At 38.9% G+C, this 72,089-nt stretch overlaps 1 protein-coding gene across 2 annotated transcripts; it reads right to left on the bottom strand.

Annotated features, from left to right (window-relative positions):
• Positions 1-41,999: 41,999 nt before the first annotated feature.
• On the bottom strand, positions 42,000-50,391 carry LOC110868627 (phosphoinositide phospholipase C 2). 2 transcript variants are annotated; one of them, XM_022117839.2, is made up of 9 exons: positions 49,829-50,391; positions 46,988-47,184; positions 46,065-46,200; positions 45,747-45,986; positions 44,849-45,072; positions 43,961-44,078; positions 43,716-43,868; positions 42,565-42,651; positions 42,000-42,486 (listed from the first exon to the last, which is right to left on the bottom strand). In XM_022117839.2, exons 1-9 carry the CDS (start codon positions 50,168-50,170, stop codon positions 42,190-42,192), a joined length of 1,794 nt encoding a protein of 597 aa, XP_021973531.1. In that variant the 5' UTR covers positions 50,171-50,391; the 3' UTR covers positions 42,000-42,189. The 2 variants fall into 2 exon arrangements, with proteins under 2 accessions (XP_021973531.1, XP_021973541.1); XM_022117849.2 differs by lacking the exon at positions 49,829-50,391 and adding an exon at positions 48,457-48,477 and having other exon boundaries at positions 42,012-42,486.
• Between the last annotated feature and the right edge of the window lie 21,698 nt (positions 50,392-72,089).

Here is a 72,089-nt window from a genome sequence, read left to right as displayed (position 1 = left end):
TATATATCAGTGTTTAGAAAGTAATCAGTGTTTGTATAGTCAGTTGTTATAGAACAGTAGATAGAGTTTGTTAGTTTGTTAGATGTCACTTTCATGGTGACGTCAGCTGAGATGCTTCAGTGGTTTGGTTTGCCTATAAATGTAACAGTACTCTGTACTGTTACATTTGATTGACTGAGTGGGTTCTCCTTTTCTAGTCCAATCCTTTCATCTTGTGCAATCAACCTTGGAGCACCAGGCTGAGGGGGAGTTTAGTTTGTAAGCATGCATTGTAATCATTTGATCTGTATTTCAATCATTCGACTCAATGAAAAGCATGTGTTTATCAAAACTATTTTCTCTTTGATTGTGTTTACAAAGTTTGTTTTCATTTCCGCTGCACTTAATCTTAATTTATATCTTTTGAAATGTTCAATTCATACAAACAAGCACAATTATGAGAGCCTCCGATCCTAACAATTGGTATCAGAGCTTGGACAGTCAAATTCGATCTAACAATCAATTTGATATAACAGTTTAGCTCAAAGTTCATTGATACTAAGGTTGATTGTATTTTGTTGAAAAACAGAGTAACGAGTAATCATGTTCAAAATGACTATTCTAAAGCTCTGTAAAACAACCAAGATGTCATAAGACACACAAATTTCAAACAACAAGTGATGTCATGCACAAATCATCCATAGTTTTCAGATTTGAAAACATGTCTGGTAACTATGGTATGATTATTTTCCTTCAAAAATTGATTTCAGCTGTTGTTATGAAATTTGTGATGATTTCATCATGTTTGATGCTAAAGTATGAACCTCAGATTAACAAAACCTATGTTCATATAAACATTAGTGTTTTGCTAACGTAAAAAGAGGGATATAAAAACTTTAGTCATGAAATCTTATGTGTTGAAAAGCAGGTTGAGAATCCTCAAAAGGACAAAATCAACCCTGTTAAAACACATTAAGAAAATCAGGGGTCAAAATAGTCCAAATCATATGTAATGTGAGATTTGATAATAAAACATGTACAAATGTGGTCAGATCTCTCAAAACATTACTGCAAAATGATTCTGGATTAAGTATTTCTTCAATAAATACCTCCCAGTAAGTATTTCATTACTTATGAATGGGAAGGGTAAAAAGGGAAGAAGTAAAATCATAAAAACTCATAAGTGTGTTTATCTCAAAACTTTTGAAGTCAAAAGAAAAGAGTATAAATGTAAAACACTTAAGAGTTCAAAATTTGGGAAACAATGGTCATCAAGCAACTGTGTGCATTTATTAATTCAGGAAAGTTCAGGTAACAATAGTATCTCCAGTGATTGAACTTAAAAGAGGACTTTGCAATCAATTGATAAGAAAATGGTCCCAAACAGTGGTCATAAAAACTTGAGAATGATGTGATTATGAGCTTATTTGGAAAGTTACCAGATCTTTTTGATAATGTTTTCAAAATAACCTTTATTTATTTTTCTTAGAAAGGTGTTTTTCTCAAATAAAACCGGATATATTATTCATTTTTTTTTAAAATATATTTTGTACTTTTACTCTTTTTTAATAGTAAAAGTCTCTATCACCGGTTAGGATGTAATTCCCGTATTTTTGTGTGAAGTTACTATATTTAAAAATAGATCAAAAGGAAATGGTACATGTGTCAAGGTCATATCAAACTCAAGTTTGTTTTATCACAGATCAAAAATTGATTGCTAACAGATTTTAAACTACTGAGATACTCATGTTCTGATTCAGATAATTAGATACAAAATGAGTAGCCTTAGTAAAAAGATTTTCATCAACTGGGATACTAAACCACTGTCATAAATTTATAAAAGCTTCAAAACTTATAATAAAAATGTGGTAAAACCTCGAACATAAATCCCTAAAAAACTGCTGATAAATTAAAATTGACAACTTGCATCTAAAATGTATTTTGTTAAGTATAGCATTCCTGCAGATCAACAGATGTTGGACATGATATTGTGTTTACACAAGACAAAATCAATCCCCTCATCTGAACAAGCAGATGCTCAAATTATTTGTCAAAAGTTCAATCACTGCTGCACTAACAGTTGCTGATGTAATAGCCTTTCAAAACCTCACCATTTTCCTACCTCTGTTGTAATCAAACATCTGGTTCTTAAACACTGTCCACTGCTGAAAGTCAACCTCTGCTCTCTCATTTTCATGATATGCACTGTTGTTCAAAATCAGTGTTTTATCCACTGATATGCTATCCACTGATAGTAGAAATCACCCAACATTTCATTTGTTACCGTTGTAAGCACTGATGTTTGTTTCATCAGTGGCTCTCAAAACAACTGTCCTCCATTTTTCATCTTCTCATCAGAGGTTGACACGTGGTCAGTTTTTAGCCATCAGATCTTTGGTAACCGCTGCCACATCAGCACTTACTTTTTCCCTAAATAAAACCCTAATTAAACCCAAACAAGGGCTCACACTGTCGAATTGAATTCCAAAATTCTCTTCTCAAAGCAGTTTTCCCACTCTTTATCACAAATTACCCTACGTTCTTCTTCATCAAAATGACAAAATCAAAGTCAAAATCAAAATCATCTTCATCTTCGGAAAACGCCACTCAAATGGCCGCTGAACCCATTGAAATCAAATACAAATCCCCTCACAATTACTTGGGTCTACTCACAAAACCCACTACTACCAACACCTTCGATTCAATCATTGACACCTTGTCTGCATCAAAGTACAAAACTTTGCTAACAGCAGATGCTTCTATTTACCTACAAACCCAGAGAGAGTTCTGGAAAAATGCTACCCTTGAGAAACAAGGAGACATTGTCACAGCCATCAACTCCTCGATACAAGGTAAAGAGATTCAAATTTCTCCACAATCAATTTCTGAAGTCTTTAAACTCGATGATCAGAAATGTAAAACTTCTTTTTCTATAACCGAGTTGAAAATTGATTTCTTGAAAAGAGGGTATGCAGAACAACCAAAAAGAGATACCTTACAAAAAGGTTATTTCCCTTCTGCACCCAGGTTTTTATTTCACACTCTTTTGATGTGTGTCTCTAATAAAACAACTGCTTTTAACGAAATACCATTAAAGATACAATGCCTGGGATATGCTATTTTAAATAATGAAGATTTTAACTATTCTCAGGAAATCTTTAATGACTTGGTAAAAAATGTTGACAGCAAATCATTTTTGCTCTTTCCAAGGTTTCTAAGCTACTATTTTAAACAAAAATTTGGAAAGGAAAATGAAAATTTGCTCAAACAAGGTGTTTATTTTCAAATAAATGGTTTAACACCTAAAACATTCTCTAGAATGTTAACACCTTCAAAAACAAAAGCAGAGGTGCCTGATCAGAATTTAGCAGATGACACTGCTCCTCAGGTATCAGCTGCTGAGCTCACTGCTCCAGGTGATCATAGCAGCACAACCACTGCTTTGAAACCCACACCTGCCATTAATAAAAAGACCAAAAAGAAAACATCCAGAAAGCCCCCCAAACCCAAAACAAAGGCACCTCTGGAAGATGAGATCCCAGAGTCACTGCCAGTGACAACACAAATGTCACCAATAACCACTGCTGCTACTTCCTCACAGCAGATGGAAGAAAGATCTCCACCTTTGCCTCAAACTCCTCCTGCATCCTCACAAAAGGATCAGGTTGTAAACACATGGACCCCACAATATGAAGTTCTGGACCCACTCGGATCCATCTTCCTCAGTCCTGATCCCAAGGACATGTCTCTTTCAACGCCCTTATCTTCACCCCTCACATTACCATAATCCATGCTACCTTTGTTGCATGCAGTTGATATAGCTTAGACACAAACCAGTTCCTCTCAATCACCTATCACTGAGAGTATACTCCCACAAGTGACTGGGTCTGATGTCTATACCTCTGCTATTCCAGCAACAATTGAGGAGGTTACGCTGCAGGGATTACAAGTAATTCCTGACAGTAGTTCAAGTGGAGCAGCCACTAAAAATGTTGAACTCATTGGTTTACATTTGGACAGTGGTTACATTCATAAGACTCCCTTGAAGGCAATTTCTTCAATAGCACCTCTGAGAACCACCAGTGAGTTTGTTATGCCCACTGGTACCTTCAAAAGGCTATCAAGTGCTGAAGAAAGAAGTCCCTAGTACCAAGAACAAGGGGCATCAATGAATGACTTCTGGGATTCATTTCCTAAGTCACACATTGATACAACCACTGCTGGTGGGGAATCAAATGAACCCATTAACTTGGGTGATGATTTAAAATATCAAGAATTGACGGACAGAGTTGAAAATCTTGAAACATCAGTTACTAAAATAAAGGATATGGTGCAACAGCTGTTAAAAGCTCAAAAGGCACAATCCACAGCTATTCCAGCTCAAGCACCTGCACAACCTGCACCTGCTACAAATGAGCTATGGAATGTATTCCAACCCCTGCTTGAAAAACAGAAGCAAATGGCTGATCAGCAGCACGCAATACATGTACAAATGCTGACAAACATGGTGGAGTCAAGGTTTAAAGATACTCAGTCATATATCAAAGCTATCAAGGCTCACATACAAAGTACCACTGGAAAGGTTCCTTCCACTGTTCACTTCATGAATGATCCCTTTCCAGATAATGCCAAAAAGGGGGAGAAAATCAAGTGGAAGAAGAAGGGAATTGAAGATGGTATCTATATTGAACCTGAAAAAGATAGCCAGACTAAAGCTGCTGTATCAACACACACCACCTCACCACACACCACCACAACCACTGCCCTACCACCATCATCATCTATGACCACATCACCACCAAAAACAACCACCCCATTATCTCCTCCTGCCAAAAAGCAGAAGACAACAGATGTAACAAGATCTGTTGTAATGACAACAGTGGTTGAAACACCAGTTGTTTCAACACCTGTTAGTCAAACAACTTCCACCACTCAAAACACTGCCATTTCAACACCTGCTCAAAAGTAGAAGATACCTACTGACACATCAGTAGTTGTAATGACAACAGAGGTTGAAACACTAGTTGTTCCAACAGCTGTTAGTCAGCCATCCACCACTGCTCTCAATATCTCTACATCACAACCAAAATCCCCTTCTCCAAAAAGGCTTTACACCAGAAAAAGAAAAACTACTCAGGCAAATGAGGACAAATATGATCCTATTGCTGCAAAATATCCACTGGAACTGGAAGCTGTAAAAAATGAGATGAGACAATTCTACACCGAGGATGATCCTTCAAATAGAAGATTTCCTTCTCTCATAGGCTTCATAGTCCCAGAAAATATGGATGAATATCTCAAGCTCAAAGCAAGGCAGGCTAAGATAAGAGCCAAAATTGAATGTGAAGGTCAAAGTGACAAAGCCATTTCTGAAAAATTGGAATTCTTGCTCACTAAAGTCAAGCTGATGGAAGACTATGCACAAGATCTGAGCAAAGAAAAGGCATATCTATGAAAAGAAATGAGAAAAAAATATCTTGCATACATCATGAAAGAAAAATTCTATCCAGCTGAAGAAAAACAATTTGAAGAATGGCCAATAGTTGCTTTAAAGCATGAGGCAAACAGAATTGAAAGGATTAAAAATGATCCAAGAAAGAAGAAGACAGCTCCAAATTGGAACAAATACAAAAAGCTCATTGCTGACCTTATATCTGAGTACAAAAGAAAGAAGCAGGAGCTAGTGGATGCTAAGGTGGATACTGCTGAAGCCATAGCAAAATGGACAAAGCAGTATACCGATGAGGCTTATGAAAGGCTTAAGAAAAGGAGGATAACAGTCTCAGACACTCCAAAGAAGCCTGACTACAAAAAGCTAGAACAACATATTAGTGCTCTTAGCAGATAACCCTATCCTTGTGAAAAACCAAGAAAAAGGAAAACTGTTGACCAGTGAAGAACAAAAGGAAAAGGAAGTTGAATACTTTGAAGAAGCCATCAAGAAAATGGCTTTAGATAAAGACAGATTAGCAAAACTTCAAGACCTTGCCAAAAAGGTTTTAAACAAACCATCATCACCAAATACTTCAGCAGACTTGACAGCCATTGAGCTTGAACAAAGAAAAAGGCAAGAGCTGATTGAACAAGAAGCTGCAGAAGACATAGCTGCAGCAAATGAACTCATACAAAAGGCCTTCAATCAAACGTCAGCTGAAAACTCAGAAGTAGCAAAAGGTCAGAGCATTAATCATACTGAAAACTCTGAACTCTCAAAAGCTCAGACTGTTGATCATGTTGAAAACTCTGAACCAGCAAATATAGTGAGTTCTGATCAACAACTTTTCTCAAGGCCAATATCTCCAAACTCATCTGTTAATAAATCTCTCCCAAGAAACCCATTGGGTTCAAAAGTACTAAACTGGATGTCTGATCAAAAGACCCATGTATTGACCCTGGTCAGATCCAATGGTGAAGTGAAGTACGTATCAAGGAAAGAAGCACTAGGCCTTGGTGTTGAAGATCTACCGGATCTCCTTGAACTTACACTGTGTAGGGATGAGGATGACTCAAGTTCCAAGGACTTTGAAGTGGAATTTAAAAGACAAGTTAAGGAACTTCTGATGAGAAATAAAAATCCAGAATAATGAAGGGTTTTGGCATTATCTGTTCCAGGGGGGATTGTTGGGATTGAACCCTACCAGAGGAACAGATAATGAAAGCCAAAACCGGATCACTATAGTGGATTATTCATAAGCAGCTGTTTACATTAAGCTCTCCCCTTGACAGTGACTCCAACATCTGATATGCTCCAAGTACTACCCTTAGTGGAATGAAGAATCAGTGTTTATATATCAGTGTTTAGAAAGTAATCAGTGTTTGTATGGTCAGTTGTTATAGAACAGTAGATAGAGTTTGTTAGTTTGTTAGATGTCACTTTCATGGTGACGTCAGCTGAGATGCTTCAGTGGTTTGGTTTGCCTATAAATGTAACAGTACTCTGTACTGTTACATTTGATTGACTGAGTGGGTTCTCCTTTTCTAGTCCAATCCTTTCATCTTGTGCAATCAACCTTGGAGCATCAGGCTGAGGGGGAGTTTAGTTTGTAAGCATGCATTGTAATCATTTGATATGTATTTCAATCATTCGACTCAATGAAAAGCATGTGTTTATCAAAACTATTTTCTCTTTGATTGTGTTTACAAAGTTTGTTTTCATTTCCGTTGCACTTAATCTTAATTTATATCTTTTGAAATGTTCAATTCATACAAACAAGCACAATTATGAGAGCCTCTGATCCTAACATGTATTGTGTTTCTGTTGGGGGGGATTTTTGGTGTTGTATCAAATACAAGCATTTTTGGGGTCTTCTCAGTAGGGTGCAGGTGGTTTTTTTTTATAGCTTTAAGCATTTGATCCATCATCTCTGGATAATCTAAACCTTCTTTTAGTTCAATCATTTGTTCTAGTTCTTGTTCCGGCATTTCCAAAACTTTAGCAATACTCCTTTTAGTTATCTTTTCCCCATTGTATCTGAAAATATGATATTCAAGTGTCTTAAAATCACAATCCCAGCTTTCAATATCATTTTTGTTTATATCTTCATCTGACAATATAGTATTCTCATCACCACCCCCAGTCTCCCTTTCATCTTCATGATGAGCTTCATCATTTATGGGGGTTAACAGTTGAGGGTTTAACGTTTTGATCTCCAGCCATCTCCCACTTCCCTTCTCCTTCCCCTTCCCCTTCTACTTCCACTTCCTTGATGTTTTCATCATCAACTGTTTGCACTTCTATGGTGTCACACCCCAACCGATGGCGGAAACATCGGGGCGCGGTACTGAGCGAAATAGATTGTCCAGAAGTTTCCATAACAACTATAACTACCAATTATTTAAAGCAACATGTCCCATACCATGTCATAAAAGATAATATAATTATTACAGACAAGATCTAGTCAAATTGTTCTGTTCCGACAACTCAGATTTCAAATACAAACAATTGTTTATTTGTTTCTAGACCTTTCCTAGCCTCGATTTCACAGCAAGCTAAGCACATAAGCATCCTAAGCACCTATCACATACGTTAAAGTAAAAGTCAATACACATAGTGTAAAGGTGAGCATACAAGTTTAATAGATATAATAGAGTTCGAAATCGTTACGCATAACCAGCACGTACACAGTGTAAAATGAGGCATGTTAGTTATCGACAACAAATTGTCCTTAACAGCCCCTGAGTGATCAGGTGCTGAGTCCAAACTATAGTACTATCGTTGCTAAGGCAGGTAGATAGCATTCCATGTGGAAACATAACAAATAAGCATTCATTAAGTCACGTATAACATGCGGTAACGGTTAGCGTTTAAAGTATTGCGTAGTGTGTTCGATGTGATTTCGAATAAGTAATGTATGTAACACCCAAAAATGCATAAAGCAAAAAGGGATCGAATATACTCACAGTGATTGATGGATTAAAGGGAGCGCTTAGAGAGTAAGGTTAGCCTGATCAGAACGATAGCATAAACGATAAGTGATACGTATATCGGTGAGAGGTGTCGGTGGATCGGACGGTAATCCGATCGGATGGCAATCCGATCAGGTAGCTGGTCGATCGGGTGACAATCCGCTCGGATGATCATCTGATCGGGTGACCTTTCGAGTGGATTGTTACTTCGTTTGGGAAGGATGTGTTTGTGTATGATGGCTTGTCTTTTGAAGTTTTCGTTGTAGCATTTTGAAAACGTAGAAGTATCTCTTCCTTTCAGGTCGATCGATCGAACGACCGTTCGATCGGACGGCATTCCGATTGGTTGGACACTTTAGTGAGAACAAGTTCACAGCAGCTTGTCACTCGATCGGATTGTAGTCCGATCGGGTGACAATCCATTTGTATTGAACCTGTTGGAAATCGTTTAAGTTTTGAAGTTTCAAAACATCACATGGTTGGGTGGTGGTTCGATCGGGTGGCAACTCGATCGAACAGCAATCCGTTCAATGTTCCAAACCTCAATTATTGAAATAAAAGTTAAGTGTGGGACCCAAGGTGCAAGCCGATTGGGTGGCAACCCGATCGGGTGACAATCCGATCGGACAGTAGTCCGATCGGGCGGCACTCCATCCTGGTCGGCCTGATCGTCTTACACTTGGTTGTTTTTGATGGTTTTTCGTTTTATCGAGATGATTTGATAACGTGCTGAACAACAGAAACCTCGTCCATACTTGGTAATCTGCTTGGATAGGAACCACGCAAATCCGACCAGTTAACTGTTCGAGACGGTGTTTCATGTTTAACCCGAAATCGGTAATCTCATGTATAGAACCCAGATCTTGAACCAACACTTCGACATAAAAGAGTCGAAGATCAGAACAAGCTCCTATTCTATCGGTTTTGAGTGCAATGAGTGTAAAAGAGTTGAAAGAAAGTTGGAAAACCATCTTTCAATCCTTTTCACCTTGAATATGTTCAGATCTATGAAAGATCTTTGTTTATTTGTGTGGAAATCATTCAGATCTAAGTTGTTCTTGGTGGATTGAAGCCAAAACATGAAGTTAATAAGAACACCATGATGACATCATCCTAGAACACCTCCAATCTAGTGATTTCACGGTTAAAATTTAAGATTCAAAAGATAGAAAGGTGTAGGAGTGCGTGCAGATTAAGAAAGTACAAGATTTAGATGGAAAAACTTACAAGAATCATGAGAAATCTGAAGAAAAGCGAGCTGGAGCGAGTGAGAGGGAGAGAGAGCTGTCAACATCAAATGATGTTGACATGAGGGGTCTTTATAGGCTTTCCATAAAAGGAAAGGGGGAAAAAGGTTGGTCGATCGGGTGGCAGCCCGATCGGGTGGCATCTCGATCGACTGGCCACTCGATTGGAGGGCACAGCGCGGTGAGTTTTGCGATTTCGATTCCGATTCGCGTGCTGAGCGTTGCGATGCAATAGAGTTTCCTATTCAAATTACTTTTAATCCCAACTACTATATCAACATACAATCATCCTTAATTGACTTGCGTTTAGCGTCTGCGATTCGATTGCGATTGGGTTTCGATTAATCACCATAACATAAACATAAATAAACATGCACAAGTAACACATAAGGCACACATACACATAAAACAATATCCAGAACGCGTAATTCGAGTTGCGAGTGCGATTGCGATAAGCGATAAAGCGATCAAACATGCGATAAACATCGAATAAACCTCGATTAGTAATAGACACTCCACATAATACAACTAACGTAAAGCATAAAATAGACTATCTACGAATCAAAGAAGTCAAAACAGGAATTGAGCAAGGAGTGATAGATCGAAATCAGCAATCTTGTCTCCCTTTTACTTCAATCTTGACTTTGACTTTTGAAACACGGGGTGTTACAGCCTCCCCTAGTTGAGGGAATTTCGTCCCGAAATTAGGTCGAAACCGTAACAAACAACTGCGGGTACTTCGCCTTCATGTCGCTTTCGAGTTCCCAAGTGAACTCTGCGCCACGTTTGCCTTCCCATCGGACTTTCACAATAGGAATGCGCGAGCGTCTGAGCTGCTTGGTTTGGCGGTCCATGATTTCTACAGGCTTCTCCATGAAGTGTAGTGTTTCGTTTATTTGAAGATCCTCAAGAGGAACTTGGATATCATGCTCAGCAAGACACTTTCGGAGGTTAGACACATGGAAAGTTGGGTGAATGTTGTTAAGTTCCCCCGATAGTTCGAGTCTGTAGGCCACTTTTCCGATCCTTTCCAGAATCTTAAAGGGTCCAACAAATCGAGGCGCGAGCTTGCTTTCTTTCTGAATCTGACCACACCCTTCCAAGGTGATACCTTTAGGAGTACTTGGTCGCCAACGTCAAATTCAAGGGGCTTGCGTCGTCTATCGGCGTAACTTTTCTGATGACTCCGAGCTTTCAGCAAGTTGTCTCTTATTTGGAGGATTTTGTCTGTCGTTTCTTGCAGTAGCTCAAGAGCGGTTAATTGCGAGTGACCGATCTCGTGCCACACAATTGGCGATCGACATCTTCTTCCGTATAAGGCCTCAAACGGTGCCATTTGAATTCTGGAATGATAACTGTTATTATACGAGAATTCGACTAGAGGCAAGTATGCGTCCCAATTACCACCGAAGTCTATGTCACATGAGCGTAGCATGTCTTCCAAAGTACGGATCGTTCTTTCCGTTTGACCGTCGGTTTGTGGATGGAATGCGGTACTCAGATTAAGCTCAGTACCGAGTGCAGGTTGAAACGTTTCCCACAGACGCGAGGTAAACCGTCCATCGCGGTCAGAAATGATGTCGCGAGACGTATCGTGTCGACCAATAACTTCGTTTGTGTAGATTCGGGCTAATCTTTCTACCTTGTAGTCTTCTCGTATTGGCACAAAATGAGCAGATTTGGTCAGACGATCGACGATAACCCAGATGCTATCGAGACCTGCGGTTGTACGTGGGAGTTTGGTTATGAAGTCCATGGCTATGCTTTCCCATTTCCACGTGGGGATCACGGGTTGTTCCAGCAAACCAGAGGGTCTTTGATGCTCGGCCTTAACTTTCGAGCAAGTCAGGCACCTTCCAACGTAGAGAGCGATATCTCTCTTCATGCCCGGCCACCAGTACTTGTAGCGAAGGTCCTGGTACATTTTATCGGCACCGGGATGAATAGAATATCGGGACTTAAGGGCTTCGTCCATCAAAATCTGTCGCAATTCTTTCCGCTTAGGGATCCAAACTCGGTCCAGATAATGGAATATCCCATTCGATTTATTCACTAGCTGGGCTCATCGTGATGAATTCTTTCCTTCTTCAAAGTACGCTCGGTAAAACATGCATGCTGGGCATCGCGGATGGGAGACTCGAGATGATGTTGGGCTGGAACATTACGAGCGCTATGCAAATAGCTTCGTCGGCTTAGAGCGTCCGCAACGACATTTGCCTTGTCTGGATGGTAACAGATCTCACAATCGTAATCGTTGAGAAGTTCTACCCATCGGCGTTGGCGCATATTAAGTTCTTTCTGATCAAAGATATGTTGTAGGCTCCTATTATCGGTGAAGATCGTACACTTGGTACCATAAAGGTAGTGTCGCCAAATCTTTAACGCAAAAACAACTGCGCCTAGCTCAAGGTCATGGGTTATATAGTTCTTCTCGTGGATCTTGAGTTGACGAGATGCGTAGGCGATAACCTTGTCTAGTTGCATGAGAACACAACCAAGACCAAGGTTCGAGGCATCGCAATAGACAATGAAGTCGTCGCTTCCATCGGGTAAGGTGAGGATAGGAGCATTGCAGAGCATATGCTTGAGGGTTTGGAAAGCAGACTCTTGTTTGGTTCCCAAAAAAAAGGCTTGTCTTTATGCGTGAGAGCGGTAAGCGGCACTGCGATTTTAGAGAATCCTTCGTGTCACACCCCAAGCGATGGCGGAATCATCGGGGGCGTGGCACTCGGCGAATCAGATTGCTCAAGAAAATCCATAACAACTAAATTGCGACAGTATTTAATGCGTTCATTATCTCATACTAATAAACAAATACAATCACATAAGCTGTCACGAATTTTCATGTTCTCTCAAACAATACAAATCCGACAACCTAGATTTTAGGTGTGTTTCTAGACTTCCTAGCTTGATTTGAGGTAGACTGCGACTAATCCTCCAACATACGTTAAAACAACGTCAATACAAAAGTATTGGCGAGTATACAAGTTTTGATAGTGTAGCGTAAATAGTTAAAGTGCTGCGAATTACTAAATACATAAACGAGATACCGCAACATACATGCATACAGGACTGATACTACCAGCTAAGTCACTCGAGCTGCGGTTGTGATTGCTATTCATCCTAACTAGACCCTGTCGGGTGCTATAGTACTATACTAGTTAAGGCGGGACCTTGCGAGTATAAGTCCTAACACAAATGTAATTAGCATCACGTATAAATATGCATAACAGTTATTCGCAAGTGATAAACAATTTGATTAAATAATTCGCTTGATAAGTTTGATTTGATAGAAACGTATGTTACACCCAAAATGCAATAAAAAGGGTTCGAGTATACTCACAGTCGGTGTTCGGCAAGCAAACACAACTTGGTTGGATTGAAGGGAGCGTGTCTGAGATTAACCTGATTTCAGATTGATAACGTAAGCATTGGATAATGCGTTAAACGGTGAAGGGTGTCAATGGATCGGACAGTACTCCGATCGAATGGCAATCCGATCGGGTGGCTGGTCGATTGGGTGAAAGATGTGTTTGTGTACAATGGTTTGCCTTTTGAAGTTTTCATTGTAGCATTTTGAAAACAGAGAAGTATCTCTACCTTTCAGGTTGGTCGATCGAACGGCTGTTCGATCGGGCGATAACCCGATTGGTGGACACTTTAGAGAGAACAAGTTCATAGCAGTTTGTCACTCGTTCGAAGTGTAGTCCGATCGGGTGGCAATCAGTTTGTATTGAATACATTGAAAATTGTTTAATTGTGGAAGTCTAAACACCACATGGTCGGGTGGTAGTCCGTTCAATGTTCAAACTCCAATTTGTTGAAATCAAAGTCAAGTGTGGGACCCAAGGTGCAATCCGATTGGATGGCAGTCCGTTCGGATGACTGTCCTGTCCGATTGGATGATTGTCCTGTCCGTTCGGATGACTGTCCGATCGGACGGCAATCCATCCAAACGATCTAGTCGTCCTTGGCTCTTGATTATTTTGAAGGTTTTTGGCGGTTTTGATCGAGACGGTGTTGTGACGTGCTAAACAACAAAAGCCCCACCTCGAACCAAGGGACCCGATCGGACAGGAATCACCCAAATCTGACCGGTTTACTGGTTCGTGAAGGTCATTCTTGGTTAACCCGAAATCGGTCGTCTCTTTGTTAGAAACCAGATCTTGAACCAACATGACACTGAGAATGAGTAGAAGGTCGGTACAAGCTCCGATTCTATCGGTTTTGTGTGCATTGAGTGTAAAAGAGTTGAAAGAAAGTTGGAAAACCATCTTTCAATCCTTTTAACCATGAATAGGTGTATATCTATGAGAAAACATTGTTTAATCTTGTGGAAATCCTTCAGATCTGAGTTGTTCTTGGTGGAATGAGGCCAAAGCTTGAAGTTCATAAGAACTCCATGATGACATCATCCTAAAACACCCAAAATCCACTAATTTCACGGTTAAAAGTTAAAATTCAAAGGTGAAAGAGATGGAGAAGTGTGCGTAGGTCCTAGAAGTACAAGATTTAGGTGAAAACTTACAAGAATCATGAGAAATCGAGAGGAAATAGCCCCAAAGCGTGCTGGTCGAGTGAGAGCTCCACATCAGGGCAAATGGTGTGAGAGTGGGGGTATTTATAGGCAAGAGGGGTGAGAAGGTGGTGCATTGCATCGGATCGGATGACAGTCCGATCGGATGACAGACAGATCGGATGGCAGTCCGATCGGATGGCAATCCGATCGAATTGTCATTCGATCAAGTGCCACCGGCGAGTTGGGTTTTGGCGTTTCGTTTCGATTGTTAAGCGTTTGGGTACATATTTTCATCCACATTTTCATATATTTATTATAATTAGTCACATTGGGTCGTATATACATGTCTATATTCCAAATCTTGCGATAATCGAGTTACGCGTGCCTGTGAGTGCGTTTTTGAGTGTTGCTACCTTGTGACACATCACGACTATCAAGGAGGGTAGAATTGGTCCTCACTCGACATCATCATGGTTGTCAGCAAGTGCAATGTGATGTGATAGCGATAAAGTATGCGATAATATGCGAAAATACTGCGATATAGCGATGTATTTTATATGGCAACATTATGATCCGAATCTCTGGTGCTAGGCGTAACGAGTAGTAACAACGCACGAACGTGCAGGTTGTTACACTTCGATAAATCGACGATAATAGCTCGCTAGTCCGAGAAAAGAACAGACTTCAGACGGGTTCTCCGGTGTAACCCAACTCTTAACTGCTTCAATCTTTGCGGGATCGACATGTGTAGGATCGTTTGCACGACCAAACGAGTCATTCAGAAGAGTTTTTGTCCAATACGAGAGGCGGAAACAAATGTATCGGAGTTATTTCAGCTAGCTTGCACACAGATTCACTTAAACTGTCTCTTGTATTGATATCAGATCATTTTACAATGCTGGAGACACTTCGGCAGAGCTTTGCTACCGGAATCGAAACGTTACAAATGAAATGGACAAGGCACGTATTTATAGGCTCACCATTCCGCACGAGATGGCTCACACGAAATGGACTTACCATTTCGTGCGAAATGGACTTCCCATTTCATGCGAACTGACCATCTTCATTTCGTACGAAATAGACTCTTTCCATTTCGTGCGAAATGGCTCAAACCTATATGTTTCACATTTTTCTCGTAAATCGCGCCCTGATCTATCTAATCTAATACAAGACTCGATACAAGACGAAGTCGACAGACATATGCACCAACAGACTCCCCCTTGGATATTGATGAAGTCTTCGGTGTCGAGTCTTTGGTATGTTAACTCTTCAGTCTTTATTAGTCTTCTCGCTCTCTCCAAAGAATTCTCCATTGTAAGTATCCTCAATCAATCTCTTTCTCTTCCAGAATCTCAACCCGTCTCTATCTTCTCTTGATCAGATCTCTTGATTCTTTAAGTTCTTTAGCATCAGCAGCTTTTGTGGACAGCAAGATTCAAGTACTGGCTCTCTACCATTCAAACTCCCCCTTGAATGTTGATCCAGAATCAGAAACTAGCTCTTGCATCTTTAGACTCCCCCTTTCGATAAGCTGGGATCGCAGTCTGGAATAACTCTTGTTCCAAAAACGTGATCTGGGTCACACTCTGCATATCTTCATGCTGAAAGTCCACGGGAATCGGAACCTGGCTTTCGCATATCTTTCAGGAGTCGTATCCTGGCTGCTTCTGCCTGCAAAAAACTCTACCTCAAACATAAATTTCACAAATTTAACAATTTGACAAATTTATATACCACATGCAGATATCGTTTAATCATCAATCAACTTACTTTTGGGTAGATTTATTTATAACAATTTTTCATTTCAAAATCAACTCTCCCAATCCACTGTTCATCATGTTTAGCACTCGGAATTTTGAAAATCAGCTTTTCAACATCAGTTGTCGAAAATCTTTTTTGTATTTTCAAATATTTATGCTAAAAACACAATATTTTTGGATTTTTGTTTTTTAATTGAAAGCAGTAAAGAAATATTTACAAACAATATTTTTGCGAGTTTGTGTAAGAGGATCATATCAGTTTATAAGACAAATCACTAACACCATTAAGCTTTAAACATTTTAAGTTCTAAACGATTCACTTAGATTGTCAGTTTACTGATCCACTTAAATTTTCACACAAAGTTCAATTGTTTCGAGATACGAGATTAGTGTTTTAAGGAACTTGAACTTATTCGCGTGTCCCACCTCAGAATATACTCCCGTATCCAGACTTCTATATTCAGTCTTACAGGTGAATGTACACTAATGATATCTGTAAACGGGTAATGCGAGACCATGAGAGCTCAGGTTAGAACTTCCGTTCAGACAGAGAGATGATGGCTCGACTTTTGGTGTGTCCCGTTTGGGGATCTTTTCTTCAATAGCACATGATTAGCATTTTTCAATGTTTCATCATTTTTTATGCTGAGGGTTGGCTTTATGATCAAAGCAATGCAAAGTATTATACGAGGACTAGGCTATTGCTCCCGCAAAATCAGAAGTCCTGGTATAATACCCCAGATATCATCACGCACAAAGACCTAGTATGTCAGAAATAGCAATCTTTCAATCAAGATTTCGGGGGTTACCCATATATCCAAGAGATGTTCCCCACGAGATAATTAAGCAATGATATTTAGGTTTATATCTCGAAAACAATCTACTGAATGTATAAAAACCTACTGGCATATCATTTGTGAGATCCTTTATCACATTTGACTTTCCAATTCCTTAGCGTGCTGTGATAGTCCACTGATGTACTATCATTTCCTCTTTTTCACAACAAAACTCTTTTTCATCATTTTTTCAATGTTTTTGGCTTTTTAGATTTTATCATGTTTTTGGATTTTTCAAATTTTCGAAATTCCTAAATTTTTACTCCCCCTAAAATCAAAAATATGTTCCAATTTTTTATTTTCAAAGAAAATTTGAAAACAAACTATACAATAAAATGACAAACTGATTTTCAAGCTTCATTTCTCCATCCACTTGGCATAAACAATCGAAACTCCCCCTGACAACAAACTATTTTCCTATTATGATTTCAAAACACTTAAGTTTGTTTTAATCAAAATGGTTTTTCCGGAAAATAAGTTTTGTTGATTTTACCACTTGTAAAAACGGGGATAAACTCATCATTTTGTTTTCTCAAACACTTTGTATGAAAGTTAAATCAAGTTCAACTTAATGACCTTGATTAACCACTTGTAAGTGAAAACCCCTTTTTCAACCACTTGTAGGTTCACTTATCAACTCTACCATTTGAAAATTGAAATATGACAATTTTTGAGATTATAGAGAAAGTTGCCGATTCATGCTCCATGATTACCAACTTGGGAGCTCCGGCAAGTCCAGAGTTTAGTCATGATAGGTTCTATCCCAGTTACTAACCTGAGATGACCCATCTTCATCTGGTTTCTTTGTTTTTAATTCATAAAATTCCTTTACCCCTTTGACCTTCCCATAAATCATTTTTCCAAAAATATTTTGAACTGTGGGGTTAAAGGCTTTTTTAACATCAAATTCTTTCTTTTCATAAAAGAATTGATTTGAAATTTCAACTTTCCCAATTTTTTATTTTAAATTTTCAGCCCGCAATGGTGGAAAATTTACATCATCCAATGGCGGCACTGAATTTTCAATTTTTATCTCAACTTGTGGCTCTTCTGACTTTGACGAGTCAGATTCATCGCCAGAAAATAGCTCCTCTGATTTTGACGAATGAGAATCATTGCTAGAACTATCATCTGATTTCTTAACAACCCATCTTCGGTTGTTAAGCTTCACTTTTCTTTTGTAAACACTCTTTGAACATTCACCAACTTCAAATTTTGAATTTTTGAGAACTTTGAATTGTTTGGTTGGTGGTTCATTCTCAACCATTTTTCCTTTGAGTTTTTCAGAGACTCCCTGTTTTGCTTGGATTGCCTTTGGAAAATTTCTGGCAATATGACCAATTGTTTTACGTTGAAAACAGATTCTTGTCTCCTTCTTCTTCTGAGCAACTTTCTTCTTCACTTCCTCTTGCTTCTTAGCAACAAATTCTTTGTTTGTCTGCTTCCTGAACACATGCTCTTTTTCTTCTTCAGATGATGTTCCTGAAACAAAAACAGTTTTTGGTTTATAAGTTTTCTCATTTTTATGATTTTTCAGTGGAATAAAACCCAATCCCTTCTTTTTGAAATTACCGTTATGGTTTGGTTTCTTTCGATAACCTGAACCAAAATTGTAACCCTTTTTCTTGTTTAATCTTTGTTGAACCCTTGAGGTGTAAGGTCTAGGTTTTTCAGCAAGATTTACATTTTTTATTTCAGAAATATTAATTTCTGTTAGTTTGAAAACCTTTTTGATCATTTCAGTTTTAACACCTCTTATTGGAAATTCTTCATCAGAATATAATTTGTCAGAATCATTCAAAGTATATGCTACTTTGAATGTTTCGTCATTCAAATTATTTTGTGATAATAGAAATTCTTTATTATAAACCCGTTTTCCGTTTTTGACTGTTGGACTTGAAGTGTCAGACTCAGATTTTGACTCTGACTTTGACTCCTCCGTTTCATCTTTTTCCAACACCTGGTCGACCACTTTCTTAATTAACTTGGACTCATGATCAGTGTCGGATGATGTGAAAGTGACATCAATGTTGTCTGGCAAGTTATCTGATGGCTCAGATTCCTACTGTAAGTTGGTTGCCTTTTTGACTCTTTCTGAATTTGGATTTCGTGGAGAATATCCATTTTCAAGAGGAGGTGGACACTTGTTGTACTGACACTTTGTTTCTTACCAGAATTCTTCACTTCAGTGTCTTCTTTTGTTTCGGAATTCTTCTCTTCAGATGTCTTTTCTTCAAACGCCTTCATGCCTTCAACTGTAGGATAAATCATGTCAATCACATAAGAAGAACATGAGTAACTTTTCAACAACTTGTTTACTCTTTCAGTTTCTATCCTCTGAGTTTCTAATTTCTGTTCAAGCTCAGCACACATATCAATGTAATAATTAACCATTTCTTGCTTTATCATGTATGCTCCATTGAGTGTCTTCATGGCTGTAGCTTGTTCACTGCTTGACTCATTATATTGATTCATGGCTTTGTTTAGAACATCATACGATTCTTTCAATCTGTTCATGTTATGAATCAACTCGTTGTTGAGCTTTTTCATAGTTTCACAGTTTTCACAATTCTCAGTCACCTTTTCTGCATCAACTTCCTTTTTAATCTCGAAAGCTGGAATTTCTTTGACCTGCTTCTTTATCACACGGACCTCTTCTTCATCATTCTTATCTTTCTTTCTTTCTTTATCTCTCTCGGCTTGAAATTTTAAAAGCTCTTTCATTCTATCTGCCCAATAATCATCTCCACCATCTTCAATGACTTGAGCAACAAAAGCTTTATGATCTGCAGTTCTGTTAGGATCATAATCATCCCAACTGAAATCTTTTGGAAGCCTTTCATCATCTTGATCTGTCAAACATGCTTTACTCTCTGCTGAAATATATTTGTCCCAACTAAAACCTTTTGACGATCTTTCATCATCTTGATTAACTAGATATGCTTTCTTTGATTCTTCAATCTCCTTCCTAGCATGAGCAGTTTGTGTTTGTTGTTGATACGGATGTTGAGCAACTTGATGATAAATCGCCTTCCGATAATAATCGTTGTTTCCAAAAGGATTTTGAGCTCCACTTGCTTCACGGTTTGTGCATTCTCGCTTGAAATGCCCTTTTTCCCTGCAACGAAAACAAGTAACTTCAGATTTATCAAATCCTAAAGTAGAAACATTTGCATCACGAAAATCATCTCTTCCCGTAATTTGTTTAAACTTTTCAGCTCTTCTCAACACACTAGCCAAACACCACTTTATATCCATAAGTTCCATCTCCTCAGCATCAACCTGATCGTAATCCTCTTTTCTCAACATTGGATTTCCGATCCTTCCTGCAACCAAACTCCCATAAGACTCTAACACAGTCACTAACAAAGACATATGACTTTTAGCTACTTCTTCATAGTAATTTTGATCATTCTCAAGATTTAGTGCTATGTTGCATTGTAGAACTTTGCCATTCTTGGTTGTTGAAAAATTTGGATCGAATGATGGATATGAAGAGAATCCAGTTTTGCTACTTGATCCTTGAGATGACCCTCCAGAAGAACTTTTTGTATTGAAAGTTGTTTCAATCTTTGGTGCAATATAGGTCTTATCACTTGAACCTCCTTTGTAATACAGACCAATATCTTGTTCACCATCATAGTTCTTCATTCTCGCTATCTTTCGTTGTTCCATCTCTTGAGCTTCAAGTTGTTTAATAAACTCGCTCAGTGTTAGATTGTCAAATTCGGGTTTATTCTTCAACATCATAAGATATGTGCCCCAGACATCTTATGGCAACGCATCGGCCAACTTTTCAATCAATTCATCTTTTTCTTTTATGATATTCAATCTCTTCATGTTCATCACCAAATTGCAATATCTTTCTATAATCTGCTTGGTGGTTTCAGTTTTTAATCCACGAAAAAGATCAAATTCTTTCTTCATAAGCGACGTTTTGTTCTTGATCATCTCTTTACTTCCAACAAACTTCGATTTTAGTTCTTTCCATATTGAATACGCACTTCCGTTGTGTTGTAGTAAAATCAAGATTTCTTCCTTAATAGCTTGCTGCAAGAGACTAACCATTATCTTTTCATTTTTGTATTTCTTTTTCTCATCAACACTCAGATCTTTAACATCAATCTTCTTTTCGTCGTCCTTAACCGGTCTAATATATCGAAATTCAGTATATTCCCATGCATCTAAGTAATATGCTTGAACCCAATTTTCAAAACGTTCTGCCCATCCACTATATTCCTCAATACTCAAAAGCTTAGGCGGTTTTTGTGACAACTCGAGTTTCCGACTTTCACTTTCGCATTAAATGCACGTTGACTTTGACTGTTTAGTTGTTTGACTTGGTGACTTGTAATGTACACATTGTGATATGATGAAACGTATTGTGTTTGTATGATTATGTGTTTGGTTGTATAAGTATAACATGAGAACTGCTGAAAAACTTAAACTGTTAGAAAACTAAACTGTATGGCACATGCAAGGACCCCGACGAATCAACCGTGACCTTACTTGACGAAACGGGAAAACTGTTTCGTCACTTTCCAAACTCGACGAAACTGGCTTTTGTTTCGCCATCTGTCTCTCGACGAAACAGCTGATTCGTCGTCCCTGTAACCCGCTGAAGCCCAGTTCGGGCCCAAATCCATTACGTGAGTATATCTCACAAAAACGACTTCATTAGCGAAACTCATCACCAAAAACCGAAACCCTAGAGCTCTCTCTCTGCCAACCGACTGCTGCGCGAAGATCTTGACATTCTTTCTCTTCCAATTCGGTTAGTCTTAACAATAAACCGGGCCACTCGTTATGCTATGTGTATTGATGATCCATGATTTGCTTGCTAAGTGATCTAGTTATATTATGCTAGAATTGAGAATCTTGTATTAGGGTTTGTGCATTCGTGATCGAATATTAGATAATTGGAACCGCATGAAGGAACTCGTTGATGTTTAAATGATTTGATTTATATTCCTGTGCATATTGTCGGTATTGAATGTATACGATATTAGGTCACTGTTTAGACTTGATTGAATGCTATTGATCACGTTCTTCAGATGTTGCACGAGTGTAGATTATAGACATGTTCATGTGATTGATTATTTTGATATATGGTTCCTATATGAAGATCGGTGGTCTTGGTGATGCATGGATAATTGTTTGATCGATAAACAATGATTAGGGTTTATTGTGATAAACGTGTAACTGATATGTCGGCGTAACTGATGCTTGATCACGAAACGGAAGTCACGGCGAAATAGGTGGGCGTTTCGCCAAGGGTAATCGACGAAACAGAATTTTGTTTCGTCAAAGGGACGTGCGACGAATCAACTTGGTTTCGTCGAAGGGAATGCCGACGTAACAAAGTGTGTTTCGTCGACCAACATATAACTTAAATCAATTCTGTTATAGTTAACTGAGTTAGTTAACTGCTGTTAAGTGATAGGTATGACTTGTATGATTCCGAATACGTGCATTGTGCTATTTGGTGATTATTGATGCGTTGTCCACTATAATTATACTCATGTGCCAACTTCGTGAATACAAACTGATTATGTATACGTGCGTACCTTAGGACGTGACTGATTAACTGTGAGCACATACTTAGCATACCAAGCAAACCAAGGTGAGTTCACACTCTTACCAAGGCATGGGATTCCCGGGGTTGGGAATGGGATTGGAGGATTTACTTGTACTTACCTAGTTACTGGAACTTCGTAATATTGTCCTCGGGAGGGGAAGGGTGCTTATAGATACTGCTAGACTAGTGATACATATACTCCTCTTCGCACACACGCCGGGATTGGCTGCGATAATAGAACTAATCTTCGCACACATGCCTAGAAGGGCCGCGAACTGTACACTAAACTTCGCACACATGCCGGGTGGGTTGCGATACAAATATACCTAGTCTAGAAAACATGGGAAACCCCCACAAACCTTCGCACACATGTCTGGGAGACTGCGATACAAATATATACGATGCATGGGTACCAAACGAACATACGGTTCAAAATACGGATACCATAACTAAACAATGAACATTTCACTTGGGAAACCCCCACCATCTATGGATATGTTTGGGAAACAGGGTAAACTGGTTAATCATGTTTTCAATTATGGGAAACCCCCACGGCAAATAAGCCAACTAAAGACAAACTATGTTTTCGTAAAACACTTAAAACGAACACCCAACTGTGAACTCGCTCAACATTGTTGTTGACTCTCTATTACATGCCTTGCAGGCTTATAGGGGCGTATCCAAGGAACTTGCTGTCTGGGAAGCTGGAGTGGTCATGGGTCGAGACACATGGAAACGCAACACGAGAACTAAGAACTTACATGTGGTTTTATAAACACTCATTGAGTTAAATATGCTTCCGCTGTAAACTGTGAAATATTGTAATATTGTAACACTTGTTGTTTATAAATGAAAGTATTATTTACCTATACTTATGAGTTCAATGTGATTGATGGTTAAGATCCTGATCAGTCACGCCTCCAAGCGGTGGTACTCCGTATGTGGATTTTGGGGGTGTGACAGTTTTTGCAAGGTGCCCGTTTCATTTTCTAGCATCGTATTCTGAGTCACAGTGATCGGAGTAGCAAAGGCATTGTAGAACTCGTTCTCCATGTTTCGGTTTTCAAAAATTTCCAAACACAAACTGTTCAAACAGAATGGTGATGTTTCAAACGAAATGCACTCTCACACGAAATGGAGTCTTTCAAGCAAAATAGACCTCTTCAAATGAAATGAACCTTTCAAGCGAAATGGACACTGTTCAAACGAATTGAACTCTTTTTACCCAATTCGTGCAAAATGAAAATTGCTATGACCAATCCGTGCGAAATGAGATCACATTCAAGTGAAATAGGTGATTCTGTACGAAATGATGCTTGTTTCAAATGAAATGTCCTTTGGTGCGAAATGGAAGCCTGTCTCGTGCGAAATGGAAGCAAAGTCAAACAATCTGATATCCAATTCGTGCGAAATGAAGCTGACGTCACATGATCGGACAGTTTTTTGACAAATTGATCAAGTTTTACTTCGAATTAAGGTCTGATTCTTTCAAGGGTTTGTTAAAACAGTTTTTCGCACGTTATATGTGAAAATCAAGCCATTTTATCTGTGAAAACATGTTTAATTTTGAAGAAAGTGAGTAGAAATCAGAAATTTTGATGAAAAACAGCTGAAATGGTAAGAACTCTTCCTCCTGAGCTCTGATACCACTTGTAGGATCGTTTGCACGACCAAACGATTCGTTTAGAAGAGTTTTTGTCCAATGCGACAGGCGGAAACAAACGTATCGGAGTTATTTCAGCTGGTTTGCACACAGATTCACTTAAATTGTCTCTTATATTGATATCAGATCGTTTTACAATGCTGGAGACACTTCGGCAGAGCTTCGCTACTGGAATCGAAACGTTACAAATGAAATGGACAAGGCACGTATTTATAGGCTCACCATTCCGCACGAGATGGCTCACACGAAATGGACTTACCATTTCGTGCGAAATGGACTTCCCATTTTGTGCGAACTGGCCATCTTCATTTCGTACAAAATGGACTCTTTCCATTTCGTGCGAAATGGCTCAAACCTATATGTTTCACATTTTTCTCGTAAATCGTGCCCTGATCTATCCAATTTAATACAAGACTCGATAAAAGGTGAAGTCTACATACATATGCACCAACAACATGAATACCTTGACTATTGACAATGTGACCAAGGAATTGAACCTCCTCCAGCCAAAATTCACACTTGGAGAACTTGGCATAGAGGTCGATTCCCTTGTAGTAGCTCGAGAACCAAACGTAGATGTTGCGCGTGTTCCGCTTTCGACTTGGAATAGATCAGGATATCATCAATGAACACGATGATGAAGCGGTCGAGAAATGGTTTACATACCCGATTCATCAGATCCATGAAAATCGTGGGTGCGTTAGTTAGACCAAAAGGCATAACAACGAACTCATAATGGTTGTATCGAGTGCGAAAAGCGGTTTTGGGTATATCCTCTTCTTGGATGCATAACTGGTTATAGCCTGAGTGTAGATCGATCATCGAAAAACTTGTAGCACCTTGTAGCTGATTAAATAAGTCATCGATTCGAGGCAGGGGATAGCGATTCTTGATGGTAAGCTTGTTCAATTCCCTGTAGTCGATGCACATCCTGAACGACCCATCCTTCTTCTTGACGAAAAGGACCGGTGCGCCCCATGGAGAGGTGCTCGGGCGAATGAAGCCTTTATCAAGTAATTCCTGGAGTTGACTTGAGAGTTCACGCATTTCGGAGGGAGCGAGACGATAAGGCGCTTTAGCAACGGGGTTAGCTCTAGAAATGAGGTCGATACGAAAGTCGATATCACAACTTGGCGGGAGTCCGGGGAGATCGTCAGGGAATACCTGAGGAAATTCGCAAATAACGGGTACCTGGTTTACCGCCTTTTCTTTCTTTCCCTTCTCCGCTACTACAATATTAGCTAAGAAAGCTCTGTATTCCTTGCGGAGATACTTGCTAGCTTGGACACATGACATGAGCTTAAGACCCTTCGAGGGAGTTTCGCCATAAACACACAATACATCACCATTCGCGAGCGAGAATCGAATCATCTTATCAAAGCACACAACTTCAGCATGCATTTCACGAAGAAAGTCCATGCCTAATATGATGTCAAAACTTCTGAGTTGTATCGGAATAAGGTCAATCAGAAAGATGTGATTGTTGAGCTCAAGAGTACAATCACGAAGAACAGAATTAATGGCGACAGTTCTTCCGGTGGCGACTTCGACATCGAACATCGAGGGGAGATGGGAGCGCTTACGATTAAGGAGCTTCTCTGAATTCGAACGACACAAAACATTTATCGGCTCCTGTATCAAACAAACACGAAGCATAAATACCGTTCACGAGAAACGTACCATTAACCACATTGTTGTCGGCTTGGGCTTGGCGCGCGTTGATGTTGAACGTTCTGGCACGGGCGGCTTGTTGCTGTTGCTGATGAGGCTGTTGTTGCTGCTGTTGCTGAGGCTGCTGCTGCTGGGGCTCTTGTTTCACAACCCTGTTCGTGCACGTGTTCGCGAAATGGTTGGGATCACCACACGCAAAACAGATTCTGACGTTGATCGTGGGTGCCTGAGCCGCTTGTTGGCCTTGAGGAGCAGTGAGAAGAGCTTGTTGAGCATGGGCAGGAGCTGCGGTGTTGCGGGGACCAGTGCGAAAATTGGCGGTGAAATGGCCATACATATTGCAATGCACGCAATATCTGCAGGCAATACCCACCGGGTGATGATAAGTGCATGTCGGGCAGGCAGGGTGGGGACCGGTATACGCGCGCTTTGCAGGCGGCGCATAGGTGACTGGTGCTGGAGCTGATCGGTGTTGTTGTTGCTGAGCTGGTACCGCTTGGAGTGGAGCAGCGGTAGTGACCGCACAGTTCTTGTTGCTGGAGTTGTTGTTGTTGTTCTTCCTCTTGCGACAAGAGGACTTTGACGATTGCGGAGCAACGGTGGCGGTTTCAGCAGATGCGGCAGTGGTAGGTTGATGCAGGCTCTTCGAAGCTTTATCCCAAAAACCAGCTTTGACTCGCCTGTCATTGATTTCAGCGGCAAGTAAGTAAGTTTCCTCGATTGTTGCTGGCTTTGAAGCATGCACAAAATCTGCAACACAGTCTGGCAGAGCTCGAATGTACTTCTTGATCGTCATGTCAGTAGTCCGCATTTTCATCTTCACGTTTCCTCTTTTCAGAGTCCGCATTTCTTAATGATCTCTGTCTCACTGCATCTTGAGTGAGGGACAGAGACAAATCGGTTACAGATCTAAATGTGATAGGTCGGGAGGCTTTCACGCTGGCTTTGATTTCTGGGGCCAAACCCCCAATGAAGCGCGCGATCCTCTTGGGTTCCGGGGTTACCAGGTAAGGAACCAATCTGGACAAAGTGTTGAAACTGGTGAGGTATGCCTGGCAGTCTAGGTTCTTCATAACCAGGGATAGAAAATCAGACTCTATCCGCTCAACCTCATGCTGAGGGAGTAGTTATCCTTGATAAGAGCAACAAATTGCTCCCATGACATATTATACAAGGCAACCTTTCCAGAGGCCTGGATCAAAGCTCCCCACCAAGCTAGAGCCTCACCCTTGAAAGACTGGGATGCAAACTTAACCATATCCCTTTCAGCGCAACCACTGATGTCCACAACTGTCTCTATTTCATCAAGCCATGTCATACAGTCTACTGCTCCTTTTTCCCCAGTAAACTCCCGGGGTTTACAAGACACAAAATATTTATACGTGCAACCCTTAGCACGCGGAGCATCGTCAAACACAACCTTTTTGGGGTGAACACTATTTTCATTTGAGGAAAGTCGGTCATCATCTTTCTTAGATTTGGGTGGAGTAGGTGGTGGTTTGTTGTGAGCCTCAGAATGATTCTTTGGTTTAGCATGCGGTGTAGGTAGGGTTCTACTACGGGTCTCACTGTACTCACTGTACTGTCGTTCCAAGGCTTTCGCAACCGCATCATTCACAATTGCTTTCAGCTCAGCACTCGTTACTAAGAATTTAGCATCATCACGGTTTCCTACCGGATGGCTATTGACTTCATCCGATCCAGCCATGTAGCTTCAATTGCTACATATAAATGATGGACAAGGTTTTTACTTAAAGGCTCTTACAGTATTTTATGTTTTATTAACCAAGGTTTTAAATTGTCATTTCAGGTTAATTTGTTAGAATCTTAGGATTTTATCATCATCCTATGATACTCTATTATTAGCACATAAGGCCTAGTCACATAGACAGTTTTTTTTTTTTTTTAATAAACCAGGATTTTATAGTATCTAGGTGTTTTAGGTTTGAATCGTAGTTCATTACCATTTATTAACAGGGAGTCATAAGTTACCACTGTTCTTAGTCACGGAGGACATTCAATTATTGCCCACAGGCACTTCGCCTCGAAGAAGCGGTTAAATAATTAAGGGAATTTAAAATTAACCCTTTAATAAGGATGGCCTGTGTGACTTTACTGATTCACAGTTTGCCTAAAAGGTTAACATACTAACAGATGTTAATCAATAATTGGAATCTATTATGTGGGTTATACCATCTTGGCCATGTTTGCAACAATGCTTAGGCTAGGTCTTACCTCTAAGATTCTCTTAATAATTAACGCAGAATATTCCTAAATTGAGATGTTAATTATGGATCTTAACCTAATTATGGAACTACCATTTTGGCCTTGTTTTATTAATCAAAAGTCTAGGTCTCTGTTCTCTTTAGATTTTACCAATTCAATATAACGGCAGATCTTTTTAAATTTTCACTTATTTTTTTAGGTTTTATGCATATAATTATCAATAATAAATAAAGATGAAAATTTAACTAGAACATCTCATAATTGTTTCAAACAAGTACAACATTTGCCCAAAACGGGACTTCTACGAAAATAAATGCCCACGCAGGGGCGGGGAAAGAAACAAACCCACGCAGGGGTTAACTAACCAAACATGCTCACGCAGGAGCAGAGTACAAAATGACAAGCTCACGCAGGAGCTGAATACTGAAGCAAAAAGTCCACGCAGGGACTGAATTACAACTAAATAAAATAACAAGGATCTTCAATAGTCCCTTCTTTTGGACTTTCCTTTAATCAAATCTGATACTCCTTTGAAGAATCCTCTGTTGTGTCTGCGCTCAGTCTGAATCTCCCGTTCACAACGGTCTAATCTCTCAAGGACTTCCTGCTGGCGCTCTGGAGGAATTATCTGTGGCTGCGGTGGCTGATACACAGGTGGAGGAGGCGGCGGATGCTGGTACCCATAAGTCGGGTAGCCAGTGGTCCATAGACCACCATAAGGCCCCTCTGGGTGACTAGCGTTGTAATCCCATGCTTCTTGATACGGATCCACACTAGCATAGATGTAGTTGTAGTGGGTATGCGCCGGCTGCTCAAAAGGATTATACGCCGCTGAACCGGCGTATGCAGGGATTGGGTTATCGAAACCCAACGGTGGTGCCGCAGGTACTGAGTTGATTTCTGGAATGGGGCTGGATGGACCTCCCATCTGTGGGACTTCCTCTTCCTCCTGGAGTGGCGGATAATGACTACCACTTGAGGGCTGGAGAGTGCTGATTCGGACTCCTCCTCGCACGGACATCCGTGCGTTCGACCTTCTCCGCCTCGGTGGCTCCGGAGGCGGCTGCTGTTCCACTGGTGGTGGTGGTGGCGGAGTGACTGCCACAAATCGTTGATCCTCAGAAGGATCTTGCTGCTGTTGTTGCTGATACGGGGACGAGTGCTCAGAGGGCGTGAAGTACCAGTCCCACTGCTTGAACCTCTCTTGATAACTATCCGGACCGCGGTACGGTGATCCGTGGAAAGATGACCCATCCGAGATTTCGATGGGGTGGTTCGGCGTTCCTGTAGCAGGCTCCATTGGATCAGTATCCTCGTCCATGTCATTTTCCCCAGAGAAGTGGTCTTCCGGTCCGAGTGGGTTAAAACCCATGGGTTCTGGAAGCATGTTGGCCGGGTTGAATCGGCTTTGGAAAACTGGGGTTGGGTCACCAAAGGAGTGGTGAGAGTTGGATCTCTGCAAAGGTATGAAAGAGGGTGGTTGTTCGTTGGGCTCGTTTTCCGATTGGGGCCCAAAGGAGTGCTGGTAAGAAGGTGAAGAGCTGAGGGAAACTGACCGTCTCCCGGGTTCAACATAGAGCCTCCACGGCTCTTGTGGACTAGTGCTCATGGTGATGGACGGGGTACGCCGATGCGAAGGCCCGGCTTCGTGATCGTGACCCGTGACTGGTCCTTTGCCTCGACCGCGAAGAAATCTTGGTGGCATGTTGACCTGCATACAAGTTTTAGATAACAACAACAACATATATAAAATAAACCCAAAAATAAAATAAAACAAAACAGAGTTTGTCCTATGTTCTTTGTCTAGACTCGGAACTCGAAGAATGTGCAATTTGTGCACTAAGATTAAACACAAAAGGCTAGTGTTTAATTCACTCAGTGTTGGCTCTGAGACCAACCTGTCACACCCCGAACTTCCACGTGTCATCGGCAGGCCCGGTGGGGGATTATCGTGACGTAGTTGATATCATCGTTGTCAAACAACACAAATTATAATGCACAGCGGAAGCAATAAAATAGATTTACTTCAACCATCAAATGTAATATCTAAGTATCACAATTAGTCGAAATAGATCCACAGGCGGATCGAAATGAAAAGGAAAAGATTGTTCAACAGATAAATGCATCCCAAAGTTTGCGAGACTCTATGATGCTAAGGAGAAGCCAGCCTATTCCGTATAGATCCTGCACTTAATCTTTTTGGGAAAAAAAAATACGTCAGTTTGCACTGGTAAATACAATTTAACCGACTCATTTTGAAAAGGTTTAAAAAAAATTGATTTGAATGCACGAGGCACAAAACATTTTATAACTTGGGAATAATTAATCAATGTTAAACTTGTAAAAGAATTACATGTTCGTTATGCGTTTAGTCGCCCGGGTCGTGTCGGGTTTAAGGTTAATTGACACACCACTCAGTATAAGTCCGCGGCGGGAAGCCAACGATTATACCTTAATAAATATGGACACGTTACCGGGTGTACGCCTACACCCGGGTGTCAAGGTCGTGGCCATTTCCTAAAATGATGCCAAGGATATCCGGGACATGGTCATTAAGCTCCCAAAGGCGTAAAACAAACAAAACCAGTTTTCAAACGGGTCACATTGATAATACCTAACTACTAATGAGTTAGGGTCAATTGCCCGACCAAGCGGTATTTTATATACCGTACCCCCAAGCCCATATAAGGGAAAATAAGTTAAAAGTATTTACCTGAGCAAGTATAAACCACAAAAGCAAAATGCAAGTGTCTTTTACTGGGCTCCTATTCTGGAACGAAGGTTTATAATAACCTATTAGAATCCTAACGGGTCTTTTAACATAGCCTAAGCTTAGACCGGTTAGTTTCGAAGGATAAACATGGTTTAATCGCGAGGAGGGCGAAAACCGAAAAGGAATGTGACTTAGACCCTACAAGCTTGGATACTTGTATGACATGGGTAAACTAAACACATTCTGAATTTAGAGACTAAGATGATACGGTTTGACCCGCTTCGGCTAATGTGCATAAACTAGTCACATAAGCCGATCCGAACGCGAAAGTGCGTAACGGGTAACCATATAAATCATATACAAGTTTCCTGAGATTATATGCACCAAATATGTTGTAATATCAGTAAGATATGTCCTATTATGCCCCAAATGATTTTCAACTCACTTTACGCCTCATAAGGGCATTTTGGTAATTTCACATAAGCTTAAAAGGTCAAAACGGGAAATCTGAGTTCTCAACTTTAGTTTACTGCTATGATATGAAATTTTACTAAGTATATCAGTAGGTATTAAACCTTATGTATATAAACTAGTTTTAACATATACTATGTCGTAAAAATGCCTAAAAAGGCGATTTGGAGCCATTTCCGGGTTTTAAAAGAAAAGCTGATATTTTTATAATTCCAGAAGGCTCAAAATAATATATTTAACATAATAAATCAGTAGAAAAAGGTTTGGGGTCAAAAGGTTTTGTAAAACTCATTTTATAGCCAAAAAGGGCAAAACCGGCATAAGCCGAATTAAGCTTAAAACTTTAAGTTATGCTCAGCCAAAAAATAAATAAAAATCTTTAAAATTCCCAAAATATTATTATATAACAGTGGGTATAAAGTTTTGATATAAAATTTGGGTTTAGGTAGGTTACATGCTAATTACGCTAACTATTTACTAAGAAAGCTTCTATTTACGCTAACGAGCATAACTCCTAATCTAGACCTCAAACTGATGTCAAATTTTGGGGACAAGTTTATAATTCAGTAACTAAGATGTCTACCCTTTTACATTTTCAAAATCATGATTTTTGGACATTTGGGCATAATGGTCATCATATGGGCATTTAACGGAAACATGCATGTGAACAAGATATCTAATGAACCAAGTTGTATAATCACAGGAGGATATACTAACATGTTATTAGGTCCAAAAGAAGCTCTAAGGCAATCTTAATCATGACTAAAACGGGTCAGAACTGAAAGTCAAAGCGAAAGTCAAACTATGCGACTTTCGGTTCCAAACCGGGTCTAAACAGAAAATTGTCGAGTTGAACATGTTGGGACATGTTCTTACATTATTTACCAAGTTATATTAATGATAAAACAGGTTGCATGCATCCTACATTGCTAATTATAAGTTAATTTGGATTTAAGCATTCTGTTGACTTTTTATAGTTAGCTTTGACTCGACAATTGACATGCTTAGAGTGGGAATCTGGAAGTACCCTTTTAAGGGTTTGTTACCCACATAATTACCTACTTAAAGGTATTTTTAATTCGTGATTTGACAGAGCACATTTTAAGTAATCACGAAGTCAAACCTAATTTACGACGGTTTGACTTTTAGCTAAATAACTAGACTAATACGGATTAAGGGTGGTTAGGGTCACTTACAAGGATCCTAAATAGGATTAGAGACTTAATGAGCACTTGTTGCTGTCCAAGGAAGTTCCAGAGAGAAGCTCCAAGTGAGTGACACAATGAATGATCAAAGTTCACCACTTCACTTCCTTATATAGGGACCAAGATGCTCTAGGATCAAGACATGGAAGTCTAGGATAGTTACAAGATCACCCCAGGTGTCCCTAATAGGCTAAATACTGCCTAGAGAGTCCCTTGTTTCGAAAACCACCTCAATAAGGCGGTGCAACAGGCTGAACAGGCAGCTGTCCATTTTCTGCTGCCAGCGACAGTCTTACGGACCGTAAGCTTAAGGCCTTGCGGTCCGTAAGAACCTCTTGCGGACCGTATGCTGAAATGGCTACGGTCCGTAACCGACCCTTGCTGAAAACGCCCAGGTACCCTCCTTACGGACCGTAAGCCTAGGGCCTTGCGGTCCGTAACCGTTGGTCAGAGGACAAAAATTTGTAAACTTTTAAGTCTTGACCATGCAATCAAATAATTCCGAATTCAGTCCATCTTTTTCAGTAGTGGGGCCATCTGCTCAGCCATTGCATGCTTGGATGGTTCTTACATGTCCCCTCCTTCAATTGACTTCTTATGGGACTTGCAAAGTGACGGAAATACCAAGAACAAGTCTTGGATTCTCATAATAGTTTAACAAGCTACATAACTATTCTTGATTCCATTTACAAGGATTTTATTTAGCATTTTCAGTAGTAACAAACCTACTAATCCGAAGTCCATAATAAAGATGGAACTTTATTTATTTGGAAACAACCGGTTATCATATAGGATGTTTATCAAATGATTTAAGGATCTTGGGATTTATAAAATTCGGGTCGCTCAGAGGTGATTTAATAACATGTCGCCCTTGGGTCGTTCAGAGGTATTTTAAATAACATGACGCCCTTTTTATTAAAAATCCTACCATACATCTTTTTATTTGATCCGGTTTTCCTGACACTCATGACATGTGTCTTTATTTCAATGGACAGGAATTTTCGAGGTGTTACATGAAACGAAAAGCGAATGAATCACCAAAAATCATAACACATAAACAGATAAGACACATAAAATCCACATAAAATTGACGAATATCAGAGTCGGCAGTAGCGAGCTCAAAATCGAAACACATAAAAATCGAGAAATAGATTGTCTGCGGCTATTAGACGTCGACTAACCAAAGTGGCTCAACTATTCACAAAGACTCTTGATACACACTTTAACCTTCGGGACTGTGCTCTCGCCTCGAATTTGGGCGAATGGCACGCATCCTTCCAGTTGAAGCGCTACTTCAAGTCGTTGGAGTACGTCGAGACTTTGGTGAGAGTTTTGTAAAACAAAATAGGGCGGAATAAGTCGTCAAGGTTCGGGTTTCACCCCTAACTTAACAACTTTGTTCCTGTTTTGATAAAGTAGAGACGAAAATTCCGCGTTAAAGTATGGTTTACACTCCTGGTTCAACGCAAATTCTTGTGTTTTATAGATAAATACAGATCGAATAAGCGATTTAATCGAGAGTTTGCGGTTTTCACACCTAATCTCGCCCAAATCACCTGTTTATTTTTTGAATAATAGTATGCAGTGATAGTGTAGTGCATGCGAGAATAGCTAGATATAACAAGTAAGCTTGTACCAAATCCCTAAGGATTTGTACAAGTCGGTCTGTTGGTTCCTAACTATAGACTAGGTCGTTGCTAAGACATCGACCCGGACTAGGTCGAGTCTTGCCTAATTCCCTATAGTTATGGCTCTGATACCAATCTGTCACACCCCAACCGATGGCAGAAACATCGGGGCGCGGCACTGAGCGAAACAGATTATCCAGAAGTTTCCCTAACAACTATAATTACCAATTATTTAAAGCAACATGTCCCATACCATGTCATAAAAGATAACATAATTATTACAGACAAGATCTAGTCAAATTGTTCTGTTCCGACAACTCAGATTTCAAATACAGACAATTGTTTATTTGTTTCTAGACCTTTCCTAGCCTCGATTTCACAGCATCCTAAGCACCTGTCACATACGTTAAAGTAAAAGTCAATACACATAGTGTAAAGGTGAGCATACAAGTTTAATAGATATAATAGAGTTCGAAATCGTTACGCATAACCAGCACGTACACAGTGTAAAATGAGGCATGTTAGTTATCGACATGAACCTATAAATTACCAATGACTGCGGGTTGATTGCCCAAGGCAGTTCGGATTACACACTCACCACTGTGAGCCATGTAACAAATTGTCCTTAACAACCCCTGAGTGATAAGGTGCTGAGTCCAAACTATTGTACTATCGTTGCTAAGGCAGGTAGACAACATTCCATGTGTAAACATAACAAACAAGCATTCATTAAGTCACGTATAACATGCGTTAATGGTTAGCGTTTAAAGTATTGCATAGTGTGTTCGATGTGATTTAGAATAAGTAACGTATGTAACACCCAAAAGTGCATAAAGCAAAAAGGGATCGAGTATACTCACAGCGATTAATGGATTGAAGGGAGCGCTTAGAGAGTAAGGTTAGCCTGATCAGAACGATAGCATAAACGATACGTGATACGTATATCGATAAGAGGTGTCAGTGGATCTGACGGTAATCCGATCGGATGGCAATCTGATCGGGTAGCCGGTCGATCGGGTGACAATCCGCTCAGATGGTCATCCGATCGGGTGACCTTTCGAGTGGATTGTTACTTCGTTTGGGAAGGATGTGTTTGTGTATGATGGCTTGTCTTTTGAAGTTTTCGTTGTAGCATTTTGAAAACGTAGAAGTATCTCTTCCTTTCAGGTCGATCGATCGAATGAAGTCTAATTCCCATTCCGGGCCGGCCCAGGCCTGCTCGCTATCCGAGTGTAGTCAGCAAAAGCAAAGAGAAAAAATGACGACCGCTCGATCGGACGTCATTCCGATTAGTTGGACACTTTAGTGAGAACAAGTTCACAGCAGCTTGTCACTCGATCGGATTGTAGTCCGATCGGGTGACAATCTGTTTATATTGAACCTGTTGGAAATCGTTTAAGTTTTGAAGTTTCAAAACATCACATGGTCGGGTGGTGGTCTGATCGGGTGGCAACTCAATCGAACAGCAATCCGTTCAATGTTCCAAACCTCAATTATTGAAATAAAAGTTAAGTGTGGGACCCAAGGTGCAAGCCGATCGGGTGACAATCCGATCGGACAGCAGTCCGATCGGGCGGCACTCCGTCCTGGTCGGCCTGATCGTCTTACACTTGGTTGTTTTTGATGGTTTGTCATTTTATCGAGATCATTTGATAACGTGCTAAACAACAGAAACCTCGTCCATACTTGGTAATCTGATCGGACAGGAACCACCCAAATCCGACCAGTTAACTGTTCGAGACGGTGTTTCTTGTTTAACCCGAAATCGGTAATCTCATGGATAGAACCCAGATCTTGAACCAACACTTCGACACGAAAGAGTAGAAGATCAGAACAAGCTCAGATTTTATCGGTTTTGAGTGCATTGAGTGTAAAAGAGTTGAAAGAAAGTTGGAAAACCATCTTTCAATCCTTTTCACCTTGAATATGTTCAGATCTATGAAGATCTTTGTTTATTTGTGTGGAAATCGTTCAGGTCTAAGTTGTTCTTGGTGGATTTAAGCCAAAACATGAAGTTAATAAGAACACCATGATGACATCATCCTAGAACACCTCCAATCTAGTGATTTCACGGTTAAAATTTAAGATTCAAAAGATAGAAAGGTGTAGGAGTGCGTGTAGATTAAGAAAGTACAAGATTTAGATGGAAAGACTTACAAGAATCGCGAGAAATCTGAAGAAAAACGAGCTGGAGCGAGTGAGAGGGAGAGAGAGCTGTCAATATCAAATGATGTTGACATGAGGGGTATTTATAGGCTTTCCATAAAAGGAAAGGGGGAAAAAGGCTGGTCGATCGGGTGGCTGCTCGATCGAGTGGCACCTCGATCGGGTGGCACCTCGATCGGGTGGCAGCCTGATCGGGTGGCAGCCTGATCGGGTGGCAGCTCGATCGGCTGGCCACTCGATTGGAGGGCACGGCGCGGTGAGTTTTGCGATTTCGATTCGCGTGCTAAGCGTTGCGATGCGATAGAGTTTCCTATTCAAATTACTTTTAATCCCAACTACTATATCAACATACAATTATCGTTAATTGACTTGCGTTTAGCGTCTGCGATTCGATTGCGTAATTCGAGTTGCGAGTGCGATCGCGATAAGCGATAAAGCGATCAAACATGCGATAAACATCGAATAAACCTCGATTAGTAATAGACACTCCACATAATACAACTAACATAAAGCATAAAATAGACTATCTACGAATCAAAGAAGTCAAAACAGGAATTGAGCAAGGAGTGACAGATCGAAATCAACAATCTTGTCTCCCTTTGACTTCAATCTTGACTCTGACTTTGACTTTGACTTTCGAAACACGGGGTGTTACATATGGTGTTTTGTTCTCCAGCCATCTCCCCTTCCTCTTCTACTTCCCCTTCCCCTACTACCTCATCTTCATATTCACCTTCTTCTCTCTGAGCTGCCACTTCCTTGACATTTTTATCAACAAATTTTGACATGTTCTCCAACAATGTCAGACGTTGTGAGTATTTAATGTGTACCAAGAGGCTGTTTGGATGTCCAATCTTTGACTGTTTTAACAATGTGCTCATTTTATTGTAACAATCTTCTAATTCTTTGTATGTGCCATCCAACTTCTCAGCCATTGTCTGTTAAATAAAAAAAGAATTTATTAAGTATGGCGTTTTGTATTTTTTGTTAAATTCATTTTTTTGTTCAACATCAAGAACACAATAATAAATTTATTGTTACACATATAATTTTGCATGTGGAACATAGCTCCTCAGCTTCATTTTTTTGTTCAACATCAAGAACACAATATATATATATATATATATATATATATATATATATATATATATATATATATATATATATATATATATATATATATATATATATATATATATATATATTCTGTTATTGTATATATTTTACTATTTTAATACGAAGAATACATATATCACGATTAACACGAAGAACATCATGTAAATGATTATTCATATATAATTCTATCATATCATTAAAATGATTGTTTTTAAGAATTTTACCTGTTTATAATTTTTTGATAAATAAGCCATATTTTCTGTATCAGAATTTTGATCCAAAATAAGACTTTAACCTTTTTGATAAAGCTTTTTGGTCTTGTCTTGCAAAAGAAGAAGTGTATGACAATGAAACCTACTATTCTTGTCTTTTGGCAAACACAATGATAAATGGCATTTGTGCCCTTTAGTGTGACCCCTTTAAAGGTCATTTTCCATCTTTATTGTGAGTGCATACTTGTCCATTCCATAGAAATCTTTTACAATAATGAATCTAATTCAGTCTTCCACTTTGACAATCTTTTTAAAAAAGCTACCCTTTATTTGTAAAGTTTTGTCAAATCTATCCAATCTTTTAAATTTATTCCACCGAACACTATCTTTTTTCTTGTCTTTTTGGTATACATCTCATATTCTTTACTATCACATTATTTACTAGGTGCATGTTTTCTTTACAGCCGAAACCAAAAAGTGTGTAAAAAGTTTTAACTTTTACGGATAAAGTGAATTTCAGTTTATTTTTATTTATCATGAGAACCCGTCAGGCAGGGCGGAATTACAAGGAGGTCAAGAGGGTCCGTTGACTCTCCGACCACCCAAGCTTTACTTACGACCATATCATTCTTCTGTTAGATCTTTGTAGTTGGACCCTTGATTTTTTTAGTAAAGAGTAGTTAAAGCGAAGAATAGGCAGACTGAAAGAAGAAAAATGAAAAACAAGGTGTTCACCGGGATATTAGTTACGAAGGATGCAAGTGTTGCAGAAAAACATCGAGGTAGAAGATACAAGAGTCATGTGAAGAAGGCGAGGAATGAGGTCATGTTCTCTAACAAGGAAGCGAGGTATTCAAAGGTTATTGAAGATATTAAATCTTTTAGGTATTTGTGGATTAAAAATAGATTCCCACGTAAATCTTTGTCTTGGGTAGATTGGTATAACCTTTCTTTGTAATTCTCGCTTTGGCTCCTAGCGCCTTGCTAGAGCGGTATTTTGAATGAAATTTGCCGTTAAAAAATGTGAAGAACATAAGAGTATTTTAGGTATTTATCACTAAGTTAGTTTGAATTTTCCCATTTTATTTTTTAATCAACCTGAAAACAACTCCACTGTCTAAATCAAAAGTGTGCGTATATACACAACCTTTTCCACTAAACTTTGATTTTTCTCGTAGAATGTTAATTACTTAATAATTATTAATCTTCTTTTTAAATAAGACATTATATTTAATTTTACTTGTCAACTTATTTAATTTATCTTAGATTTTCATATTTTTTTTTCATTTAGTTAATTTATTTTTTAAACCACGAACACCTCCTTTAAGGTCTATACTTAAATTCCAATATTAGTATGGGACTCGGATCCATATCACTTCACTATAAACACCTTGTACCAGGGACAACCCGGATGGGGGCGGGGTGGGCAATGGCTCAGGCCCAAACCCTTCGAGGGCCCGGATTTTTTTTTATAAATTTTACGTTGTAAAATTATATATTATATATATTTATATATTTTCTACATATACATTTCTAAGTTAGGGGAATAGTGCCAGGCAGCTTGTCTGGCACTTCCCTATTGGACCAACTTATTTTTAATTTAATTTTATTTCCAGTTTAAAATTACGTTTTTATCATTTGTTTAAAATTACGTTTTTGTCCCCAGCTCAAAATAAAATAATTTTGCCCCTAGCTCAAAATTACGTTTTTGCACCCAGTTTAAAATAAAATTTTGTTTTTCTCTCTAGCTCAAAATTATGATTCTGCCCTCAGCTAAAAATTACGTTTTTGCCCACAGTTCAAAATAAAATTATATTTTTCCTCCTAGCTCAAAATTATGATTTTGCTCTCATTTTAAAATTATGATTTCGCCTCCAGTTCAAAATATAATTTACGATTTTGCCCTCTGTACAGACATACATGTTATGAGAGAGAAATATTCGGCTTATTGCCCCGCAACGCGGACGGGGCAAAACTAGTATAATACAATTACCAACCTAGGGTGAATAGTGCATTGAGGGGTTTTTTAGTCCTTTTTTTTTGTCTTTTTGTTCTTTTTTTTTTTTTGTATTTTGGTATTTTTAAACTTTTACCTATCAACTTTGAACATTAACACTTACAACCCCTTAAATTTCTTAAAACTTTGTAATCGAGTTTTACATGTTTATTTTTATGTACATGTGGGTATAAATTCAAATGGATTTACATTTCGACGTAGTTGGGTCAAATATAATATGTTCTTATGCTTATTATTATGTACGTTTTCAGTTGGTCTACGTTTTGACGTAAATTTTAGTTTTTTTTTTTTTTTTTTTGTCTGGAAATGAGTTGGGTCAAATATAATACGTATTTGTGTTTTTTATGTACGTTTTCAATTGTTCTATGTTTTGACGTAATTTGTTTCTAAATGTCATGGCAATGCGCGGGGCAATTTACTTGTTAGGATATATCATTGAATTGGAAGAAAACATGGTTAATGCTTGGTTTGCATTTCTCTTTAACATCAAGAAGACTTGGGTTCGAATCTCGCCGTCTTACATTAAATGAAATAAATACCACCTACATTAAATGAAATAAATACCACCGCAACATGCCCACAAATTTAAGTTTGAGTAAATTACTTTTTGAGTCCTTGTGTTTTAGTGGTTTTAACCATTTGAGTCCAAAATCAAAATGTTTAACGCCCCAAGTCCCTAGACACTTTTTTTATAACCATTTGAGTCCTTTTGAGTCCAAATTTTAACCTTTTGAGTCCAATCTTATTAACAAATTTGGACTCAAACCGTTATAAAATGAACAAAATTGGACTCAAAACATTATAAAATAAATGCCTAGGGACTCAGGGCGTTAAACTTTTTGATTTTGGACTCAAGTGGTTAAAACCACTAAAACACAGGTACTCAAAAAGTAATTTACTTTTTAAGTTTTTTTTTTTGTATATTCTTTTTTAAATATTTATATTTAAAAGGCCCGTATTTTCTATTCGCTCAAAGCCCATTGATTTTCGAAGATTTTTAGGGACGACCCTACCTTGTACCACTAGGCGAAGAGGTCATTGAAAAAAAGAAACCAGTTTATTACCTTTATAAATGTTTAGATCGGTGTTAACCCCCGGTTAAAAGTTTCTGGTTTCGCCACTGGAATCCGTTATTAACAACTTACGAATCTAAAAATATCTTGCTAACCAATAAAATGAGGTACAACATAGCTTATAAGTGACCTTAAAAAATTAAAGCAAAAATCAGTGGATGCTAAATTGAAACCTGAGATCTTTGTTAAAACAATTATCTTAATACACATACAAAGAAACAAAACAAAAACAAACAAAACTCTACTTTTAGTATAACATTAAAAAAAATATCACTAAGGAGTCTCTTATTCATTTAACTTTACATTAATAATAAAATATTGATTCACGTTTTTTTAACAAAACCTGGATGGATATTTTGGCCTCTTGGGCTGGTCTAGACTTGGGCCAAGAACCGGGACCTGGATTGGCCTTTAAATGATATAATTGGGGTTAGTTGGATCATCCAGAAATATAGCCCAAGAACAAAAACCCGTATTGGGCTTTAACACGTGCTTATCCAGTTATTCATGAATCATGATGTTTATTAGTCAGATCGAATGAATTTGTTAATCCTGTTTGTTTGTAATCTCTCTCTCTCTCTCTCTCTCTCTCTCTCTCTCTCTCTCTCTCTCTCTCTCTCTCACACACACACACATAAATTATGAGCAAGTTTAAAAAACATAAGTCCCTTCACGTACGCGACCACCCGATAACATGTGTAATTAGGGTTTGAAACAACTCATGTGTAATTTTGAGTTTAACATGCGTAATTTTCATGTTTTGTGGCATGCGGGTTTTAATTTTTTTTTTTTTATAACGTGTGTAATTAGGGTTTAACCCAACCCATGCGTAATTATGCAATAACATGTTTAATTATGCAATAACGTGCGTAATTACGTCAAGTTAATTACTATTGTGCCACCAACATTCAATTGAAGATTTGAAGGCCTAGGGTAGTAGGTCAGATGTGCGGTTGGGATGTTGGCATACGTTTCGCACAATATGGTGGTCTTGTATGTTAACCGGCCTCTTTAAATTATAACCTATCAAAAAGATATTTAAGTTATAAATCTCAATAGCATCCAATTCCTATACGGGTTGTTATACGTGTTCGTTGTTCATGTTCAGGTGTAACTGTTTTATTAAAAACTAGGGCTAATTCCCGAGAACTTCACGGGACAAAACAAATTACATTGACCAATGTGCATTAAAGTTGATGACAGTTTCTTTATTTAAAAATACAATATAAAAAGACACTATTACCCCTAATTTAGCCAAATTAGTCAAAAAAAATAAAACATAATTTAAATTTTAATCCCTTCTTGATCTCAACCATTAACTTAAAGATCTAAGGGCTTAAAACATTTCTTACACTTCTCACAAAAACCACCCCTTTTTACACTAACCCCACCCGTATTGAACATATAAAACTTAAAAAACATGACAGATTACCAAACCAAAGGTTGAGTAGATGAACAGACAAATTTGTGTATGTTCATCTAACTAAAAGCTAGTTCACGTTCACAGTAAAAAAAAAAAAAAACATGATCCAATAATCAAACTCATAAACGCAACAAAGTCGAAAATGGTTCAATACATCGAGCAACGAATGCTTGGATGGTCTTATACTCTTATTAGTCAGCGATAAAGAACGATAATATATACAACGATTGTATTACAAAACTCAAAAGATTAAGACAATGTCCGGGGTAAACTTGGATATCTAAGGCAAAAACTCGAACTTCATGAGAAGTCTTGCGGAAGGGTAGGGATACCCTTTGCGGTCACACAAAGGAACTGCGCGGATTCCAGGCCTCAGTTCGGAAACAGGAAGACAGGTTTGACCAGCAAAGTCATCTTTTTCAGACATGTCATATTCATGTACTTCAATTCTAAGTAAAGCGATTTCAGGAAGCGTTAATTCAAACGTAAACTCTTCGTTCCATACAGGCGTCCACGAGTCCTCTATTGCTCTTGTCTTTCTCATTATTTCATCAGCCGCTGCTCCCGCTATACCCACCTGTGTTTTCATGCAAAATAAGATATTATGTTGGTTTTTTTAAGCTGAATTTTAAGCAATGAGATTAAGGGTTATTACTCTTGTGTAGAAGTCTGGTGGGGAGTATGCATCAAAATGAGTTTGCTTGAAATCCAGATGCCATCCATCTCCCATATAAACTTTCACCTGTTAGATCACACATAGTCGGGTTAATTTTATTTTTAACGTGTTAAACATAGAACGGGTTGAAAGTCACTGGAAGTGTAAAAAACGCATAAAACCTTCTACATTTTTATAGAAAAAAAAATTCTTTAAAAAGAAATTAAAATCTTGAAAAAATGTGGTAGGGGGAAGTCGGCCGATTTGAAATTGAAATGTATACAGTTCGGTTTTGACGGTTTGGAACTTGGAATCGGCAATGTAAGCCGAACTAGGCGTTTAACATTATTTTTTTTTTTCATTTTAGGAATATGCAGTTATATATATGTATGATGATCAAGAACCATCCTTATCATTACTTAAAAATCAGAGTTAATTACTGTTTTCATCCCTGTCGTTTGTCAAAAATCACTATTTCAGTCCATTAGTTTAAAAATTGCGATTTCAGTCCCTGTGGTTTCACTTTCGTAACCATTTCAGTCCACCTCGTAACCATTTCAGTCCCTGTACTTAACAGAATAATGGATTGAAATGGTTACAAAAGTGAAACCACAGGGACTAAAATGGTTACGAAAGTGAAACCATAGGGACTGAAATCGCAATTTTTAAACGAATGGACTGAAATAGTGATTTTTGACAAACCACAGGGACGAAAACAGTAATTAACTCTAAAAATTAATACAAATTTACTCTTTTGAAACTTAAAAAAAATTGGTTCAAAATAACTGAACAGTCTAAACCGACAAAACCGACCACCCAATCAACCTGGCCAGTTAGGTTTGCCAGTTTTCGAAAGCGTAGTCAACAAGTCAGCCCAAAATTTTGTCAAACCCAACTGAACCAGGATCTTGAACGCCCCTACTAACCGATACCAAAAAACTATTAGCTCTAAACCGAACACTCGAACAGTCCAAACATGTGACCAACTCAACTCACCCATGACCCATTTTGCCACATGCCCACATCTAGTAATTAGTAACATAAACAATGATATCGTTAACGTGATTAAAATAGAAAAAAAAAATACTATCTCCATAATTTAAAACCTTAACAAACAAGATTAGTTCTTATTTTCAGTAGAAAAAGTTTACCTTCAAAATTTTCTTCACTGGAAGCTTTGCTTTGGGATCAAACACCTCATTATTGGGCCCATGTTGCATCAGAAAATCTGGTTTTCTCACATAACCACAGCCTCCATTGGCTCGAAACATTCCATGCATCAACCAGAGCGATCTACCATATCCCTGCATTGAAAATATAAAACTTAATCAATCAACATTACCAATTTCATTGTTTGTTTAGTTTTTACTAATATAAGAATATCTAGCATGCACACCTGCATGTTAAACGCGATCATTTGAGCTCCATGTAGCCAACCGATCAGTGGCTTGTAATTAGAGGACGTAACACGAGTGCCTTTAGGATATATCCTAAGAATATTCTGTTGCGTAAACCTGAAATAGAGAAAAAGATCATAAACTTGACCTCAAGAAAGGTTCATTATAACAGCAACAATAATAATAAATAACTTAGCATTTTGACCCGCCATGCGTTGCGGCGAAGGCGAAACTTAAAGTAACTCGAACTTATACCGTCAAATATTTGGCCTGACTCTTTTTCAAACAAAATTTACGTCAAAACGTAGATCAACTGAAAACGCACATGAAAATAAGCACGACAATGTATTATATTTGACCTGACTCATTACCGAGAATATTTACGTCAAAACGTAAACCAACTTGGATTTACAACAAATTTACTTAAAAATAAGCATGTAAAAAATAGTATTTTTTTTTACATTAAAGAATGGTACCACGTGTTTCGGCGGAGTCGAGACGTAAAGTAACTCGAATTTATACCGGCTAGTGAAAACGTATTATATTTGAGCCAACTCGTTTCCGAACAATACGTGGACCAACCAAAAACGTACATAAAAATAAGCACGGACACGTATTATATTTGACCCACGTACATAAATATAAGCGCGTAAAACTCGAGGGGGTCAAAATGACATTTTACAAAGTTTTTAGAAAGTTGAGAGGTGTAAGTGGCAATGCTAAAAGTTGAAGGGTTGAATACACAAAAAGAAAAAACAAACACATTGGATGGCATTTTTGTAAATTTAGCAAAGAAAAACAATAAAATAATAGAGGTTGTGTCTTAGTTACTATTCCTAAGACACCTCGTTTGTCATAGTAATTAATAATAATTTGATTACATATACCTGATTATTAGCTGTTGATGGCGTTCTGCAGCCTTTTCCAATTCCTGTTCGGCCAAACTTAGGCGTCTAACTTTATCTTTTTCAACTTTAAGTGCTTCCTCTAAACCACCTTTCGGTTTGCCAGCATGAATAGCAATCAAATTCTTGTAAGCTGGACACGAATCGGCTTTCTTTATGTAGTGTTCTGAATCTTCATTATCATGATCACTTTCATCGCTTTCATACTGCACATAAGTAACACATGCTTCACTAAACAAATAAAGAATTTTGCACAGAGGTGGAATTCTTTTATTTTGTTGTTCAGAAAGGTTTACCAACCAACACTTTATTACCATTTTGTATATAATGAATATGCTAATTAAGATTACTAAAAGTAGTTTATTACAATAAAGTAGTACAGTGCTTTGACTGTTTAACATGTTCTCCTTTTAGCTATAGTTATTAACTTATCATCATTATGAGTAAAGTGCCATTTTCGTCCCCGAAGTTTGGACAGTTTTGCGACTTTCGTCTTGTTTTTTCGCATCTGGATCCAAAAGGTTTGAAATCTTGCCATTTGCATCCGGCTCGTTAATGCCATCCATTTTTATCCGTTAAGTCAGGGGTATTTCCGTCTTTTTTATTAATTTAAAGGGCAATTCAGTCTTTTCCAAGGGTATCCGGTCTTTTTACTTAAAGTAAAAAAAGACCGAATTGTCTTTCAAGTTAATAAAAAAGACGGAAATCCCCCTGACTTAACGGAGAAAAATGGATGGAATTAATGAGCCGGATGAAAATGGCAAGATTTCAAACCTTTTGGATTCAGATTGGAAAACGAACATTTGTACGAAAATCGCAAAACTGGCCAATATAATGTATAAATAAGACACAAAATAAACATTATTATGAACCAACAAACCTTATTGTTTTTGTCTTTGTAAGGTGTGGCCTCGGAGGGCTCTTCGCCCCAAACATCATCATCAGAATAATCTTTAACCCTTTGTGATTTCGTACTCTTGTCCTCTTCGGCTTCAAGGTACTCTTTTGGAGGTTTTGTTGAAATTAGAATCCGACCCTTTAACGTTTCGGGTGATGGTAATTCTTTTAGATCACTTGATTCAGGGATGTATAGCAGCTCCCCAAACGTGTCATGCACCATCTAGAAAAGGCGTATGTGAAAGCATCAACAACATGTAATATAACGATGACTAATGCACAAAACGGCAAGTGCATTCACCTGAGCCACCTTCTCTTGAAGATCAGGTGTAAGGTGGTCTTCGAGTGTGATAACGACTGGATAATCAGAAGCTACGAAAGCATGCTCTTTGATTGATTTCAAACACTTTACGAGTTCCACAGGTGTTGTGAGGGTCCTGCATGCGTATTACGAACACCAGTTTTTAAGTGTTTAACTTTAACCAATAACCACAGACATTTGTGGTTTAGAACAAAGGTATGTTCATGTTCGTTCATTTAACTTTAACCGAACACGAACATATAACCGAACACATTTATTTGTTCATGTTCGTTTATTAAAAAAAATGGGCATGTTCATGCCCATTTATGTTCGTTCGTTTAAAACCTAAACGAACAGTTCACGAATGTAAACAAACACAAACAAACAAACTTAAACGAACATTTACATAATTTAACAAGCAATAAAAAACACAATTGAACAAACATAAATGAGCATAATTGACTAAACATAAACGGACATAAATTATTTTTTATATAAATTAGTGGTTAATTACGATAAATTCCATTGGAAACCCCATTTTTATTACTAGAAAGCCAATTAATTATATTCATATAAGTAGTTAGAAAGTTCTTTTTATGTTTATAATATTTATATAAATATAAACTACATATGTCTTTTAATTGAAACGTACATAAACAAACAAAAATGAACAAACGAATGTAAACAAACTTAAATGAACAGAAAACTGTGTTCACGAACAGTTCATGAGTTTTTTCCACGCCTATGCAGGAATTATGTGAGTACTAAAAAGTAAAAACAAGGCCTTAAAAGGTGTGATTTTTAAGTATTCCTTGATGTACATTATTCGATATAAACTTTAGTCAATTTTCTCCAAAAGTATATAATAGTGGAAATGTGGAATTAGAGAAAGAGTCTATAACTGTACAATATAAGTTGCATACCTTCCATGAAGAACATGCACGCTATCTTTAGACGAATTTGGCCACAAATCAAGTTCTATTACTCTTACGCCTCGTTTTAAAGCTTTGATGATCGGGACCTCACTGCAAGGGCTACTTAGCTGGTTTCCAGTCAAGTATGAATTGTGACCGGTGTAAATGAAATAATGCGTTAACGGGAGATTCATATCTTGGTGAACCTAACATTGGAATCCATGTATAAACATCAGGTACATTAATAAATTTCTTTCATCAACCAAACAAAAACATTTTTTTTTTATTTTTAGTTAAACCACAACGTGATAGTTAAGGAATTGCGTAACAAGACAGAACGTTATAAACTTTTTAGTTAAACCACAACATATAGTCTTAAGTGTCATCTTTTATGCTAATTTATTTGATTTACAATTCTATTACTACATATTTTGCTTAGATATTTACAAAATCATAAAGTTCTTCTATGTGTCATCTCCATCACTACTTTTACAACAGTGGACAGCCGGCCATATTGACCGTGGACATATGAAATGCTTTTTTTTCTCCCGCTATCAAATATCTATCTGGACAAAAAAAAAATCACTTACTTTTCAGTGACAACATTGCCCATTACTATTATCGTCTCTGAATAAGTCAAAGTACATGTGGACATGATTACTTCCCAATAATTAAGACGAAACAGATGTGCAAAACAGCAAATATCAAACTTACCACATGTGTTGATTTGCCTACCTTAAATTTAATCAATCTAAGCATCTAACCAAATTGGGATGATAACGAGGCGAGTTTGGTACTGGTTTCGGTAATCCCAACCCCAAACCCTATCGTAAAAAGGTGTTGACCTGACTGTAAAAAAGTGTTTCATACCCAGCCCAATACCCGTCGAGTATCTGGTAATTATCCCTTGGGTATATATGAGCTTCAAAATATTATGTATGTTTGTTTCCACATAATATTTAGATTAAAAGGATTAGTACTAGATACATATAAAATAAAATAAAAAATCGGGTATATCACTTGATCATATACTCATGAAATTTTTTAAAACTAATCACATACTCAAATACCCGTCCCAAATGTTTCGGTTTTTGGGTTTATCTGTCGGGTTCATGTTTCCATTCACCCAATTTCCTACCTTAGTTTTAAGTTTTCCATTCACCCAATTTCCTAAAGTTTGTACCAATTAAAATAACAATCAAGCAATAATCACTAATTACTTATCAGCAAGCATCCACAACAATCAGTAAACGGGAAACGGGTTCCAAATCATTTTAACTTTGTTTTAAAAAGCAAAATTTAATACAATAATGGTCAATGTTGTCACTTTTTTTATGAACGGACAACAAAATCAATTTTGAGCACTCTTTGGGCACCCACTGGATCAAACGGAGTACTCCGAGAGTAACCCGAGTCCAGCATCAATTCCGGGGAAAACCGAGTAACCCAGTCGCCCATAGGCACAACGAAGAAATTACCCGTAAAACCCGTTTGACTCAAAGATCGAACCCAGATTTTCCTGGATCTCCTATCATTGCCCACCAATGTCTCACTCTACACGAAATAAGAGTTGAAAATGAATCTTCCAAAAAAAATGAAAGCGTTCCAGATGTCACTTAAAAGAATTATTAACTTAATCCTCCAATTGAAACACAGTTATTTGATAGATACATTTTTTTACAAGAATAGAAAATATCTATCAGATAGATCCAATTGGGGGATTAAGTTTAAAGTTGAGCAATACTTTTTAGTGACAAGATTGATCATTGTCATCTCTGAATAAGTCAGAGCAGTTGTCGCCATGATTACTTCCCAATAATTAAGATGAAACAGATGTACAAATATCAAACTAACCACATGTGCTGATTTGCTACCCTAATTATATCAATCTAAGTATCTAACCAATTTGGGGATGACAATGGGTCAGTTTCCGAACGGTTTTGATAATTCCAACCTCATACCCGATTGTAAAATGTTGTCCCTATCTACCAGGAAATTACCCATCGGGTAAACATGGGCGGACCTACTTTATGGGGTGGGTGGACGGCCGCACCCCTTCAAAAAAAAATTTAGTGGTATTTTTCGTGAAATATCCCGACCGCACCCCTTGGAAATTTTCGTCCGCACCCCTTAGAAAAAAAATGTTAGGAATTTATATAAAAAATTTGTGAACACAGATTGAAACCCGATCAAATTATGTAAGCAAGTTAGCCCACTAACCCCTTTAATAAAACTTAAATTCAATCCATCAAGCCCAATAACTTAATACCCATTCAAGCCCAATAACTTAATACCCATTCAAGCCCCATTCCAACTACTAGTTTTAGATAAGTTTTTTTGTTCTTTTATTTAATGATTAAGAGAAATAAAGTAGGAATGTTGATGCCTTTTTGTTTGTTAATGTGATAGGAAGTTAGGAACTAGGGTTTGATTGTTTGAAAACTGAAATGAACTGACCCGATCTAATTCGACCCGCTATGAAACTTTATTTGTTTGTGTTTACTTGTTTTACATGACCCGACCCGCTATGAACCGATTTTTTTATATAGCTAGGGGTCTAAAACCTTTAAAAAATTTCCGCACCCCCAAGGAAAAAATCATGGGTCCGCCAGTATACCCTACATGTTCCAAATGTTTTGGTTTTCGGGTTTACCCAGTAAATTCGGATTTAATTGTCATCCCTAAACCACGAGTGTTAATATATCCTTCCCTAATTTGCAGTTTTCATTTCTACTAATTAAAATAACAATCAATCAATTACTTAAACGGTTTCCAAAATCCTTTTAACTTTTCAATAAAAGGCAAAATCTAAAGAAGTAAGCAATTTAGAATCTGAATATTCAAAGATACCTGAGATCCAATTGGAGGATTAAATTCAAAACTAAACAAATAATGATGAAAATCCTCTAACGTAAGCGTCTTCCTGTTAATTAACGACGTAATCGGATGCCGTTTATGCAGAACCTGCTCCACAATACGCTCAGCCTCCGTTTTCGTGACTGCAACTCCGTTACCGTTAACGTTAACGTTACCGTTTTGACACTCGTGAATAAACTTTAACAGTTGATCTGCGGTCATGTGAATCGCACCGTCAGTGTAGTCGTTAAACGCCGTTTTAACATCTAACGGCGGATCGGCTTCCGTCACCTTAAATCTTCTGGTGAAGCAGCAACATACTCTGTAACTCCCCATTGTTCGTTTGACTTGTGTTCACCAGATCTGTTCAATTGCTTAGTGGTTCTGCAAAGTCAACGGGGATATTGTACGCAATGTATGTATAGGATGTGTGTATATATAATGTAGAGAGAGAGAGAGTTGGGGATTACTGGGAGCACATGTGTTGTGTGTGTACTGAACACGCATTGATTTATTTCACACAGAGATGAAGATGGAGAGAGAGTTGGTTGTGGTTGTTTTTTTTTTTTTTTAATAAAATAAAATATTTGGTTTGGGAAGAGAGAAGAGAACTGTTTGGTGTTATTTAATAATAAGAAATGGTCGACGAATAGACTTCCCGCCTTTTCTTTTTCAATAAATTTGCAAAAAGAAATTATCGATTATATCAATTAATATCTCATTTGATATAAAAGAATTTTTCCATTATATCAATTAATATCTCATTTGATGTGTTAAATTATTTTATAATATCCTAAAAATAAAAATGTAAGAAGACATTTTAAAGTGACAAGTGTCCAAAAACCTAAAACCACTACATCATCACCCAAAACTTAAACACACACCACCACTCAAAAACCTAAACCCCCACCCCACCACCACCCAAAAACCTGTGAAATAAGAAAAAAAAAATATAGCCGTTTTTACCATTGCCAACGGCCTGATTGGCCAAAACAATTTCGGTCAAACATTTTTTTACAAACCCTTAATTTTTATTTTTGAAAAAACCGCCCATGATGTCACACCCCAACCGATGGCGGAATCATCGGGGCGCGGCACTGAGCGAAACAGATTGTTCAGAAGTTTCCACAACAACTATCATACAATTCAGTTATATAACACGTCCCATACCGTGTCCCAAATAATAACAAGTTATCATAGAAATCAACTAAACAATATGGGAACTGTTCCGACAACTCAAATCTTAATTATTACAGACCGAATGTAAATATTGTTTTAAGACTTCTAGACAGCTATGTCACACCCCAACCGATGGCGGAATCATCGGGGCGCGGCACTGAGCGAAACAGATTGTCCAGAAGTTTCCACAACAACTATCATACAATTCAGTTATATAACACGTCCCATACCGTGTCCCAAATAATAACAAGTTATCATAGAAATCAACTAAACAATATGGGAACTGTTCCGACAACTCAAATCTTAATTATTACAGACCGAATGTAAATATTGTTTTAAGACTTCTAGACGGCTATCCGTAAATCTTACTGACTACAGGTGCCAGTACAAGATCTACAGATAATTATGGCCCTGGGGCAGGTACGTGGACACTGTCCTAAGGTCACAGGCTCCTAGAAGCTTATTATTGCCTCGCTTCCCTAGCACGCTAGTAGCTTAAACACCTGTCACATACGTTAAAATAACAGTCAATACATATAATGTAAAGGTGAGTACACAAGTTTGATATAGCATATAGAGTTTGAATAGTTTACGCATAACCAAGCACGTACACAAGGGCAAACGATGCATGTAAATTATCAACATGGGACCATCGATACCAACGACTTCGAGTTGACTGTCCGAGACAGTTCGCAATACATGATTACCACCGTAATCCATGCAAGTAATTGTCCTTAGCAACCCCCGTGTGAACGGGTGCTGAGTCCAAACTATAGTACTACGTTGCTAAAGCAGGCAGATAGCACTCCACGTGTAAACATAATAAACAGCAATCATTTAGACAAGTAATACATGCAAGTAGGTTAGCGTTCAAATAGTTTGTGTTGTTTGTGGATTTGATAGATTACGTATGTAACACCCAAAAGTGCGGAAAGCAAAAAGGGATCGAGTATACTCACAGTGGTTGGTTGTGGATTGAAGGGAGCACTGAGAATAGTTTAGCCTGAATAGTTCGATAACACAACGATGAGTAACGCGGAAAGGTAAACAATGTACTTGGATCGAGTAGGCCATTCGATCGGACAGCAGTTCGATCGAGTGGGCTGTTCGATTGGTTTGAAAGTTCGTTCGAACATCCATTCGATCGGCTGGCTGGCTCGATCGGCTGGTTCCTTCAAGTGGATTGTTTCTTCCTTTGATGTGAAGGATGTGTTTGTGTATGATGGTTTGTACTACCTTTCAGGTTGGCCGATCGAACAGCTGTTCGATCGGTTAGCCCAACCGATCGGTTAGTATTGTATTGTTTTCAAATATGTCACTCGATCGGTTGGCATGATCGATCGGGTGACATTCCAATGTTTCGAAAAGTCTAAGTGTTTTGAAGTATAGTATCTCATGATTCGAGCAGTAATGATTACAATCGAGTGGCGTAGTCGATCGAACAGTACCTCGTCAATACTACACTTCATGAGTTTGTGGGACTAAGTGCTAGTCGATCGGTTAGCCTAGTCGATCGGCTGGCATAGTCGTTCGGTTGGGCTGTTCGATCGAACAGCCTAGCCGTTCGGCCAGCTTCTCGATTCGGTTAACCTATCACTTAACACTTGGTTATTCCCGTTAATTGTTGATGTTTTAGAGATATCTTGACTACGAGTTGAACCACAAAACTGAAGTCCCCACCTAGCCTACTGACTCGAGCAGGAATCACCCAAACTCGGTCAGAGACGGTTTGGAACCCAAGTTTAACGTTTAACCCGAAATCGGTATATCCCTCGGTAGAACCCGAATCTTGAACCATGTGTTTGTTTAGGTTGATTTGTAAATCGGTTCAAGTCCCGTTTTCACCCTTTTGAGTGTAAAAGAGTTGAAAGATAGATGAAAACCCATCTTCCAATCCTTTTTCACCGTGAAATGTTAAGATCTTTGGAAGATTTTAGGTTATTGATGTGGAAATCGGTTAGATCTAGCTTATTCATGGTTGAATGAAGTCAAGAACATGAAGTTCTTGATGAACACCAAGAACACCATGATGACATCACTCAAGAACACCTAGATCTTGGTGATTTCATGGATGAAATTCAGATTTTGAAAGATAGAAAGATGGAGAATCGATTAATGAACAAAAACGTACAAGGATTAGAGCGAAATACTTACCGGTTTGAGAGAAATCTGGGATTTAGTGAGAAGAAGAGGCTGGTCGGTCAGAGCTTTTCCAAAAGTGGAAAGCTTGACAAGGACAGCCCTATTTATAGGCTTCCAAAAGAGGAAAGGGTCAGCTGATCGAACAGCATCCCTGATCGAGCAGCTGCCCGATCGAACAGCCTGTTCGATCGGCTAGCCTGTTCGATCAGGTTGCCCTGTTCGATCGGCTTGCCTGGTTTAGAGTGTTTCGTGACGATTTTCGATATTTCGACTTCGATGAACGATGATTTGAGAATGATAGAATTCCTAATCAAATTACTTTTAGTTCCAACTACTATATCTAATATACAAGCATCCTTACAACCATTTCGGGTTTAATTTCCATTGAGTTTGATTCACCTTTGAGTCTTGATTGATTTGATTGATTCACCACACACTTTAACATAAAAATAAACATGCACAAGTAACACATAAGGCACACACACACGTATAAAAAGTACTAAAATCCCCACACTTGAGTTTGATGATTGATTTGATTAGCTTGATTATTGATTGACTAGCTTTATTGCGTTGTTACTTCCTATCATTCACAGTCGGTCGTTGATTCACAGCTCGATTATCGGTCGATTAGTTTGATTATACAACACTTACTCCAAATAATACGAAAATCAAGATGAAACTAAAATGAAATTAATCTTTAATTCTAATAACAGTCAACACTTGACTTTGACTTTGACTTTTGGAAAATACGGGGTGTTACAGTCTCCCCTCCTTTAGGGAATTTCGTCCCGAAATTAGGCCGAGAACCGTACATCGCCGTGTGATTTCACCAATTTGATGCTTCAGATCTATCTGAATAACTGCGGGTACTTGGCCTTCATGTCACTTTCGAGTTCCCAAGTGAACTCCGCGCCTCGTTTGCCTTCCCATCGTACCTTTACAATAGGAATGCGAGAGCGTCTGAGTTGCTTGGTCTGTCGGTCCATGATTTCGACAGGCTTTTCCACGAAGTGTAGTGTCTCATTGACCTGAAGATCGTCGAGTGGTATTATTGCGTCGTGGTCGGCAACGCATTTTCGAAGGTTTGAAATATGGAAAGTCGGGTGGACATTGCTGAGTTCCTCCGGTAATTCGAGTTTGTAGGCAACTTTACCGATCCTTTCCAGAATCTTAAAAGGTCCAACAAATCGAGGCGCAAGTTTCCCTCTTTTGCCGAATCGGACTACTCCCTTCCAAGGTGATACCTTTAGGAGCACGTAGTCGCCAACTGCAAACTCGCGGGGCCTGCGTCGTTTATCGGCGTACATCTTTTGTCTGTCCCGGGCCTTTACCAAGTTTTCCCTTATCTGGTGGATCTTGTCAGTCGTTTCTTGCAGAATCTCGGGCCCAGTCAATTGTGAATGACCGACCTCGTGCCATACAATAGGCGAGCGACATCTCCTACCATACAAGGCTTCGAAAGGTGCCATTTCGATGCTGGAGTGATAGCTATTATTGTACGAGAATTCGACCAATGGTAGGTGTTTGCTCCAACTACCACCAAAATCAATAACACACGCACGGAGCATGTCTTCAATTGTACGAATCGTTCTTTCCGTCTGCCCGTCGGTTTGCGGGTGGAATGCGGTACTCAAATTCAGCGTCGTACCAAGAGCTGCTTGAAAAGTTTCCCACAATCTCGATGTAAACCGAGCATCGCGATCAGAAATGATGTCTCGAGGCGTACCATGATTCTTAATGATCTCGTCGGTGTAGATTTGGGCTAGCTTGGCCACCTTGTAGTCTTCTCGTATTGGCAAAAAGTGGGCTGATTTGGTTAGACGATCGACTATAACCCAAATACTGTCGTGACCTGATGGCGTGGTCGGAAGCTTAGTTATGAAATCCATAGCTATGCTTTCCCACTTCCATACGGGTATCGGCGGTTGTTTGAGTAAGCCTGAGGGTCTTTGGTGTTCAGCCTTGACTCTTGCACAAGTTAAACAGCTACCAACATATAGAGCAATATCCCTTTTCATCCCAGGCCACCAGTACTTGTAGCGAAGGTCCTGGTACATCTTGTCCGCACCGGGATGAATGGAATATCGGGATTTGTGGGCTTCGTTCATGATGATCTTTTGCAAATCTGTCCTCCTCGGAACCCAGATTCGGTCCAGATAATAGAATATCCCGTTGGCTTTGCTCACGAGCTGAGTTCCATCGTGATAGATTCGTTCTTTCTTCAACGTACGCTCGTTAAAGCAAGCGTGTTGTGCTTCGCGGATAAGAGCTTCGAGGTTATACTGAGCCTGGATGTTTCGAACACCTATCACGTAATTCTTTCTGCTGAGGGCGTCTGCAACTACATTTGCCTTGCCTGGGTGATAACGGATCTCACAGTCGTAATCGTTGAGAAGTTCTACCCATCGGCGTTGACGCATATTGAGTTCTCTCTGATTAAAGATATGTTGTAGGCTCTTGTGATCGGTGAAGATCGTACACTTTGTACCATACAGGTAGTGTCGCCAAATCTTTAAGGCAAAGACAACTGCGCCTAGCTCGAGGTCATGGGTTGTATAGTTCTTCTCGTGGATTTTGAGCTGTCGAGATGCGTAAGCTATAACCTTGTCTCGTTGCATGAGAACACAGCCAAGTCCAAGGTTTGATGCATCACAATAGACAACGAAGTCATCGCTTCCGTCCGGCAGTGTAAGAACTGGTGCATGGCACAGCATGTGTTTGAGGGTTTGGAAAGCAGTCTCCTGCGCGGTTCCCCACACAAAAGGCTTATCTTTATGAGTAAGGGAGGTAAGTGGTACAGCAATCTTTGAGAATCATTCGATGAATCGCCGGTAGTAACCAGCTAATCCGAGAAAAGAGCGAACTTCTGACGGATTCTTTGGCGTAACCCATCCCTTGACTGCCTCAATCTTTGCAGGATCAACGTGTATACCCCGACTATTCACAATGTGACCCAGAAATTGAACCTCCTCCAACCAGAACTCACACTTGGAGAATTTGGCGTAGAGTTGGTTTCCCTGAAGCAACTCGAGAACCAATCGCAAATGCTGCGCATGTTCGGCCCTCGATCTGGAATAGATCAGGACATCGTCGATAAATACAATGACGAAACGGTCTAAGAACGGTTTACACACGCGATTCATCAGATCCATAAAGACCGCGGGTGCGTTGGTCAAACCAAAAGGCATGACAACAAATTCGTAGTGGCCGTATCGGGTTCGAAAAGCGGTTTTGGGTATGTCTTCCTCTTGAATCCGCAACTGATGGTAGCCTGAACGTAGATCAATCTTGGAGAAACACTGAGCACCTTGTAGTTGGTCAAACAGATCATCGATTCTTGGTAAGGGGTATCGGTTCTTGATGGTCAGCTTGTTCAATTCCCGATAATCGATGCACATCCGGAACGACCCGTCCTTCTTTTTGACGAAAAGGACTGGTGCGCCCCATGGAGAAGTGCTCGGGCGAATGAAGCCTTTTTCAAGTAACTCTTGGAGTTGGTTTGAGAGTTCTCGCATCTCAGATGGAGCGAGTCGATACGGAGCTTTGGCCACTGGGTTGGCTCCTGGAATAAGGTCGATTCGAAAGTCGATATCACGACTTGGAGGTAATCCAGGAAGATCATCAGGGAACACCTGAGGAAATTCTCGGACAACAGGAACATCCTTGACTTCAACTTTCTTTTTCTTGTCCGTCTCTGCTACCACAATGTTGGCCAAGAAGGCTCGATATTCCTTGCGGAGATATTTGCGAGCTTGAAGACAGGACATGAGCTTGAGATCTTTTGCAGTAGTTTCACCATAAACACATAGAATATCACCACTAGCTAGCACAAAACGAATCATCTTGTCGGCACACACAACTTCAGCATGGTTTTCACGAAGAAAGTCCATGCCTACTATGACATCGAAACTTCCGAGCTGCATTGGAATGAGATTAATCGGGAATATATGATTGTTGAGCTTGAGAGTACAATCACGGAGCACAGAATTGACAGCAATGGTTCTCCCGGTAGCGATTTCTACTTCGAAGGGTGACGAAAGATAAGAGCGCTTACGTCTAAGAAGCTTCTCAAATTCAAATGACACAAAGCAGTTATCGGCTCCAGTATCAAACAAACATGATGCATATATACCATTCACAAGGAACGTACCATTGACCACGTTGTTGTCAGCTTGAGCCTGACGTGCGTTGATGTTGAAAGTTCTGGCGTGAGCGGCTTGTTGTTGAGGCTGTTGTTGTTGTTGCTGGGGTTGTTGAGCTTCTTGTTTCACCACCCTGTTCGGGCACCGGTTTGCGAAGTGGTTAGGGTCACCACATGCAAAGCAGGTCCGAACATTGTTTGCCGGGGCCTGTGCAGCTTGAGGAGCTTGAGGAGCAGGTAGCAGGGCTTGGTTGGCAGTGACTTGGGCTTGAGCTTGACGGGGACCATAGCGGCAACTCGCAGTGAAATGCCCGTAAACGTTGCAGTGGGCACAGAAACGGCAGGCCACACCCGCCGGATGATGATAAGAACATGTAGCACAGAGTGGGTGGGGGCCGGTGTACGCACGCTTCGCTGGCGGCGCATTGATCACTGGCGCTGAACGCTGTGGCTGTTGCCGCTGGGCTGGTACAGACTGTAGTGGAGCAGCAGTGGTTGCGGCAGCGCAACTTTTGCTCTTCTTTCTTCTTCTCGAAGACTTGGAGGCTTGAGTGGTGTTATCGGTTGATGCTGCGGTGACTTGATGCAGAGACTTGGTTTGTTTATCCCAGAAACCAGCCTTCACCCGCTTGTCGTTAATCTCAGCGGCGAGTAGGTAGGTTTCCTCGATCGTTGCGGGCTTGGAGGCGTGAACAAAATCTGCGACACAATCCGGAAGAGCACGGATGTATTTCTTGATGGTCATGTCAGAGGTCTTGACCTGGTCGGGACATATGATACTCAATTGCTTGAAACGAGCGGTGAGACCAGCATTGTCTCCCTCCTTTTGCTTGATACCCCAGAACTCATCCTCCAACTTTTGGCGTTCGTGGGGAGGACAGAACTCGTCCATCATGATCGCTTTCAATTCCTTCCACGTCAGCTCGTATGCAGCGTCGTTCCCGCGCTTGTTCCTTTCTGCGGTCCACCAGTCCAAAGCTCGTGACTGGAAGACACCGGTAGCATTGAGAGTACGGAGGTGATCTGGGCATCCGCTTTGACGAAGGGTGACTTCTACCGAGTCAAACCAATGAAACAGAGCCGTAGGGCCATCTTCACCGGTAAACTCTTTTGGCCCACATGCCTTGAATTGTTTGAAGCTAAAAGTAGCTTTGTTGGAGTCTTTGGGCGTGAGGGTTCGGGATTCCTCAGATGACTTGCTCGCGTTCTCGAACACATCACTGACGGCTTTCGCCACGGTCTTAGAGATGATAGCAGCCAGACGTCGATCTCTTTTCTCCTGGCGGGTAAGACGCGAGTGTGATCTAGGTTGTCCAGATGACGACATGGTCTGCAATAGACATCGTCACAGGCTCAACACAACGAATTCGAGTCTCACACGTTCTTAGATCTCTAAAGCTTAGAATCACGTCGCATCTCACGTCACGTAACACATATAATCACATAAGCACATAATCATAGAGGCACATAAGCACAGAAGCAATTAGGGCACATAAGCAATTAAGCAAATAGAGCACTCAATTTCCCAAACACGTACGCAATTTTATCACAGAGGTAATTAATGTCACGTAATTCCTCCTAACAGTACTTAGTAGCACACTTAGTTTCCTGACTACCTCTAAGTTTTGAATATAGCGGTCACATACAACACATCGAGTAGCTTAGTGTGGCGTAGCGTAGCATACTGGTTTCGTTTAGATCACATCAACAGGGGTTCGAATCGAGATAGGATGGCAACAAAGGTCACGCAGATTGATAACAAATGGAGTAATCAACGAATCTTAAAACACGTAAACAGGTAAATCATATAAAATCAACAAAGTAACACTCAAAATTGGAAAATGGATTGTCTGCGGCTACTAGACTTTGACTAACCATGGCAATTTAACTATTCACAGTTGACTTGTCGTCACTTTCGGCTCTAGGGGACATGTTCCTGCCTCGATTCTTGGGCATTATGCATGCGCATTCTAGGTCATACTCGTGAGTTCAGGTCGTTGGAGTCCGTCAATTGCCTTGGCGAGATGAAATAAAGTCGGAATAACTGCCAAGGTTAGGGTTTCACCCCTAGCTCAGCAATTTCTTCCTTGTTTTAAGAAAATCTAGAGGATAGTTTTCATCAAATTACGGGTTTCAGCCCTAATTTGGTATAATTCTCCCCCGTTTGTTGATGGAAATTCACACAAAGTAATTGGCAAAAATTTGTAATTTAGGCAGGAATTTGCGGGTTTCACTCCTAATCCCGTCCAAATTACGAAATTTGGCTCGGAGTTCGGATGTAATGATAGAATAGAAGGAAACAACATAAAATAAGCACATAAACTTGGTCTCTTGGTTCCTAACTATAGTCTAGGTCTCTAAGACAGCGATCCGGACTAGATCGTGTCTATCCTAATTCCCTATAGTTATGGCTCTGATACCAATCTGTCACACCCCAACCGATGGCGGAATCATCGGGGCGCGGCACTGAGCGAAACAGATTGTCCAGAAGTTTCCACAACAACTATCATACAATTCAGTTATATAACACGTCCCATACCGTGTGCCAAATAATAACAAGTTATCATAGAAATCAACTAAACAATATGGGAACTGTTCCGACAACTCAAATCTTAATTATTACAGACCGAATGTAAATATTGTTTTAAGACTTCTAGACGGCTATCCGTAAATCTTACTGACTACAGGTGCCAGTACAAGATCTACAGATAATTATGGCCCTGGGGCAGGTACGTGGACACTGTCCTAAGGTCACAGGCTCCTAGAAGCTTATTATTGCCTCGCTTCCCTAGCACGCTAGTAGCTTAAACACCTGTCACATACGTTAAAATAACAGTCAATACATATAATGTAAAGGTGAGTACACAAGTTTGATATAGCATATAGAGTTTGAATAGTTTACGCATAACCAAGCACGTACACAAGGGCAAACGATGCATGTAAATTATCAACATGGGACCATCGATACCAACGACTTCGAGTTGACTGTCCGAGACAGTTCGCAATACATGATTACCACCGTAATCCATGCAAGTAATTGTCCTTAGCAACCCCCGTGTGAACGGGTGCTAAGTCCAAACTATAGTACTACGTTGCTAAAGCAGGCAGATAGCACTCCACGTGTAAACATAATAAACAGCAATCATTTAGACAAGTAATACATGCAAGTAGGTTAGCGTTCAAATAGTTTGTGTTGTTTGTGGATTTGATAGATTACGTATGTAACACCCAAAAGTGCGGAAAGCAAAAAGGGATCGAGTATACTCACAGTGGTTGGTTGTGGATTGAAGGGAGCACTGAGAATAGTTTAGCCTGAATAGTTCGATAACACAACGATGAGTAACGCGGAAAGGTAAACAATGTACTTGGATCGAGTAGGCCATTCGATCGGACAGCAGTTCGATCGAGTGGGCTGTTCGATTGGTTTGAAAGTCCGTTCGAACATCCATTCGATCGGCTGGCTGGCTCGATCGGCTGGTTCCTTCAAGTGGATTGTTTCTTCCTTTGATGTGAAGGATGTGTTTGTGTATGATGGTTTGTACTACCTTTCAGGTTGGCCGATCGAACAGCTGTTCGATCGGTTAGCCCAACCGATCGGTTAGTATTGTATTGTTTTCAAATATGTCACTCGATCGGTTGGCATGATCGATCGGGTGACATTCCAATGTTTCGAAAAGTCTAAGTGTTTTGAAGTATAGTATCTCATGATTCGAGCAGTAATGATTACAATCGAGTGGCGTAGTCGATCGAACAGTACCTCGTCAATACTACACTTCATGAGTTTGTGGGACTAAGTGCTAGTCGATCGGTTAGCCTAGTCGATCGGCTGGCATAGTCGTTCGGTTGGGCTGTTCGATCGAACAGCCTAGCCGTTCGGCCAGCTTCTCGATTCGGTTAACCTATCACTTAACACTTGGTTATTCCCGTTAATTGTTGATGTTTTAGAGATATCTTGACTACGAGTTGAACCACAAAACTGAAGTCCCCACCTAGCCTACTGACTCGAGCAGGAATCACCCAAACTCGGTCAGAGACGGTTTGGAACCCAAGTTTAACGTTTAACCCGAAATCGGTATATCCCTCGGTAGAACCCGAATCTTGAACCATGTGTTTGTTTAGGTTGATTTGTAAATCGGTTCAAGTCCCGTTTTCACCCTTTTGAGTGTAAAAGAGTTGAAAGATAGATGAAAACCCATCTTCCAATCCTTTTTCACCGTGAAATGTTAAGATCTTTGGAAGATTTTAGGTTATTGATGTGGAAATCGGTTAGATCTAGCTTATTCATGGTTGAATGAAGTCAAGAACATGAAGTTCTTGATGAACACCAAGAACACCATGATGACATCACTCAAGAACACCTAGATCTTGGTGATTTCATGGATGAAATTCAGATTTTGAAAGATAGAAAGATGGAGAATCGATTAATGAACAAAAACGTACAAGGATTAGAGCGAAATACTTACCGGTTTGAGAGAAATCTGGGATTTAGTGAGAAGAAGAGGCTGGTCGGTCAGAGCTTTTCCAAAAGTGGAAAGCTTGACAAGGACAGCCCTATTTATAGGCTTCCAAAAGAGGAAAGGGTCAGCTGATCGAACAGCATCCCTGATCGAGCAGCTGCCCGATCGAACAGCCTGTTCGATCGGCTAGCCTGTTCGATCAGGTTGCCCTGTTCGATCGGCTTGCCTGGTTTAGAGTGTTTCGTGACGATTTTCGATATTTCGACTTCGATGAACGATGATTTGAGAATGATAGAATTCCTAATCAAATTACTTTTAGTTCCAACTACTATATCTAATATACAAGCATCCTTACAACCATTTCGGGTTTAATTTCCATTGAGTTTGATTCACCTTTGAGTCTTGATTGATTTGATTGATTCACCACACACTTTAACATAAAAATAAACATGCACAAGTAACACATAAGGCACACACACACGTATAAAAAGTACTAAAATCCCCACACTTGAGTTTGATGATTGATTTGATTAGCTTGATTATTGATTGACTAGCTTTATTGCGTTGTTACTTCCTATCATTCACAGTCGGTCGTTGATTCACAGCTCGATTATCGGTCGATTAGTTTGATTATACAACACTTACTCCAAATAATACGAAAATCAAGATGAAACTAAAATGAAATTAATCTTTAATTCCAATAACAGTCAACACTTGACTTTGACTTTGACTTTTGGAAAATACGGGGTGTTACAAGCTAACTGTAAATCTTACTGACTACAGGTGCCAGTACAAGATCTACAGATAATTATGGCCCTGGAACAGGTACGTGGACACTGTCCTAAGGTCACAGGCTCCTAGAAACTTATTATTGCTTCGCTTCCCTAGCACGCTAGTAGCTTAAACACCTGTCACATACGTTAAAATAACCGTCAATACATATAATGTAAAGGTGAGTACACAAGTTTGATATAGCATATAGAGTTCGAATAGTTTACGCATAACCAAGCACGTACACAAGGGCAAACGATGCATGTAAATTATCAACATGGGACCATTGATACCAACGACTTCGAGTTGACTGTCCGAGACAGTTCGCAATACATGATTACCACCGTAATCCATGCAAGTAATTGTCCTTAGCAAGCCCCGTGTGAACGGGTGCTGAGTCCAAACTATAGTACTACGTTGCTAAAGCAGGTAGATAGCACTCCACGTGTAAACATAATAAACAGCAATCATTTAGACAAGTAATACATGCAAATAGGTTAGCGTTCAAATAGTTGTGTTGTTTGTGAATTTGATAGATTACGTATGTAACACCCAAAAGTGCTGAAAGCAAAAAGGGATCGAGTATACTCACAGTGGTTGGTGTGGATTGAAGGGAGCACTGAGAATAGGTTAGCCTGAATAGTTCGATAACACAACGATGAGTAACGCGGAAAAGTAAACAATGTACTTGGATCGAGTAGGCCATTCGATCGGACAGCAGTTCGATCGAGTGGGCTGTTCGATTGGTTTGAAAGTCCGTTCGAACATCCATTCGATCGGCCGGCTGGCTCGATCGGCTGGTTTCTTCAAGTGGATTGTTTCTTCCTTTGATGTGAAGGTTGTGTTTGTGTATGATGGCTTGTACTACCTTTCAAGTTGGCCGATCGAACAGCTGTTCGATCGGTTAGCCCAACCGATCGGTTAGCATTGCAGCCTTGGCAAGATGTCACTCGATCGGTTAGCATGCTCGATCGGGTGACATTCCATTGTTTCAAAAAGTCTAAGTGTTTTAAAGTGTAGTATCTCATGATTCGAGCAGTAATGATTACAATCGAATGGCTTGATCGATCGAACAGTATCTCGTCAATACTACACCTTGTGAGTTGGTGGGTCTAAGTGCTAGTCGATCGGTTAGCCTAGCCGATCGGCTGGCGTAGTCGTTCGGTTGGGCTGTTCGATCGAACAGCCTAGCCGTTCGGCCAGCTTCTCGATTCAGTTAACCTTTCACTTACCACTTGGTTAATCCCGTTAATTGTTGATGTTTTAGAGATATTTTGACTACGAGTTGAACCACAAAACTGAAGTCCCCACTTAGCCTACTGACTCGAGCAGGAATCACCCAAACCCGGTCAGAGACGGTTTGGAACCCAAGTTTAACGCTCAACCCGAAATCGGTATATCTCTCGGTAGAACCCGAATCTTGAACCATGTGTTTGTTTAGGTTGATTTGTAAATCGGTTCAAGTCCCGTTTTCACCCTTTTGAGTGTAAAAGAGTTGAAAGATAGATGAAAACCCATCTTCCAATCCTTTTTCACCGTGAAATGTTAAGATCTTTGGAAGATTTTAGGTTATTGATGTGGAAATCGGTTAGATCTAGCTTATTCATGGTTGAATGAAGTCAAGAACATGAAGTTCTTGATGAACACCAAGAACACCATGATGACATCACTCAAGAACACCTAGATCTTGGTGATTTCATGGATGAAATTCAGATTTTTGAAAGATAGAAAGATGGAGAATTGATTTATGAACAAAAACGTACAAGGATTAGAGCGAAATACTTACCGGTTTGAGAGAAATCTGAGATTTAGTGAGAAGAAGAGGCTGGTCGGTCAGAGCTTTTCCAAAAGTGGAAAGTTTGACAAGGACAGCCCTATTTATAGGCTTCCAAAAGAGGAAAGGGTTGGCTGATCGAACAGCATCCCTGATCGAGCAGCTGTCCGATCGAACAGCCCGTTCGATCGGCTAGCCTGTTCGATCAGGTTGCCCTGTTCGATCGGCTTGCCTGGTTTTTGAGTGTTTCGCGACGATTCTTGATATTTCGACTTAGAACGATGATTTGAGAACGATAGAATTCCTAATCAAATTACTTTTAGTCCCAACTACTATATCTAACATACAAGCATCCTTACACCACGATTTGGATTCGATTTCGATTGAGTTTGATTCACCTTGAGTCTTGATTGATTTGATTGATTCACCACACACTTTAACATAAAAGTAAACATGCACAAGTAACACATAAGGCACACACATACGTATAAAAGCATTAAAATCCCCACACTTGAGTTCGATGATTGATTTGATTAGCTTGATTATTGATTGACTAGCTTTATTGCGTTGTTACTTCCTATCATTCACAGTCGGTCGTTGATTCACAGTTCGATTATTGTCCGATTAGTTTGATTATACAACACTTACTCCAAATAATATGAAAATCAAAATGAAACTAAAATGAAATTAATCTTTATTAATCTTTAATTCCAATAACAGTCAACACTTGACTTTGACTTTGACTTTTGGAAAACACGGGGTGTTACACATGAGGGCGGTGGTGTGCGCGTTTTGGGGCATTTTTTGGCCCTCCACACCTAAAAATGTGACCACTATAGGTGGTCTCATTGGCTAGAAGAAATCTAACACACATATGTCAGAATTCAAGAATGACGCTTGTTATTGCACCTATAAAGGTTCCCTTGACGCTACTCAATGGGCCCCACGACACGGTGTTTGACGCTCCCCATTACTGATTTTGCACTGGCTATTAGTTTATACTTTATGGTATGCTCCATATTTTACTATTTTAAGTTTTCATATTTTATTAAAACAAGTATTTTATTAAAACGACTAAAGAGTAATTCTGAAGTTATGTTTCGAATACTTCTTTGATTTGATGGTTCCGGGTATCGATTTATGCTTCATTCAGTCAATATCCCTTATGCTTATCCCCGTCTTATGCTTTTCAAGCGGGAAGACAACAAACTATCGAAGATCACACGAATGCTAACCACGTGCAGAGAGGGTTGAGGAAAAGGCAGCGAGCAGTTAATGACTGGTCTAGGTTTCTTGGAAGTCGGAGGTGCAAATGCAATCTTTTGCTTTGAGAGGCATACGCGTGGTGTTCAAAAATAAAAAAACAAGGCCCAATTATCACCTACCACTCTGCCATCCATTATTCATGTTATTCGTCTCTTTCATAATGGATGGCAGAGTGGTAGGTGATAATTGGGCCTTGTTTTTTTATTTTTATGTATAGACACATGTGTGTATACGTATGTGGCAATCGGATAATGATTTATTTTTAGATTTTTTTTTATTTATATTTCTAGTTCACATTATTGAAAGAAAACTATTATTTATTTGTAGGGGTTTATTTTTTTATTTACATTTCTAGTTTACATTATTGAAAGAAAACTATTTTTTATTTGTAGGGGTTTATTGACTATTTTCGTTTGGTGAGCAAGTTCACACTATTAACTATTTGATTATTGACACGTTACAACTATGTAGAAACTTAAAACTATTTTAGAATGTACCTAACCTAGGGGAGCGCATGTTGGACCGGTCAATAATTTTAATCATATTCAAATGCCACATTTGGTTTATGTGTGTTGTGTGTATAGTAAAACGGGCAAACAAAGATTGAATGGAAACTCCTTGTCTCTTCTCCTTAAACGTGCTTAGGCTGACGCCTCTGCCCTCTAATTTGCTTGTTGAATAGATTCGGTGTCAATGAGTAACGATTCATAGGTACTCTTTTCTTGCTTCATCTCTAGAGAATTTGATTATCATCGTTATCATCATACTCAGTAAATCTCACCAATAGCAAAGCTAAGGTAGAATCTGAGAAGGGTAAGATGTAGTCAACTTTACCTCTACCTGTAGGAATAGAGATACTACTTTAAGTGGACCCCGACTTGATAGTAGTTTTGCATCAATCGTTGGACATAAGACACATAACACTCAGCAATTGGGACAAAAGCCGATCAATGCATGTACCCCCTTATTTTTCGGCTATCAACATCACCACATGATGCATGATTAATCGTCTCTCGCTTTTTAACGTTATTTTAACGAAATTTGTAAAATAACGTAAAAATTAGTGCACTTTCACTTTTGTCCCCGAGGGCCCACACATATGTACATTATATGTGCATACTGCAAGCGGACCGTAATTTGATTATGAATTAATCATTGAAGAATGTCATTCTTTTTTTCTTCTAGCCTATCTTTTGTATGCAAGACTTGATTAAAGAGATGGAAGGAAGCACCTTTATATGTGTGTGAGAGAAAGAGATTCAAGAAATTCATCAAGGAACAATGGTCGACGAAATGCACAATCGTGAACAGTTTATTTGAATTACTCTCTTGTGTTTTACAAGTGTTGCTTAGGGCCGGCCCAAGGGTAAGCCAAATGAGGTTTGGGCCTTGGGCCACCAAAATTATAGGGCCTTCACAATTTAATGAAACCACAGTCCATTTATAAATGATTTAGGGTGTGGGTAATCAACAAATTGATTGTTGGTAGTTTAGTGGTTTTGTGTATGTATGGATGTTGGTGAGACCCAAGTTCGAATACCTAGTTTACCATTTTTTTTCTTGTTTTTAAATTTTAACACAATCTTTCAAATAATTACACTTGGGCCCTTCAAGTTTAACTTTCAGTTACATACATTTTTATAGGAAAAAGGCCACAAGTTTTTAATTCGCCTTAGGCCACCAAAATGATTGAGCCGGCCCTATAAGTGCATGTGATATTTACTTATGAGAGCATACGTCACATTTATTCAACACTATTATCATCATCACTATATACACATTATTCATTCCTTAACAAAGAGCCCAACCGTTTAGATTTTGGGTTTCAAGTCCCATGAACATGTGAATTTAGTAACAAATCCGATTTAGAAACCGATTTACATGTTTAGCCCGACTAGATTTAAGGGTTTGGTTTCGATGGGGTTCTGTGATTAGATACACGGTTTTGTATGGCTGGTTATGTGTGTATGGTAAAGAGTGTTAAAGGTAAGGCAATCGAGTGTATACATGGAAATATTTGCAAGGCAGTGAACAAGAAAAACGATGACCAATAATCAATAGTAATAGTAGCAATAATATTATCTTTTTAAAAAAAAAACAAACATTCGTCTCAGTAAAGTAAAGTAAAACAAAATGAAATTAGTACGTACTAGTAGGGTTTAACACAAACCCGGAGTTTAAAGCAAGAATTCTTTAAAAAGTTAAGTGATAAAAAGAGTAAAGTAAAATTTCAGTCTCTGAGATTTACATCCAATTACACTTTTAGCTCCCCTTTGAAAAAAATGAACAATTAAGCAAGTCCCTGTGGTTGTCAATTTGAATCAATCAGATCCCTCCTTTAAAATTTCTGTTAGTCAATTGTTAGTTGACCGGGGTAGGTTTGTCTTTTACACTCACCGTTCTCTTACTCCTCACCCCCCCCCCCCGCCACTGCTCAATCACCGTTCTCCGTACATCGTTTCCGACGACTTTGATAACCACTAAACCACCATCATTTACTGAAATGACTCGATTTGACTTTAACAAGTTCGATTAACCCGCTACAAAGGTAATATCTATCCGTGTGCTTTATGTTTAGTTCCTTGTCATGATTTATTAAAAACGTTTGAACTAAATGATATGATATGGCGATTTTACCGGCAACTGAAATGAGTTGAAAAGGATATTTACATGCTTCTATTTGTCTTTTATTCTACTATCCCTCTGCCCACCACCAATCATCAATTATCTAGTAATTAATAATTTTAAACCCCAAAACCCCAAACACGGGTGGTTCCCGGCGATGAACAAGCGGCACCGGCTCGTGGTGAGGTAGGAGTCGGAGTGTGGGAGGGATGGACTCAGATGGCAATGGTGGTTGTGGGCTTCGAAGGTGGAGAGTCGGGTGGTGCGACGGTAGCACAAGGTGGTTGTTGGTGCTGATGGTGAGTGGTGGTGGGTTGTGTGTTGTAGACTTTATAAAGAAGACGACACAATTCCGACTTGCAATTTCAGACCCTAAGGGACATTTTGGTCTTTTAACACAAATGCAAAGTTCAACTAACGGCCGTTAGTGGGAGGGACTTGATTGCGAGCAATCGACAACCACATCGACTTGATTGTTTGTTTATTTTCAAATAAGGGCTGAAAACATGATTGGGTGTAAACCTCAAAGATTGAAATTGTACTTTACTTGAATAAAAATTAAACAATTGATGAAATTTAATTATACAAAGCCCTACGCAATCGAAGGTGAAAGTTTGAAAAAGACAACAAAAGCACTTTATTCTTAACAAAATAAAATTACACGCAACTTTTCCTTAAATGATAATAACAATCAAACCCTTATGTTTGTGATTAGAAATGTTTTTATAGCCACATATCTAGGCATAGATGGATCTTTGTTAAGAAATTAATAAGATTTGCATTCAGATATCAGGTCGGGTATATGAATTATTCTTAAAAAATTCAGATGAGTAATTGTCATTTTAGTCCCTGAGTTTTTGTCTAAATTGTCATTTTAGTCCAAATAGTTTTTTTTTCTCCTCCGAGTCCCTGACTTTTCCATTTTCTTGTCATTTTGATCATATTGCCTAACTTAGTCTAAAAACTAGGTTATAATCAGGGGTATTTTTGGCATTAAATTATTATGAGGTTTATAAATTATGTTATAAACTACCCATGGTTATCACTACACAACAATTATGCCAAAAATACCACTGGTTATAACCAGATTTTTAGACTGAGTTAGGCAATGTGATCAAAATGACAAGAAAATAGAAAAGTCAGGGACCTAGAGGAGAAAAAAAATTATTTTGACTAAAATGACAATTTGGACCAAACCTCAGGGACTAAAATGACAATTTACTCAATTCAGATATAAGACAGTAATACTTCCTTCAAAACTCTGGTTAAGACAATCCGAAATGGTTAATGCCTTATAATAGGCAGTTTCCTTGTATCAGCACCATAACGATTCTTTAAAAAATGTGTAATTGTTAACGCCAAATTTAATTATTTCTTTCCAAGTTTTTTCTCCTCATTTGACATTATACTAAAAATTCCCCTCCCCCCTTCATGCCCCCTATAATGCTCACGGGGCTGTGTTGAGAGCGTTATCAAACTCCTTCACATCTCTATAATGCCCATTACACATGGCCTAAGGGACATTTTTCGCCATATCGGCATGATAACACCCCTTCAAAAAAATGTATAATGATCAGTGCCACTCAATGCTCTTTCATTCGTTACTTTTCATTTTTTTTCTCCTCTTGAGCATTATGTCCCTCACTCTTCATGCCCTTATAACGGCCAAAAAAACGGTGTTATGTGCGTTATCAAACCCTTTCACGTCAATGCCTATTACGCATGACCAAATGGTTATAAAATTAAAATTTGATATCACTTTCAGTTTTTTTTTTAAACAGTTAATTTAAGCTGGTTTTAATATTACATTACATATCATCTTTAAAATATTCTCAACAAACAAAACTGTAACATTCAAATATATTCCTATAAAATTATTAAATCTTACTCTATTGAATTTTAACTTATTGAACATACAACATAACAAAAGACAAATATGATAGAATAACAACACAGGTAAACATCAGATCCGTGATTAGATCAGGATCTAGGAATCAAACCGGTTTAAAGTTAAATCGAGTTAAAACATAAGATAAATTCACAAACATGAAAAACCTGACAGTTGTTCGCTAGTATTTAAATGTTTTATGTACATGTGTGAAACGGACATGAACTACTTTAAATGATTATGAGTTTAAGTGACAACTACTTAAAATTGACCATGTGTGAATGATTGAATATTTTATATGGTGTTTTTTTTTTAAATTGCAAAAAATGTCTAGTTGTTTCTAATTATGAAAATGCTCAACGTTAATTTAGAAAGGGTAAATTTTAAAAGAAGGCTAATAAGATTTGAATTAGATAAGTGACGATCACAAAAATTAAGGATAGATGTATAAAAGTAACTTAGACAATTATTCGGTTATTATAGGAACATCAGTTTGTTTGTTTTTTCAAATGCATACTTCATTCACACACTACTAGGGCTGTCCAAACTGCTCGACGATCGAAATGGTGTTCAACACAGTTTGGTGTTTTACCATTATCATTATATTAGTGGCGTTATAACATTATATCCAATTTAACCGGTGATTTTCTCAACTTGTTAATGTTTTAACATAGCATGGTGTTTTTATAACAAAATAAAATACTTCATAAATAATAACAATCAAACCCACAAAAACATCAGAAATGAAAAAAAAAAAACACACCAAACATTTTTTAAGCATAACACAGAATTGAAAAAAAAATCAAAATTCATAATCCGATGGGATTACATCAGAGATGTACCCATCACTCCCTTCTTCTTCTTCTTGTTCAGACCCTTTATCTTCACTAGTAGATGAATCACTCTCATTAGCGTTTAAGTCTAGTAGTGTGTTTGAAGCCTCAATTGTATCATCTCTTCAAGTGAACCCGCTGCCAAAGATCTGACAATGTTTAAAGCCCTAAAACTACATATTTGTTGAAGAAAGACAAGACCCTCTCTGGTTATGATGGTATCAATCAGAAAATCTTCTACTTTGTTACTCCACATAACCGTCATTATCTGGGCTTCCTTATCCAAACTCCAACCTGTTATTGTTTCTTCTCGATAGTCATCATCAACAATCTCCGAAAACTTTCTTCTTATTCTTCGTATTAAGGTTTGTGTTTTTTCACACACGTTACTATAACGAACGCCAAGGTATAGTATTCCCCTTTGGACATCTTTAGCCATATTGAGTATGACATTAATTTTCCTTACCATCACCCTTCTTCTGTCTGCAAACCTGATCACGAATCTTTGGATTGATGATTCATACCTCCATGATATTATGTTGCCCATTACTTGTTATGGTGTTTTTTGTAAGGCATTTTTATGATATGGTGTTTTGCTGATATGATGCTATAGGATGATGTTTAGTACGGTATGGGTGTTCTTACATGATGAATTTTTTGGCGCGTTTTTATACGATTAATAAATGAAACATTCACTAAGGTGACTATTCGTTCTTTTGGCGCGGAAGAAATCGTACCTGTAAAGACGATCTAACTTCTTGTTATTTAATTTTTGGCGTTTTTACGTACTTTATGGTGTCTTGTCCCATTGCTATTTATGCTCCTCAAAACACCAGTTATAAAAATCTTTTGACGTTTTTGTTTTACGTTTTACAACGAACACTTAAAAACCTTCCGTGTTTTCTAATGTTTTTAGTGTCTTTAAGAGTAAAGTCCTTTTTGAGTCCCTGTGGTTTGTGCACTTTAACTATTTGAATCCAAAAACCAGACTTCTCTTGATTTGAGTCCCTGTGGTTTGTATTTTTAACCTTTGAATCCAAATGAAACCTCATCCAACCCTTTGAGTCCCTGTGGTTTGTATTTCTAACCCTTTGAATCCAAAACGCATACAAACCACAAGGACTCAAATCAAGACATGTTTAGTTTTTGGATTCAAATAGTTAAAATACACAAACCACA

Source organism: Helianthus annuus, chromosome 1, assembly GCF_002127325.2.
Source record: "Helianthus annuus cultivar XRQ/B chromosome 1, HanXRQr2.0-SUNRISE, whole genome shotgun sequence".
Taxonomy (NCBI): Eukaryota; Viridiplantae; Streptophyta; class Magnoliopsida; order Asterales; family Asteraceae; genus Helianthus; species Helianthus annuus.
Note: the sequence above shows the minus strand (reverse complement) of the source record. Positions and strands in the feature narration are given on the sequence as shown.

Bases quoted from the DNA above. Each gene is read 5' to 3' on its own strand.
- LOC110868627 (XM_022117839.2), bottom strand. From the start codon at position 50,170: ATGGGGAGTTACAGAGTATGTTGCTGCTTCACCAGAAGATTTAAGGTG. The intron at 47,185-49,828 runs GTATCTTTGAAT...TTCCAATGTTAG, and splicing joins ATCCTCCAATTGGATCTCAG to GTTCACCAAGATATGAATCT. The intron at 43,869-43,960 runs GTGTGCATGCTA...TTTTCAATGCAG, and splicing joins TGATCGCGTTTAACATGCAG to GGATATGGTAGATCGCTCTG.